The sequence below is a fragment of the Neomonachus schauinslandi genome, chromosome 11 (genome assembly GCF_002201575.2).
Source record: "Neomonachus schauinslandi chromosome 11, ASM220157v2, whole genome shotgun sequence".
NCBI classification, from domain to species: Eukaryota; Metazoa; Chordata; class Mammalia; order Carnivora; family Phocidae; genus Neomonachus; species Neomonachus schauinslandi.
The window spans coordinates 92384022-92455139 of NC_058413.1; the positions used below are offsets into that span (position 1 = coordinate 92384022).

The window sequence follows — 71118 nt, forward strand, 5'->3', positions numbered from 1 at the left end:
TTTCAGATTCTCAATGATAATAAGAGAATATGAACCACTTCATACATTTCAGCAGATGAGTTTTAAATATGAAATTGTCCAGAAGGCAAGACAGTGACCTTCTGTAGGCCTTCCCAAGCTTGAGATTGTAGATTCCATATAACCAGAACATCCCAGGATTTTGTAATTCTGTAAGTGACTGGCCTAGAACCAAGACTAAAAATCAAGACTGAAAGGACCTGGAGGATTCTTTTGCTAATTCCTCAGTCCCTCTAAGGCATCTGTGATGGATTTTTGTTCCTTCCCTTTGTCTTTTTTTTATTGACTGTCTACTAGGACAATTCTTCACAGTACCCGAGTAATTGATTTGATTCATAATAAATTCTGCAATTAAAATGAGGTTTTTGGTCTCAGAGTAAACATCCATTTCAGTTGGAAAAAGTGAAAACAGTGAATTCAAGCTATTAAAATAGTGTTATGTTTCTATTGCCTTGGTAAAGTTCCTCTCAAATGTCTGACCGTATTTTCTGATTTCTGTTGCCCTTGAAAATTAAATGTGGGTCGTTTGAAATTTAGCATATAATCACAAATGGCAACAAAGTGTTTATCAAGCTCAAATCCAAGGTCATCTATAATTCTTTGTCAATAATAATCCTTCTTACTAATATAAGAACTGCATTAAAGATGAGGCATGGCTAATCCTCAATAAGTAAATTCTGCCCCCTTGTGGATTAAAACATCCACAGATAGGAAAGAAGTGCTGTAACTGCTTGGGTTAGTTCCTTTTACTTCTTTTAAAAAGCACTTCAACAATCTTTAAAAAGCAATGTTAACAATGAAACACAATGAGATCATTTGTATCAATTCTGTAAGAGCTGACTGACAGTGACAAAACACATTGACAGATAATAGTGTACATTTGTATCTAAATACTTCGCATCCCATTCAACTAGGACAGTGCCTTGAATATTAAGATATCAATTAATAGGGGCGCCTGGGTGGCTCAGTCGTTAAGCGTCTGCCTTCGGCTCAGGTCATGATGCCAGGGTCCTGGGATCGAGCCCCGCATCCGGCTCCCTGCTCCGCGGGAAGCCTGCTTCTCCCTCTCCCACTCCCCCTGCTTGTGTTCCCTCTCTCGCTGTGTCTCTCTCTGTCAAATAAATACAATCTTTAAAAAAAAAAAGATATCAATTAATATTTCATACAATATTATAGTTAGAAAGGACTTTAAATATTGATTCATCATCCACATATAAGGATCCCTTTTACAGCTCCTGACATATCCCCCGCGTGAATGACCCCAGTAATGGAAAATTCACTAAATGATACAGCTCATTCTCTTATCAGGCAGGACTGTTAGAAAGTCTATCAACAGGGACGCCTGGGTGGCTCAGTCGGTTAATTGTCTGCCTTTGGCTCAGGTCATGATCCCAGGGTCCCAGGATTGAGTCCCGCATCTGGCTCCTTGCTCGGCGGGGAGCCTGCTTCCCCCTCTCCCTCTGCCTCTGCCGCTCCCACCTGCTTGTCACTGCTCCTCTCAGCATACACGATCTCTGATGCTTCGGATGTGCTCCTTTGGCTAGTTCCAAATAGGACGGAACTGCAACACTCCACATTTGGGACCTCAGGCCTCTGTTAACGCAGCCCAGACTCTTGTTGGTTTTTTCAGCACCCGTATCACACTGGTGGTTAATAGAAATCTTGTAGAGCCCCAGGTCCTCTAAAGCTCCCCACTCTGTGCTTGTGTATAGCTGTAACTTCTAACATTTGTTTGTATTAAACATCATCTCACTTTTGGCTCAGGATCCCAGCTAGCAAGATAACTATATATCTTAAGTGTGTGCAATCAGACCAGCTCTCCTACCCAGCTCTGTGCCATGCACATTTAATCAATGTGGTCTCTGTGTTCCCCACCAGCCAATTTCAAGGCAAAGGCAATGACCTTTGGTGTGGGGAAGAGACTCGAATAAAAACTGGAGATGGGCTCACGTCCCCACAGTGCCACCCATCAGCCGTGTGAACGTGTCATGACCAAGGGTCCAAGGTGATGTTCCAATCTGTCAAGCACTGAGGTCAGCCTAAGCAGTCAGGCTGCCATTTCCAATCTTTGGAATGACATCCCCTCATTTGTAACTGCCCAAATTCCAATCTGTTTTTCAAGGCCCAGGTGAAATAATTCCTCTTCTATGAAGCCATCCCTGGTCACCTTGGTGATCTTCCTCTTCTGAATCCCCTTACCACTTCTGTGTGGTCCTCAAGTCTCTCTTCTCTAAAACAGAGGTGATGACATTCGCTCACTATGTAGTCATTGGCTCACGTGAGATAATGCATTTGAGTGAGCTGAGCTAAACAAACCTAAGGCGTTATTAATCAGTAGGTTTCACATGGTTTGAGTGAGGAGAGATGGTGACCAACTTTGCATTCCCACTGCTGTACCAGGGGAAGATCTCAGTACAGTTTTTTTGATGTGGATGAATACACAGGATGTATGTACCAGACCGTTTTCACAGAGGGGGAGGGGAGGTGACTTGATAGTTTGTAATCAGTCTGGGTTTAGTCTGAAGACCTCTTCAGCGGTCTTCTACAGTGCGAGGCTCTTTCTTGTCCTCCTCCCCTGTCCTCCCACCTCTAGCTCCCCTGTTTCCTCGCCTCCCTCCCTCACCCTTCACCCCTCCCCCACTCCCTTTTCCTCTTTCCCCCTTCTTTAAAACCAACAGACTGGGGAGGGGAGGAAGCCTAATATCTGGGCCCCTGACTGAAGCCCACCTCTCAGGCTGCCACCTCGGTCCTTGCACACCCACACCACCAAATTTAGGGACTCCAGGAACAAATTACTCACCTCTGGGGGGGAACAAGAAGGCACCACACTGATTCTCAGATGTCTGAAATCCCACTGATAACCTGCAAGCTTTGCTGCGTTAGCTGTAGGCTGTCTCTAAATATCAAATACAGGTTTGTATTTGAGAAGACATTAGAACATTCATTGCTTAATAGCTCACAGTGAATGTGGTTATCCTTTTCCAAAGATCTCAAAAAGGGAGCTGGCCCTCGAGATTCTGGGTATGGGGTTGAAAAAGCAAAATATACAGAAGAGAAACTTCTAGAACTAGAGAAACTTCCCTAGTTCACAGTGAGGGAACTTGAAAGAAGGGACAGAAGAAGACAGTGCTGCCTTCTGTTGAAGTTGTCCCTCCACTACCTCAGATCCGTACAGGAAAAGCACTTGTCTGTCTTTCCAGAACTTGTTCAATCCCACTTATCATCAGAGTCTTCCTCAGCCACTCTTGTCAGAAATGATCTTCCAGGGGCGCCTGGCTGGCTCAGTCGGTAGAGCACGCAACTCTTGATCTCGGGGTTATAAGTTTGAGCCCCACGTGGGGTGTAGAGATTACTTAAAAATAAAAAATCTTTTTTTTAAAAAAATGACCTTCCACACAACATTGTTAACTTTCTTAGGTGTGGTGGTATGTTCTGGTTATGTAGAAGAAGACCCTTAGTTTTAGGGGGTCCTTGCTGAAACATTTAGAGGTCAAATGTCATGTTATCTGTAACTTTCAACCAGTGCAGCAAAAACTAGAGGGAGAGAGACAAAGCAAACATGGCCAAATATTAATGGTTATCAAGCAAAATGACTTCCAAACTCCTCACCCTCCTGCTTCATCACCTCAGCATGCTCTTCTGGTTTTCCTTGTTTTTAGAAGTATAGTATGTACAATTATGAGCAATAATAATTACTGTGTAGTGAGTGGGTCCTGTATCCCGGGCGTCAGTGTCACACAATCTACATACATCATATATAATCTTACAACAGTCTTTCCCGGCTGATGTTTTTCTTCTCATTTCACAGGGAAGAAAAAAAGACCCAGAGTGGTCAGGAAATTAATTGGACTAACAGGCACTACTTAAATCTCTGTTGATCTGACTCCCAAGTTCATGCTCCTTCTATTACATCATGCCATCTCTTGAATTGCAGATTGTGTTCCAGAAACCGTCAGGAAGGCACATGCCTCTGCACACTCACACACACACACACACACATGTACACACACACACATGCACATGCACGCATGTACACACACACACCACCCCTACAGAATTTTATGTATGTCATTTGTCTAGAAATCAAGAGGCCTTTGGGTGAGTCACTTCTCTCTAAGCCTCAGTTTCTTGACCTGTAAAATGAGAGAAGTTGATTTAAAAATATCCAAAGTCTGGGGCGCCTGGGTGGCTCAGTCAGTTAAGCATCCGACTCTTGGTTTTGGCTCGGGTCATGGTCTTGCAGTCGTGGGATTAAGCCCCTTGTCAGGCTCTGTGCTCAGCACGGAGTCTGCCTCAGACTCTCTCTCCCTCTCCTTTCTCACTCTTAAATAAATAAATAAAATCTTTTTTTAATTTATTTTTGAGACACAGAGAGAGAGCACATGCACAAGCAGCGGGGAGGGGCAGAGGGAGAAGCAGACTCCTGGCTGAGCAGGGAGCCCGATGCAGGACTCGATCCCAAGACCCTGGGATCATGACCTGAGCTGAAGGCAGACGCTTAACTGACTGAGCCACCCAGGTGCCCAATAAATAAAATCTTTTAAAAAAATTAAAATATCCAAAGTCCTTTTTATTTTTCTGACGGACATTCAATGATTTTGATTCTCATGAGGCTTTCTAGATATGTAAAGGAAAACACAAGAAAATTCTCTTCCCATTTAGGTAGGTGAACAGGTCCACTGAGAAAAGTTCGATCAGGGTCCTGGGATGAAGCCCCTCATCGCGCTCCCTGCTCCACGGGGAGCCTACTTCTCCCTCTCCCTCTGCCGCTCCCCCTGCTTGTGCTCTCTGTCTCTGTAAAATGAATAAATAAAATTAAAAAAAAAATAAAAATGAAAATTTACTATTATCGGGGTACCTGGCTGGCTCAGTTGGTAAAGCATGTGACTCTTGATCTCAAGAGTTGTGAGTTCAAGCCCCACATTGGGTGTAGAGATTAGTTAAAAATAAAATCAGGCCGCCTGGGTGGCTCACTTGGTTAAGCGTCTGCCTTCGGCTCAGGTCATGATCTCAGGATCCTAGGATCGAGCCCCGCATCGGCTCCCTGCTCAGCGGGGAGCCTGCTTCTCCCTCCTTGGCTCCCCTTGCCTGTATTCTCTCTCTGTGTGTCAAATAAATAAATAAAGTCTTTAAAAATAAGTAAATAAAATCTTTAAAAAATAAATAAAATAAAATGTACAATTATCTTCTCAATAGCCTCATCTTCAAAATACATGTCTTATTTCCCTCGGTTATATAAAAGTATACATGCTGAAAAACAAAAAGTTACCCCTGCCCATCTCATTGAAGGTCTTAAAGGCTCAAGAAAAGCTTTAGTAAATGTAAATGTCCTTGAGAGAATAAAATCTTGAACTCAGCTGAGAAAATGATGATCTCATCTGAGAAAACAAAACAACCCTTCTTCTAGTAGAGAAAAGCAAGGGAAGGGAACTGACATTTTAGCGGGGAGATTCCTACGTGCAATCACTGTGCTGGGTGCCTTAGTCAGTGTCTCCTTTAATTCCCATTTTGCAGATGAGAACGGTAAGGCTCAGGGAGGGTAATTCTCCCAAGGTCAGGCTCTCAAAGGGCCTGTGTTACGTGCCTGAGTTGTATTAGAAGCCTTCCCTTAGGGAGAGCTGGAGGCTTCCATGACTGAATCTTGCACACGCACACAGAGGATGTTTGCAGCACTGCTATCTTCCAGCACCTTCTCCCCCATCAAGTGCAGGGCGCATCTCAGACGCCCCGTGGAGAGTTCCACTGACCCTTGAATTGTGTGGATGCACTTACACGTGGATTTCTTATAGTACAGTACTGTACATGTGTTTTCTCTTTCCTATGATTTTCTTAATATTTTCTTTTCTCTACCTGACTTTATTATAAGAATACAGTATACAATGTACATAACATACAGAATACATGCTAATTGACTGTTTATGTTATTGGTAAAGTTTCCCATCCACAGTAGGCTCCTAGTAGTTAAGTTTTGGAGGAGTCAAAAGTTATATGTAGATTTTGGACTGCGAGGGGGGCGGTGCCAATAACCCTGCATTGTTCAAGGATCAGCTGTATTTCCTTACTTGCAGTTCTGTTAATGTTTCAATTCTCTGAGCTGTAATTTCCTCCTAAGTTAAATTTTGATGATCTCTTATGGTCTTTCTTAACAAAGATGAACCCTTTAATGCCTGGGAGTCCACGGCTAGCTCTTCCCACTCACCCACCAGACAGCGGATACATGTGCTTGGCAGCCTCCTTACCCTTTGCCAAGCCTGAGAATTCTGTACAGAGCCCAGGCCCCTGTCTGCTTAGGTTACAGAACACAGGTGTGTGGTGGGGAAAAAAAGCACAGAAGGAGAAATCTGAGAAATTTGCAGGGATCCTAGTGACCCCCTGAAGTCTGGGGAGTTGAAGTTCAGGGAAGACTAGAGGTGCATGCACTCTGATCTTGAGTTTCCCTGCCTTGGTAAAGTCATTTGTATTCACTGGGCGGCCCCCTCCCCGCACTGCCGTATTTAATTCTGGCTACAGTATAAATAGAACTTGGCACTCTGGCAAAGCACACCACCCACCACTGTGTTCCTTCCCTTTTGGGACATCAACTAAATCTGAGCCTTTGATTCCCTCTAGTGGCTCAAATCGGCAACTTTCATAGCTGCGTCTTTGCATTTATTTATTTAATGTATAGCGCCTACTGTATGCACCAAATTGGTGCTGGGTTCTCTAGCTTCGCCAGGGGCATGGGATGCTGGTTTCATTTGATCATTGTATCCAGTGGAAAGTGAGCAGGGGTAGAAACCATAGCTCTTTCTTCGAAGCTTAGCTTAGTGCAATGCAAACTGGCTAATCTCCCTGCTGTCCTATCGCTGCTTTATGGGGACTGAGGGAGGATGGGTTTTATATGGGTTATGCCTTAAAGGAGTTGTAGGACCTCAGGGCAACTCCTTTATCCCTGAGCCTCAGTTTGCTCATGGGTGAAACGAGTACATGGGTTAAATTTAAGTCCATCCAACAACTGTTTTTTGAGCACCTGCAGTGTGAGGGGCCCTGGGTTGAGAGCTTTGGGAACGTAGTGGTGAATTGGTACCTAATCTCAAGGAGCTTATAGGCTAATGGGAGAATCACATGTCCAGGAAGCCACATAAGACATAGTGCAGAAGCAGCATAGCATGGCTGCTGGAGTATGAGCTTTGCAGTGAGACAGATCTGGGGTTGAGCCCCTGATCTGTCCTTTCCTACCTGTGTGATCTTGAGCAAATTGCTAAGCTCCTCTTTCGGTTTCATCCATAGATTTGGATAATCACCGTTTCTTCATAGGGTTGAGTAATCAGTATACAGCCAAACCGTATGACATACTCCCTAAATGGTGGCCACTCTCATTGAGTTTCAAGTTTCCAACAGAAATAACAGAAACCTTATTGGGAATGTCAGTAAGACCCTATGAGGGGCTTATCCTGTTGGTTCTGAAGGCCCTTTCTTATGCCCCACAGATCTCTGTGGTCTCCTTTGTTTGCCATGGAGCTTGGGAATCCACCTGCTGCTTCTCTTAGGGTGGATGCCTCTGAGGGTCCAACCCTGCAGTGTCAACCCAATCTGCCCCCCTGTTTAGAGGGAACTACAGTCTTCCCTGCTCCCTTCTTCCTCCTTTCAGGCCCTTTTCCTTTCTACAGATTTACTGCTAATCTATCTTGGGAAATGAACAAGGAATAAGAAAGGTAGCTTATATGCTTCTGTGAGCCATGATCCTTGATCTTTAGTGCTTAAAACCCTCTGAAGTGGCAGAGTGAGTGCTCCTCAGGAGAGAGGACTTCACCAGCAACCCTGACGCTTGGGGCTGTTCCAACTTGGAGGTTGTATGATTCTGTTACCTTGTGAACGTAGCATTGGAACATTGTGAATGGCTTTTCATGCTGAGCTCCTTTATCATGTGCAAGGAGACAAAGGAGGATCTTAGAGCACATCTTAATGCCAGACATATCATACCTAGAATCCAGGTGAGGTTATTTAACACCGTGGATTTCATAGTCCACGGTGTCTGAAATGAATAGGAAGGAGAGAAGGTGAGCGAGCCTGGAGCCTAGGGTTGCTGACAAGATACCATTCCTGGAACAAGATGAAAATTAGAGGTAAAGAAAGACAAAAGTGGAACTGAAATCCTGTTGGCCAAAGGGATACTGGATGGGTGGAGGGATGGGATCCGAAAGTAGTAACTTGGAATTTCACTTTGGATAGGAAGGGTTGCTTCATATTTTGAAGCCACATGGGATGAGACTATAGAGACTGGAAGACAGAAGTTGGGGGAACAGAGGATGAGTGTCCCTAAGAGAAGCAGGAACTGCCTATAAGATCCCACTCATTCCCTGAGGCATCCTGCACTTACCTGTCAGTCTGTGGGGGTAGCCTGTCTCTAAGGTGGCTCAAGGGGTGAAGTGATATCTGGAGCCTCTTCTGGGGAGGATGCCAACCCCTGCCTTTCCTTTGGTTTCTGTCCTTTTGCAAGCCGGTGCTGGTAAAGGAGAGAAAGTTAAAAAAAAAACCCACAATTGTTGACCTGAGTAATTTCATCATCCATAAAAACGCAAAAAGGTAGGAAAGACAGACAATGCTAAGAGTATAATTCGGGGGGCTAAAGAAGATAATGATGAATTCAGTTAAAGGAGGAGCCAGTGGGAGGTTCCAGGACTTCTGGTACCTCTAGTCTAGGATTCTTCCAACTCCTTGATTTGCCCCTTGCCCACAGGAACACCCAGTAATTATTTGTTGTAATATTTGCTTACCACACATAGCTGTGCGTTTCTACATTACTCATTAGAGGCTCTCCTCTTCCAGTTTCCTACTATGTTGGAACCTTGGGGACTCACACTGAGATCAAGAGAGTGGCAGAAGAAAAGGTCACTTTACCCTGTCACCATCAATTGGGGCTTCCAGAAAAAGACACCCTGGATATCGAATGGCTGCTCACCGATAATGAAGGGAACCAAAAAGTGGTAAGTATACAATTGGCCAGAGCCTTCCCCCCAGCCTCACCCCCTGCTCTTCCCCTCATTCTCCCACAGTTGTCTTTCCTCAGTCCTCCAGTTTTCTGTAGGGTCGGAAAGGGTTAGAATTGCTCTTTCATCTGGCTTATAGTTGAAAGACTCTAGAGACAAAAATTATAAACAAGGAATGGTATTTGGGTCTTAAAGATAAGAGATTCTGTGTTCTTTGGGCAAGCAAGAAAGCCACCTATCATTTGCCCAAGGAGGGAATCTGTGCTGTTAGTGTCTTTCCCAAGAAGGGAGCTAAGATGCAGTAGCTTGATTCCCAAGCCTAGTGGCCAGAACCGCAGATCTATACTCGGAAGCCTGTTCCTCTTCCTCCTCTGAGACCATTACCACCTGCCCATGTTTAAGCTTTGCACAAAATCATGACATTCAAGCTCTGAGATCATGTAATATGACAAACGACATATGATGCAGGACATGACTGAAAATGTTTATCACATATATAATTGGCCAGCAAAAGAATTGGTACTGGTTCTGGGGTTGGAAAATGAAGGAGCTGGCCCTGGGTCTTCTGTGCTCAGGATGCTGAGGTCCATTGGTGCTTATGGGCTTTTGGGCAGAACTCGTAGCGCTTTGCTCCCGATGATCCACAGGGCTGGTCTCTGTTGAGAGTGAGAAGTAAGTAGCTACCACATTCTCCTGTCTGCCTTGGCTGCATTCAGCTTTCCTCAAGCTGGGTTTTCTAGCATAATTCTTCTCATTCCATTTACCCACTGACTTTTTTTTTTTTAATTTTTTAATTTAATTTAATTTTATTTTTAAAGATTTTATTTATTTATTTGAGACAGAGAGAATGAGAGACAGAGAGCATGAGAGGGAGGAGGGTCAGAGGGAGAAGCAGACTCCCTGCCGAGCAGGGAGCCCGATGCGGGACTCGATCCCGGGACTCCAGGATCATGACCTGAGCCGAAGGCAGTCGCTTAACCAACTGAGCCACCCAGGCGCCCCCCACTGACTTATTTTTAAAAAGCTTTTGGTTGAGGGGCGCCTGGCCGGCTTAGCTGGTGGAGCATGCAACTCTTGATCTCGGGGTTGTGAGTTCGAGCCCCATGTTGGGTGTAGAGATTGCTTAAAAAATAAAATATCTAAAAACAAAAGAAGACAGCATTTTTGGTGGAAAGTTTTGTGATTTTAAAAAGTCACATAAAATAAGCCAGGGAAACTAACTTTAGACTTTTCTTCCTTTTCAGAACTTTATCTCTTGCCCTACTAAAAAGTGAAAGGTTGTCTTTTCTTCTTCTCTGTCCATACCCCTGATTTCATAAGATGGTTTGTGCTGGAAGAAACTAAAGTTTTCACTAAAGTAAAACCCAGGATCATTGTTGGATTTCAGCTCCTACATCACTTTGTCATTTTGATACTGCTTGTCATTTTGTTCTCATAGTTCGTCATCCTGAGACTCTCTGTTCTCCGTAGAGCAAGGTCACCTTAAACTGAGCATACTTATTCCGGCAAATTCTTAGTCAGTCGTAGACATGATACTCTCTGTTCTGAATAAAGTAAATAAGAGCTGTGTTCCTCTCACAAAAATTTAAAAAGAATGACTGCACTCATCTAACTTTCAGGCAAGTGTTTTCATTTAAACTAAAGAAAAAAAAGAGCTGCTTGTTTATGTAGCAAAGTGAATATAAGGCTTCAAAGTTTATTGCTGACTAAAGCAGACCACTAACATGGCTTTAAGCAGCCACAGTTCCCTACTTGTCTTTAATTAACACTCCAAAGTAAGGATCGCAATTTATTCAGTCATTCAGAGCACATGGATTTATTTAGCAAATATTGTATGCCAGGCTAGGCACTGGGATACAATAGTGAAGAAGATATCAAAGTCCTCACCTTCCTGGAGTTTACAGTGCAAACCCATTCAGTAACTTAAAAAAAAAAAACAAAAAAACAAAAAAAAACAAAACCAAACTTTTTTTTTTTTAAGTAGAGAGCTCTAAACATTAAGCTATGTTCCAGGTTCCAGTCTGTTTAGCACATAATATCTCATTTAACTTAATCCTCATAACTAGGGTTATTAGTCTCATTTTTCACATAAGGAACTCCATACAGCGTGTGCCCAGACACAACACACAAAGTGAGAAAGGGGCTTAAGGTCACCCATTTTGCTGTTTGAAATGAGGCACTGTGATGTCAATACCTGGGCTGTTAATTACCAGCTATGTTACCTTCATAAATAATTTGAAATTATAATCCGTGTTGTGTAGGAAATAAGGAGAATGTGGGAAGAAAATTATTCCAGACAGAAACAATTGTGCCAAGGCCCTGATGCTGGAAAAAGCTTGGCACTATTGCAAGTTCTAAAAGATCAAAAATCAATTTATTTTATTTATTTTTATTTTTTAAATTAATTAATTAATTTATTATCTATTTATTTATTTATCAGAGAGAGAGAGAGAGAGCACAAGCAGGGGGAGCTGCAGGCAGAGGCAGAGGGAGAAGCAGACTCCCCGCTGAGCAGGGAGCATGACGAGGGGCTCGATCCCAGCACCCTGGGATCATGACCTGAGCTGAAGGCAGACGCTTAACCGACTGAACCACCCAGGTATCCCTCAAAAATCGATTTAGGTTAAATTGAGTCACTACTGGATTCCCACTATCCACATACTCAGTCACAAAGGAGGTAGTTGAAGAGATAAATGGGTGAAGAGACAACTTGAGAACTAAGTGACAGAGATCATGATGGAGATAAGCAGAGTGTTCTAGATGAATATAAAGGAGGCGCCATTGGCCAAAAGTAGTTGGAGAAGGGGAAAGGTCAAGGGCAGCTCCTGTAAGAAATCACAGCTGATCTGAGTGCTGATAGAAATTTCCTCATTGCCCCGAGGAAATCACAAGAGTGTAGACACAAAGGCTGGAAAGTTCTGGGAAATCATGAGCAGCGAGCATAGGTGGAGTACAAAATGTGAGTTTACAGAGGTTGCAGGACCAGAACATGAAAGGTCTTGTTTAACAGGTTAGGGAGCTCAGATACTTTCCTATATTGTCATGGAGTTCTTGAAAGATTTTAGGAGTGACAGGGACATAGATACATCTTAGGCGATCACTCCAGCCCTGTTCAATGGCACACTGATTTAAAGGAGTCTTGAGTAGAAGCAAGATCAGCTGAACAATTTCAGACTATACAATAGGGGCTTACACTATATTCATGGGTAGCTGGAATATCAAGATGGGCGTAATACACAAATTTAGTGGGTAAATTTGCCACCATGTTGGGAATGAGTGAGGGTGAGAGAGAAAATATGGGGCGGGGTGGGGGGGGCGCCTGGGTGGCTCAGTTGGTTAAGCATCTGCCTTCGACTCAGGTCATGATCCCAGGGTCCTGGGATAGAACCCCACGTCGTGCTCCCTGCTCAGTGGGGAGCCTGCTTCTCCCTCTCCTGCTCCCCCTGCTTGTGTTCTCTGTCTCTCTGTCAAATAAATAAATAAATCTTAAAAAAAAAAAAAGAAAGAAAGAAAAAGAAAATACAGGAGGGGCTGGACTGGATGTGGTGCCTAAGATAGGCTAGCCAATGACCTGGACACCAAGGTTAGCCTTGCATTTCAATCCGAGCGGAATTGGCTCCCTCACTTTTGTCTAGGAGGCTCAAATATGCGGGAACATTTTTGGGCAGGTAGGCAGTTTGGGGAATATTTGAATCTCAGCCTAGGTAGATAACATGTCCTCTAGAACTCTGGAGCTTTCCTCCAGGTTCTAGGGATGGAAACATAGTTAATTTCCAAAGTCTGAGTGAACATCTCCTCCAGGGTCAGTCACAAACACACAACTGAGACTTTCCCCTCTATTTTTTGGATGGAGAAGTTAGGGCAGAGATGTTCTCATTCCCATGTCAAACCCCTCTGGCCACCTCCTTTCTCCCTTTCCCCCTTTGATATTGAGGAAGAAAACTCCTGATCAAGGGGTTGAGCTTCCAACTCTTGATTTTGGCTCAGGTCGTGATCTCAGGGTTCCTGGGATTGAGCCTCGCATCAGGCTCATGCTGAGAGTCTGCTGGAGAGGCTCTGTCTCCCTCTCCCTCTGCCCTTCCCCCTGCTCACATTCTGAATGAATGAATGAATGAATGAATGAATAAATAAATAAAATCTTAAAAAAGAAAGAAAGAAGGAAAGAAAAAGAAAGAAAAGAAAAATCTTGGATCAGAAACAGCGAAGCCTACATCTATTTCTGTTCGAGGCAGGTGCATGATTGCTAGGCAGGGCCTGACACAGCAGAGCACCTGCCAGAAAGCTGAGCTGCTCCATCTGCCCCATAAAGTCTTAACAAATTGTCCCGCCTCCTCCTCTCTTTTCTCTTTAAAACTGCGTTGTTCACAGGTCCACCAGGAACATCACGAGACACATGGCCCCACAACAGCTGCAGTTCATGTGCTTCATTTTTTGTTTGTTTGCAAAAGGATTACATTTATGTTCACTGTTCTCCCATCACCGCCCCCACCCCGCTGAGCAAGGGCTTAGTCTCAGCTCTACATTTCCTAGAATTAAAACCACAACTAAGACAAAGAGACACACACGTACCTGATATTCAATGTGCCTCTGAAAAAAACTGAGCCAAATCGCAAGGCTGGAACTGAGCCCAACCTGTGTCCTAAATGGGTGTGAAATGCTCATATTAGGCAATGGTTATTTAATTACAGTAAGATTATTTTGGGGTTGTACAATGTCTGTTTTCCAAAGATGTTAAATACTTACCTTAGTTGTCCCCCCAACCCCCTTTTTTTTCCCATTAAATAATGGGACAAGATTTGGGGGAAAGGGGAGAAAAGCACTCGGGAGTCAGCCCTACCTGTATGTACTAAGTGCTGTGGTGGGGATATGTCCAAAGGGCTGAGGCTTGCAGGAGGAAGTCAATGATTCTATCCAGGAAAGGCTCTAATGCACAGAAGGTAGGCCTTGAGCTTGATCTTGAGGTCTGTGTAGGTGTTGTTTAAGCCAAAGTAAGAGAGGCATTTCAAAAGGAGAGAAGACCACATGATCCAAGACAAAGACACATCAGAGGGTGTTGTTCTGAATCAAGGGACATCGAGCTTGGGGACATGGCTATTCAGAGATGCGAGGACAGGGACCAAAGATGAGGCATAGTCCAGGCTGCACTGGCCTTAGGCGCCACCTTCAGAGAGCTGAACTTTAGTCCACAGTGTGCACAAGAGAAGGAAAACAGATGGAGGCTTTCAGCTAGGGGGGCTTTACTATACAAATGAATGGAATGACTAATGTTCTCTGGGTACTGGGCTGGACAAGCTTGGAAACCTTAGGGGCTTTCATGAACCCAGAACCAGCCTAATAAAAGTGATCGTGAGTGCTTACTATCTCATTCCCGCAAAAACCCGATGAAGTAGCTTACTCCCATTTTACAGTTGAGGAACTTAAGGTTTAGAAAGGTAAATTAACCAACCGTAGGTGCAGAGCTGTAAGTGGAGGGGCTCCCGTTTGAATGTAAACCAGTTGACCTCCCTGCTGGCTCACTCTCAATCACTGTGCCCTGGTGCAGTGTTTTTTCAAAATCAGGACCCAGTAGTGGATTCTAAGCGAGCAGACTGTTTTGTTTTTTTTTTTTTAAACACAGTCTGGAAAATATCAGTGTATTGCACATATACTATTTCATGAAACTTACGCTTCAGTTGTCTATGTGCACTCTACGTGCGTGCTGGGTCACAGAGGAAAATGTATTTCTTGATGTAAGTCTGTTCAAAGTTTGAAAGCTCCTACACTTAAATCAGCCAGAGTCTACTGTGGACCACACCTACTAAGTCTCTCCAAAGTCAAATGTGACTTGCAAAAGTATTTCCTGATGTTAGTCCAAATATTAACATGAACAAGAAAGAAATCCCCTACACCTGAAAGGTTCACGAACTTCCCAAATCCCACAAAACCCCCAAATTCCTAAAAATTACCCAGCTCTTGGGGTGCCCGGCTGGTTCAGTCAGTAGAGCATGTGACTCTTGATCTCTGGGGTCATGAGTTCGAGCCCCATGTGTGGCATAGAGTTTACTTGAGATAAAAATTTAAGACATTTAAAAACAAATACCCAGCTCTTAATGGATTTCTAGGTTTAGAATCTCTTCATTCTTCCTAGGAAGCACAGACTCACTTGCTTGTGGTGATTATGCACCTACCAGGTAATATGAAAAAGTCAGAAAGAAAGTCACATGAATTGAGTACCTGTGAGGCTTCCCCACCTCACTTGTCCTACCTCCAAACATCAGCCCGCTCTCCGTCTTAAGAGGAGGTAAGCTCTAAAGCTTCCAGTTTTTTTTCCTGTTGCTAATATATTTCCTCCTCTCCCTATTGTCCCATATTGTCCCACTGAGTTGCCATTTCTATGGCCTTCCACCACCCCAAGAAACTTATCCTCTCTATGCAACGCAACAGGATGTGGGGCCAAGAACACCCTGCAAACATTTAAAACAGACAAGTACCGTATCAGAAGGCCTGTGACCTGGCTCTTCCAGGTCTGAGTCTCCTAAAGCACAGAGTTTTCATTGGATGCTAGGAACCCTATCAAATTATTTGCAAAATAATATGTACTTTTTTTTTCCTGGGTCAGAGTTCATAGGTTTTATCTGATTGGGAGAAAAACAAAAAGCAGTGAGGTAGGACAAAGAAATTCCTCAAACATGGTGCTGGCTAATGTGATGTGATGTGGGGTCCGGGAGCAAGCGGTCAAGAAAGAATTCTTGGGGCTCCATGCTGGGCTTGGAGCCTACTTAAAAAAAGAGAGAATTCTTGCGATGTTTTCGGTGCAAAAAGGTTTTTATTAAAGCACGGGGACTGGACCCAGGGGCAGAAAGAGCTGCCTTGGGGCGCCTGGGTGGCTCAGTCGACTAAGGCGACTGCCTTCGGCTTGGGTTGTGATCTCAGGGTCCTGGAATCGAGCCCCGCATCCAACTCCCTGCTCTGTGGGAAACCTGCTTCTCCTTCTCCCTCTGCCTGCTGCTTCCCCTGCTTGTGCTCTCTCTCCCTCCCTCCCTCCCTCTCTCTCTCAAATTAATAAATAAATTCTTTAAAAAAAAAATTCTAGATTTTGAGGAGCAATTGACTATACTTTTACATTGGGAGGGGGCAGAAATGAAGGAAGTTTCCAAAAGGATTTTCATATGTTAAAAAAGACAGGTCCTGGAGGTCTGGCTGTTGTCAAGCTAAGGTTGCCTTTTGCCAAGGCATTACCATTAAGACCCTTGGGAGTCCTGGAGGAAGGTCATACTCTGCATGCCTCAAGTATTTGTCAATGGGCTGCAAGTTGTAAGGAGATTTAATTTTATCTACATTTCTTTTGCCTTTGTTCTCCTGACCCCTGGCCGCACCCTGGAAACAGGAGGTTGTTTGCATTTTAAGGGATAAGAATAGGCAAGAAACCTCTCCCGGGAACTAGGAACTGCTTTCCGGGATGCCCAGGCTCTATGGGAAATGTAGTTATGAATCAGTGAACACAGGAGGGTCCAAAAGAATGACCCCACTGGAGCAGGATAAACTGCAGCTGCCCCAGTTTCAGATTAGGATCTATGTTCCCACCTCATCGAAGGCCCTCTCTAAAGAATGTATTAAACGAGAGAATGCCCTTATGTCTAAGTCTAAGCAGTTTGTTGGGGAGACTCACTTCCTTAATCTCCTTAATCTTTCCGTGAACTTTTCACTGCCGTGTTTTTTTTTTTCTCTTTAATGCAAGGGGTTAATACTTGTAAAGCATTTAGAACAGTGCCTCGAACAAAATAAATACCATGTATGTGTTTGTTAAATAAAAACAAAACTCCCCGGCCGAAAGTGTTGCATTGTGTTGATGGATTTTCCTTTCTAGGCCTAAAGCATATTTTCCTAAGGCCAGAGCCAAGGGCTGTGCTTCGCCCAGAGTAGTCACGAAATGGTCAGTGAGCAAAGGAATGATGTCCTTTCACAGATTTCTGCTCTTAAAATTCTTACTATAAGCCTGTGAGGTCGGTAGCTAAGAATTGTCCTAATTTTCTTTTTTTCTTTTTTAAAAGATTTTATTTATTTGACAGAGAGAGAGCAGAAGTAGGCAGAGTGGCAGGGAGAGGGAGAGGGAGAAGCAGACTCCCCGCTGAGCAGGGAGCCCGATGCCGGGCTCGATCCCAGGATTCTGGGATCATGACCTGAGCCGAAGGCAGACGCTTAACCGAGTGAGCCACTCAGGCGCCCCCTAATTTTCTTTTAATACATGAGGAAAATTAGACCTTAAACTTGGCTCCAGAGAACCTTTTAGACTTTGAAGGCCCTTGCCCAAGACGGATTTCAGAGCTAGGATCTAAACCCCAAATTCCTAAAGCTAAATCCCTTGCTTTCCCTTTGTCTCTTCCCCTATAATTTACAGCTTCTATTGAAAAGAATGCAGACATTCAAGACAGAACTTTTGTCTGGGAGTAAACACTGGACCTTTGACTGAAATCGTGCATTTCCTGTACTTTCCAGAATATTCCTCTGCATGAAGATGATGTTCTGAGGGACCTCCCTTCGTGTCTTGGGGGTGAGGGGCAAGTGTTCAGGTTGGGGTAGGAAGAGATCCTCAATTGGTAGGATAATGAGTAATCAGACCTCTTCAAGACTGCTCCCCCTACCCCCACCCTCCTACTGTCTCCCCCTGAGGCGGGTGGTTTCAGGGTACAACTCACTGAGTCTTTATGAAAGAGAGGGTAGGAGGAAGACGAGTTGTCATCCAGGGGTAAGGCTGGAAATGTGAGCAAAGGCGGGGCTTGAATAGTCAGCTAAACAGATGACAGTCATCAATTTCACTCTGAGGTTGGTGCTATTGTAATGAGTTCTAATCTTTGTGTTTAGACATCCACTATTTGGAGACCCTCATTTCCCCCTCCTTTTCTTAATCCTATATTCGTGCCATCAGGGATCTTATCCAGTCTCGTGTCTTTAAATAATCATCCACAAGCTTAGAATTCCCAAAAGTGTATTTCCAGGCCTCCCTCCTGAATATCCAACGCATTTATATGCAACTGCTTTACCCCATGCCTCCTTTGGGTGTCTGAAGAGGTAATCTCAAACGTAGGAAGTCCAAAACTAAGCTCCTGATCCACCTCACCCTGCACACTCTGACTTCAAACCTCCTCTGCTCCATCTTCTCTCTTGGTTGATAGCTGTTCTCTCTTTTCATAGGCTCACGCCCAAACCGGAGAGTGGCCCTGAACTCCTCTCTTTCCCTCATGCCACAAATACACATTTTTAAAAAGATTATTTATTTGACAGAGAGAGAGAGAGAGAACAAGAACAAGCGGGCGGAAGGGGGTGCAGAGGGCGAGGGAAAAGCAGATTCCCCGCTGAACAGGGAGCCCAACCCAGGGCTGGATCCCAGGACCCTGGGATCAAGCCCCACATCAGGCTCCCTGCTCCGCGGGAAGCCTGCTTCTCCCTCTCCCGCTCCCCCAGCTTGTGTTCCCTCTCTCGCTGCGTCTCTCTCTGTCAAAAAATTAATAAAAATCTTTAAAAAAAAATTATAAATAAAGGCAGATGCTTAACCAACTGAGCCACCCTGGCACCCCAACTCTAGTAGACTCTTGACTGGTTTTTCTGTTTCCATTCTTGGCCTCCTACAGCCTATTCTCAAAACAAATTATATCATGATACTCTTCTACTCAAAATCCTATAATAGCCCCCCACTTCCCGCAGAGTGAAAGCCATCATCTTTACAATGGCCCAGAGGCCCTGCAGTATCTGGCCCCACTGCCTGACCTCATTTACTATTCTCCAGCGACCTGGCCTCTTTGATGTTCCTCAGACATGCCAAGGCATGCTTCCACTTTAGGGTCTCTGCCTTTGCTCTTTTCTTCGCTTGGAACTCCCTTTCCCCAAGGCTAGTTCGGCGTCTCCTTCAAGTCATGCTCTCATGTCTCCTTCCAGTGAGGTCTACTTCGACCACCTTATTTAAATTGCAGTCTGTCCCCCTGGCCGACAACCCCCCCTTCCCTGTTCTATTATTTTCATAGTATTGTCTAATGTACCATACAATGTTCTTCCATGTCTGTTTGCTGCCACCAGAATGTATGCTCCCCAAGGGTTGGGATTTTCACGTGCTCTATTCACTGATATCTCCCAAGCATTACAACTGATGCTGCTGGCAAATTGTGGAGGCTCAAAATTTGTTGAATAAATGACTGTGCTCATGGGTCTCTTTAGCTTAACATTCAAATCCGGCTTTTGCTCCCATTTCTACCTCTGGATGGATGTGGATGGATCACTCCTCTTCTTCCTACCCTCTCTTCTCTTTCCTAAATATTCTCTAACTGGTCATGCTTACCAATTTGCTGTAAAATGTCTTTGAAGAGTTCATCTTAGCCTTCAGGAGCAGCTGGTGATGCTGTCCCAGTGAAGCCAGCTCCCATTTCCCTGGCACCCCTCATCCCAGTCAGAAGGAAACACTCCCCCATGCTCTTCTCAGTAGTCCTGCAGGAATTCTAATCTAGAGACCCAGAGAGTTGAACTGTGAAACCACCTGCTGAGGGAGGGGGCAGTAGGGGAGTGGGGGCAGAGGGGAGCAGCCTTCAAGGAATCTAATTCCCCTTACTGTCATGCCAATCATACCAATAGAGGATCTCTCTCTACCCCAGCCTGAACACTTGCCCCCAACCCCCACATACAGTATACCATAGGGAGGTCCCTCCCAAACATCGTCTTCATGCTTAGACTCCAAATTTTCAGATGAATTATGGTCTAATTTTCCTCACATATTAATTTCCACAGAAATAGAAATTAACTTATGGAATGCCCATAGCGATGTCCCTGTTTCCATATCCATAGCATGGCGGTGGTTCCTGTTTATAGAGATGCAAATGAATTTTGTCCAAAGGAGACTACAAACCTTTGTCCGATTCTCATTTGAACCTGTTGCAAAATCTTTCTGATTCCATCATTTATTAATGACTTAAATAAAATCTTTGACACATGCTTATTTTCTATGTATATGAAAGTCATAATTTTAGCTTTTTTTTTTTTTAAGTTGTCCTTTAAAACTGTAGGAGAGGGGGAAAAATATCTTTTCCCCTTTCTTCTCCTAGGTTTTCCAGCTGGGGCACTATAAATTAGACCAATAAAAGACAGATATTTGTTGGTTTGTTTGTTTTCTCTCTTTAAAAAAATTTTTTTTAAATTTTTACTGAGATATACTTGACATATAACATTTTATTAGTTTCAGGTGTACAACAAAGGGACAGGTTAATAGGAGAAAAACAAAACAAAGTTTATTAACTTCTGTGTACCATGTATGTAACGTGTGGGACTAAGTACCCACAGATGAGTAACTCCAAGGGGTGGCTAGAATTGGGGCTATATACCTAACTTAGTAGGGAAAAGGGAAGATGAGGGAGGACACTTAGGGAAAAGCAAATGACTTTTGAGGAAGATAAATGGGCCCTTAGAAGAACAGATGGGAGATATGCTAGCTTGTGATTTTGTCTGGGTGTGCTGCCCATTTCTGGTCTCCTAGAAGAGATTAGAGTTGTTCTCAGGAGGGGATTTATGACACTTAAATTCTTTTGGGAGGCTCTGCTTTTAGGTCAAGGGACTTCAAGAACTCAAATGCCTTTAGCATTTGAAATTCTTATGCACATGCAAAATGGCATAGTCTGGGGTGGCATGTCCTGGCCCTCAACACTTCCATAGAACAATTTTCTTTGTATTGGTATCATCTCTAGCACAGTGCTAAGCACAGAGTATGTTTTCAGTAAATGGGTATTCAATAAAGGATTGCAGAGTTGCATTATAGCCTAGCCAGAGACAATTAAGGACAACAGACATATATAAAACCAGAATGCCCCAAGGATCTCCTGGACAACACCCAGCATTACAGGAAAGGGATCTAGCAACCTATGAGCCCGAGTCTTTCACCATTTCTCCTCACATAAAAATGCTGCAAAGAGATGCTGTGGGTGAGAAGGAAAAAAAAAAAAGCCATTAGTCTGAGTGAAGGGAAGGTTTCATGAGAAGTTAGCATTGATTTTGGGTTCGAAAGAATGAAAGGGAATTCTTTTTGTCTTAAGATTTATTTATTTAAGAGGGAGAGGGAGAAAAAGAATGAGTGGGGACAGGGGCAGAGGGAGAGAATCTCAAGCAGACTCCCCATGAGCATGGAGCCCAACGTGGAGTTCTCTCTCATGACCCTGAGATCATGACCTGAACCGAAATCAAGAGTTGGATGCTTAGGGCGCCTGGGTGGCTCAGATGGTTAAGCGTCTGCCTTCTGCTCAGGTCATGATCTCAGGGTCCTGGGATCGAGTCCCGCATCGGGCTCCCTGCTCCTTGGAGCCTGCTTCTCCCTCTGCCTCTCTCTCTCTCTCTCTGTCTCTCATGAATAAATAAATAAAATCTTTAAAAAAAAAAAAAGAGTTGGATGCTTAACCGACTGAGCCACCCAGGTGCCCCGAAAGAATGAATAGGAATTCTTCATGTGGAGAGATGGAGAAAAGAGAGTTTCTCCATGGAAAAATGCAGTGGGCAGAGGCATTGAGTACAAGAAAGCATGAGTGATACTAAAGAAAGGGAGACAACGTTATCTGATGGTACCCAGATATGGGAGGTGGATAAAAGGAAATGAGACTGGGAAGGTAATGCAGAGGTCACTGTGAGAACTATAGACTGAATCTGGTCATCATTTGGAGGTGTAGGGAGCCACTGAAGGGTTTTAAGCTGGAAAAGAGCTGATGTGAGTTTTACATTAGTGTTAACTTGGCATCCACTTACATCGTTATGTAAAGTGGATTGGAGAGGGCAGAAATACACAGCAGTGGGGCAGCTGAAAATATGAAACCAGAGCTCAAAACTATGTCAGGATAGAGATAAGGATATGAGAATTATCACAGTAGCAGGGCTGGTTGAAATGAGCAGGCAAAGTCGAATACCGAAAATGTCTTAAGTTTATTATCAGCGACAGTATCTACCTGTACTTTTCTCTTACTCTCTTCTCCCCCATACTACCCCCACCGAAGACTGTGAGGTCCCCAGGGTAGGAGCTGTGTCTTATTCCTGCTCGTTTTCGGGCACCGTACCCTGGCATCAAGCTCAATAAATAATTTGCTGATGAAAAAGAGCATGCAGGGAAAGGAAAAAACATTTCTCAGAAAGGTGGTGAGGGCAAAAAGGATGATACTGAAGAATTTTGATATAATGGAAAGAGAACTGATGGACATTTTATTGGATGGCTTCAAATCTTTTCAGGAAAGCATTTGATGTATTGCAGGGCATCACGTGATTAATCCTTTTTCTATGTCTATACTTCTCTCCTTGTTAATCCCATTAGATTATAAATTACTTGAAGACAGGAAGAGGGTTTTACTCATCTGTATAGCCTCCCCCTGACCTGATGGGAAGCAGTCATCCCATAAATGTTTGCTGACATTTGAAATCAAATGAGTTTAAGAATATGCTGAATGGCAGAAAGGGCAAAGCTGAAGTTATATAGTTTGAAGTCTTGGTGGACAAGAACAGCGTGGTTTTGTTACTAACAGGAGTGAGGTGATGGACAGACAGAACCAGGGAAGGATTCAAGAACTTCACGCTATGATGCAGGCAGATGAAATTTCACTAAAACTTGAGATGATGATGATGGTGATGATGATGATGATGATGATTTTTAAGTAGGCTCCACACCCAACGAGGGGCTTGAACGCACAACCCCAAGATCAAGAGTCACATGCTCTACCCATTGAGCCAGCCAGGCGCCCCAGGATTTTTGGTGTTGTTGTTGTTGTTAGAGTAATCCAAACTTTGATGTCCCTACCTGGAAAAACAAAGACACAAAGACATGATGCTCATGTGTATTTTATGGTAGGAAGGGATGTAATTTTTTCCCAACTGACTTCCTCTTACTAATCGGCAGTGAAGCCCCCCAAAAGGAAAGCCAAACAATGAAGTCCTCTGTATCAGACTTGAATTTTAAGCATTGACTTCTCTTTAACTCCTCCAGTCCCCTCGCCTGGACTCTAAACTTTTGTAAGAACAAAACAGATTGATTTTATAGTGTCACTTTTTTGCCTTAGTTTCCAAACTTTCTGGAAGAGCACTTAATGAGCAGTGAAATGAATGCAGATGGCCACAGGAAGTGGGAGAGAAGTAACTGGTATACCAGGATCATGAACTAAACGGTCTTAGATGGTTATTTTCAAATCCCAGTTCTGCTACTTGTCTGCAATGGGGATAATGGCTACAGGATTCCCCTCTTATCCGTGCAGAATATGTTCCCAAATACCCCCTGGATGCCTGAAACCATGAATAGTGCCACATCCTATATATACCATGTTGTCTCTCCCTCTCTCAAAATCTTACTGTACCATACCCCCCCCCCTTCTTCTTGTGATGATGTGAGATGATACAGTGCCTCTGTGACACGTGTTAGGCTACAATTGGCCTTCTGACAATATGGCAGAAGGAGGATCATCTGCTTCTGGACCTCGGGTACTGAAACCATGGGAAGTGAAACCAGAGAGAAGGGGAGGAACTACTTAACTTGCAAAAACACTATGTGGGAAATTAACTAGATGTAAAAGTGCTGAGCAAAAGGAGTGTAGTATATTTTGAATACCTCACATGCAGGTGGCGGGAAATTAGAAAGTCAGAAAGGGTATGTGGGGGAGGGGCGCCTGTGTGGCTCAGTCTGTTGAGCGTCTGACTTTTGATTTCGGCTCAGGTTATGATCTCAAGGTGGTGGGATTGAGCCCCATGTTGGGCTCTGCACTGGGCTGGGTGTAGAGCCTGCTTGCTCTCTCTCTCTCAAAAAAAAAGGGGGAGGGGTATGCAGGGAAAAGGTAAGTCTCCTCTCCATCATTTTCAACTAAATCTCCTCACAGCCAACTCTTGATACCCTTATATGCATTTATTGTACATTCCCTTCCTTCCTTGACTTAGCTGTGTGAACTTGATTGAACATGTAATTCAAATGTAAAATCCCTTACCTATGAAATGAAATGGTTCTCAGCGTTTAATGAAACAGTTACTACTTTGTAATTAAAATGCTACACAAATAAGAGGTATTATCTTGGGAAGGAGAAGCAAGGCCTAGACAAACATATGGTACTTTTAACTTCATTTAGAACAGAGGTCTCTTGACCCTTAGAAATCAGCCATGGGCTTGACTACTTTGTTCCATTAGGAGTATCCCCTTTCCTCATCCGGACATCAGCAAAAGATGAAGGCCGAGATCCCCATTGCCTGACTCTGGCTTGGTCTGTCCCACAGGTGATCACTTACTCCAGCCGTCATGTCTACAGTAACTTGACTGAGGAGCAGAAGGGCCGAGTGGCCTTTGCTTCCAATTTCCTGGCAGGAGATGCTTCCCTGCAGATTGAGCCTCTGAAGCCCAGTGATGAGGGCCGCTACAGCTGCAAAGTGAAGAATTCAGGGCGCTATGTGTGGAGCCATGTCATCTTAAAAGTCTTAGGTAAGCTAGAGTGTCAAGGTAAACGCCTCCATCTTATTAATAAGGTCTCTGTGAGGAATAGCCAAATGCCCCATGGTGGTACATAACCTTTTGTTTGATACCCTGTATTATACATTCAGAGATCACCTAGTCCGGTTCCCTGGGAAGAAGTATGTTCTCTATTTTAGACATAATAAAAGAAGAAAGAACAATCACAATTTTCCATGGGAACCCACTTACAAAATTTAAATATCCTCTAATGTTTAAATGGTATTCTTATATTTACCTTACATCTCTGAGATACGATTCAACTCCATTTCTGGTTTCTGGCAGCAAAAGCTACTAAGTTCTGTTTAACTGCTTCCAAGTTAATGGACTTCTATACCTGTTTCAGTATTAGTAAAATCACACTCAGCTTTCCTAAAACTTCCAATTAAGTAACAGTGTCTTCTTTGAGAAATGATGGGAGTTTCTGGGGCAGCCTCTGAAAACTACAACAGCACCACTGGAAGCAGCTGGAATTGGGTGTATGTGTGTGCGGGGGATGGAGGTGGGTGTATTTCCGGGGGTGCTGTAAAGCATGGTTGCATAGCAAAAGGCTACTGAATCCCCACTCAAAAGTGGACCGTAACAGATGGCTAGAGAAACAGCTCAACAGGACGTAGTTCTTCCACAGAATCTGGTGTTTGGCGATCTTTGAAGCTTTTTCTTTTTGCCAGTGAGACCATCAAAGCCCAAATGCGAGTTGGAAGGAGAGCTGACAGAAGGAAGTGACGTGACCCTGCAGTGTGAGTCAGCCTCTGGCACAAAGCCCATCATGTATTACTGGCAGCGAATCCGGGAGAAGGAGGGAGAGGATGAACATCTCCCTCCCAAGTCCAGGATTGGTAAGTCATCTTTCCACCAGTCTGCTGAGACAACAGAATGGTACTCTAGCCATGAATTCTAAATCTGGTTTTGTCAGCAACTCACCATGTGACCTTGAACACACTGCCGAACTTCTTTGAGCTTCTATTTTTCATCCGTCAACCCGGACAGAAAAAAAAAAAAATCCGTCTTTTCTTTCCTCAAATGGCACATAAAAGCAGCAAAAGAAATGAGGGAGAGATGTACCACAGATCCATGATACCTAATTACCGTATTGACTATCCCTTACACAGTTCCCAGCCTTTTGTAACCCTTGAGGATGTGCAACTTCAAAGAATGTTCACCTTTCTTTCCACATTCCAAAAAAATCTATCATCTCTTCCTTAGCAAACTGTATTAGAGCATCTTAGGTCAATGATGCAATGAGGTGAACAGTAAACAGAGACCCTGTCACACTAAGAGGATTACAGTCGTTCCTTCTGCTTGTGTGTAGACTACAATAACCCTGGACGTGTTCTGCTACACAATCTCACCATGGCGTCCTCTGGGCTCTACCAATGCACAGCGGGCAATGAGGCTGGGAAGGAGAGCTGTGTGGTGCGAGTGACTGTACAGTGTAAGTATCCAAGGGGCTTGTTCTTGCGTCTGCATTGTGGTTCCGTGTAAAACACTTCTAATCACAAGAGGAAGGTCAAAGTAAAAACCTTTATTTCCAGAAGGACATGGCTGTTGCTAAAATAAATTCAGCAGTTGCGATGACCCTTCCAATCTTGGAGCTCACTCTCTGTTTAGGAACCTGTGTGAATTTGTCAGCTTCCTAAAGAAATTTATTCTGTCCAGGAGAGGACCAAATGGAGATTTCCTTTATAAATGTAAATTTCCCTTACAAAAGGGTATCTTCTACTTTGTTTTTAGAACTTCTCCTGTGTCTGCTGTTTCTCAGAGATGATCAGCTGAAGGGGGCACCTGGCTGGCTTAGTCAGTAGAGGATAGACTCTTGATCTCAGGGTCGTGAGTTCAAGCCCCACACTGGGTGTGGAGCCTACTTCAAAAAAATCAGCTTAAAATAGTCCTAATGCCAAAGAGGCATATTTTGGGGTGGCATGATCTGCTACCTTTCAATATCAAAGGGGTTAGTCATACACCAAGGGTAAATGGGAAACTCAAGAAGACAGAAAGATCTGGAAATACCTTGTCCGGGGCTTATGTTTTGCTTGTTTGAGTAAACGCTGTTCCCAAGGTGGGGCTCAAACTCACAACCCCAAGATCAAGAATCCTTGAGATTATGAGTCACATGCTCCATCTACTAAGCCAACCAGGTGTCCCAGGGCTTATGTTTTTTTAAGTTCGTGTATTTCCTAGCTTATGTTTGGTTTTACCTCTGCTTTTGTTTCTGAGAAAATAGATGTACAAAGCATCGGCATGGTTGCAGGAGCAGTGACGGGCATGGTGGCTGGAGCTCTGCTGATTTTCCTCTTGGTATGGCTGCTGATCCGGAGGAAAGACAAAGAGAGATATGAGGAAGAAGAAAGACCTAATGAAATTCGGTAAACCTCCCTTCAAAATCCTTTCTACTAGACTTCCTTTCCAGAGCTAACTGTATAGTGACCAGCCAACATAAAGGTCCCATTTCCTCTTATTTTATTTTATTTTTTTATTTTTTAAATTTTTTTAAAGATTTTATTTATTTATTCATGAGAGACAGAGAGAGAGAGAGAGGTAGAGGGAGAAGCAGGCTCCCAAGGAGCAGGGAGCCCGATGTGGGACTCGATCCCAGGACCCCGGAATCATGACCTGAGCCGAAGGCAGACGCTTAACCATCTGAGCCACCCAGGCGCCCTTATTTTATTTTTTAAAGATTTTTTATTTATTGGAGAGAGACACAGCAGGAGCTGGGGGGGGAGGGGAGGGGGAGGGGGGAGTGGTGGGGCAGAGGCAGAGGGATGGGCAGACTCACTCCTCAGCTGGGAGCCCAACTTGAGGCTTAATCCCAGGACCCTAATATATCATGACCTGAGCTGAAGCAGATGCTTAACTGACTGAGCCACCCAGGTGCCCCTCCCATTTCCTCTTAACTATGAATCTGTTAAAAGGATTATTCTGGTTAGGTAAGGAGTTCCAGCCTAGGGACAGAAGGTCTGTTTTATCTTGCCTTTACTGTGAAACTATCTATCCTCAACTGAGAATGAAAAGATCAACTTTAGGTTACTTGTGATTCACTTGCACTTATGAAGGGCCTACAATCAAGAATGGGTATAACCTATGGGCCATGAAAGGGTTTACGTAGGGATACCTGGGTGGGCTCAGTCAGTTACTCTTGATCTCAGCATTGTGAGTTCAAGCCCCACGTTGGGGTCCACGCTGGGTGTGGCGCTTACTTAAAAAAAAATAAAAGGATTGGGCAACCCCCTGGGGTCCCCTCCCTCCTTGGGAGCTTTGTACTATCACTTTGCAATCCTCAATAAACCTTGCTTTGCTGCCCACCAAAAAATAAACAAACAAATAAATAAGGGTTTATGTAGACAAACCCCAAATCAATCTCAATGGTGAGTGCCTACTCTCCCAGCGTAACAGAGTTGACTTCAGGGCTAACAAAACATCCATTTGCCTAAGCCAACCATGAAGTCTCAGGGACTGGGGAAGCGCCCATTCCCCTAAATGGCTGCCTTCCAGTGGTATCATGTGAAGTTTACAGCTTGAGGAATTTATTGGGAAACCTCAGACGGAAGCAACCATGGTGGACGCCATCACGGTCTTGTCAGTATTAAAGTTTACCTTTGCTGTTTTTTCTCTTCAGGGAGGATGCGGAAGCCCCCAAAGCCCGCCTCGTGAAACCCAGTTCCTCCTCCTCAGGCTCACGGAGCTCACGCTCCGGTTCTTCCTCCACGCGCTCCACAGCAAATAGTGCCTCACGCAGCCAGCGGACACTGTCGACCGAAGCGGCGCCCCAGCCAGGGCTGGCCACCCATGCCTACAGCCTAGTGGGGCCGGAGGGGAGGGCTTCGGAACCAAAGAAAGTCCACCACGCTACCCTGACCAAAGCAGAACCACACCCAGCATGATCCCCAGCCAGAGCAGAGCCTTCCGAACCGTCTGAATTAGAGTGGACTTGACTCCCATGCTTTCCTAGGAGTCAGGATCTTAGGACTCTTCTAGTCACTGAAGCTCAGTCACCAGCCACACGACCCCCTCGAACCAGATGACAGGCCGTTTCAGTAGCAGTGAGCATTGCATGGAACCGATTCAAATGAGCACTTTCTTTATATGACACCAAACAGGAAAAAGGATGTAAACTGATCATCTCCCAAAAAGCATGTCATGGTGCCTTGAGACCAGAGTGGGGAAAAGCGGGGGTCCAAATCTGTGTGTTTGTTGACCAGGACCTGTGGTGGAAAAGGCTGGGGAAAGGGGAACTGAACACACTTAAAACTTCTCACCTGAGATGTTTTGTATCAATACTTCGGCTCAACGTTGTCAAGAAGAAATGAGATGTTGTTCATAAATTTTCTATGCATTTCTGCAAACCTACTGGATTGTTGTGATTATTCAGAGTCAAGTGGAACCCACAGCCTTATATTTCACCTAGCTGCACCATGTACTGGGCATATTGCTTCTGAGAAATTTCAAAAAAGGAAATACATTTCTTCTGACCTGACTTCATTTACCATAAGGTTTGGATATTAATTTTACAAGGAGTTGAACTAGTGGGAGGTGAAGAATGATTTGAGTTTCTCCCCCTCTATCCACTACTAATCTCCCACTTCTATCAAACCGTAAGAGAACTAAGAAAGGAATTCAAAATGTGTGACAGGGGACTGTGAAAAACTTTCCATCTTAATGATATTCAGAGGGTCACTGACAGATATCAGAAATATATACTGGAACAATTATGGACTGTCCCTCAAATCAGACGTCTCTGAGGACTTCCCTGCTGGATATCTGGAGCAAAAAAACATTCACTGTGTGTCATTTGACAATTTTCCTAGAAGTCTTTTAGAGAAAGAGAGATCTTTCAGAGATGCTAAAAGATCATCTAACATATCATTGCATTCTCTTCTGAGAACATATGAAATCAGAATTTCAAGACTGACTAAATGAGAAAGGGAGCTTAGATAGATCAATTTTCTCTTAATATATTGAGGAGTGGTATAAGGAAGTTTACTCTTACACCAAACTTGGAGCTTCCTCCATTTCTTTCATTTTAGGAGAAAGGTGTGAACCTGGGGCTTTTGATAATTCTAGGCCTTAAATTATCAAAAAGATCAGGGATTGCCAATGTTTCCTAATGGCATTGCAAGTACGTCATAATCATTCCCTCCTGAGAGGCTGACACAGAGAGAAATTCAGTAATTTCCCAGCCTCTGAGGAAGTCCAGGTCTGGAAGGAAAGGGAATTATATTTAGGGAAGGGATGGTGAGGATAACTCATGGGTGGCAGGACAGGGCTGGATTAGTGACTGCTAACATTCGAACTGTCACCATCTTGGAAACAATGAACAGAAATGATTCACCAGGATAACCATCAAAGAGTTGATTCATGGAAGAAAGGTGTGTGAGAAATAAAAAGAAAAGCACAGCCTCCAATACAAGAACTTGCCTTTTTAATAGTGTTGACTATTCTGTGAGTCAAATTCATCCTATGGCAAGAATGGCAGATCTGAAATAGCCCTGCAAGGACCTTAGGACAAATGTCAACAGATCACCATTGGTAGTGCAAAATATTTATGATTAAAAGAGAAAGTCATGCTGAATCTGGAGATGAAAGCATTGTTTCTAAAATGGGAATCAGATGCTTGAAGAGAAAAGGCAGATCTGGGATTTGGCCCCATTTCTCTGGTTTTTCATTTCTACATTTAATTCTCACAAAACAGTCCTCATATAGTGCAAATGCATTTCCCTCTAAGGTTCTTTAAGAAGAAGAAGAAAAGAGAAAGAAATTGGGGTTTATCCTTGGGTGAAAACTGTAATCTGAGGTTTGTCTTCCTCTTATAAAAAGCTGGGAAATAAGAGACATTGAGGAAGTAATGTAAAGAATGTCTGCTATTAATTTAAGAAGGCTGGCATATTTGGAATGCTTCTTATACTGCCTCATTGTAAGATAGAAACCCCTTCCATACTCTTTTTTATTCTTTTAGTAGTGTGGTAACCTATCACCTCTGCTATGAAATTCTGAGAATTCCCATTCCTAGAGTACCTGAGCCAAACAAGTACACTCTGGAGGCTGCAGCTCTACCATCACAAGCAATTTGCTCTTATTATTTACACCTTTGAACCTAATGTTTCCTGTATATGCCTTTGAAAGCAGGAATCAGTCCCCTTTGCATGATGTGGAGATTTAGGTTATTTAAACATGTTAGTTACTAAAAGACTAAAATACCAGTTGAATATCCAGATTTGGGGTATCTATTCCCACTGGAAATCTACAAGAAAATTCACAAAACAGGTAACTACCTAAAGTCTGAGAAATTCTAAGGAATTGAAAATTCTGAGCGATAAGGGTGAAGTTTTAGCAATGAGAGTACACTTCTCTTAGAGTCAGGTTTTTGGGTTCAGATGAAGTTCTGAGACACTACTGGCTTCAAACCATATTCCATTAACTTTAAGTCAAATAAATTTGATCCTTTAATATGAAACAAACAAAAAGGCAAGATAGCTAAAAAGTAGAAGGAAGAAATGTTTGTGGGAAGAAGATACTGATGGAATGATGTGAATGTTTGGAGAATAACCATTTCAATAAAATATATAAACCAAACTTAAATTTGGAAAATAATGAAGTTGATGCCCTTGTTGTTACACTGTATAAAAATAACTTCAGAATTGCTGTTGCAAAAAGACATAATTTTGCTTCATTTCTGGTATTAAGCTGTTTATATTTTAACTTCTAAGTTGCCTTGTAATTGAGACTGTGTTTGATCACAAAAAACAAATATTTATTACAGATGTATCTGTATTAGCAATTAAAAAATAAATAAGTAAAGGTAATACCGTAGAAGCTAAAGGTCATATAACCTTCCCTGGAAATTTGTTCATTGTTAGCTTGCTGCCAAAAAAAGAACAGAAGAACTCAGTTTGAATATGATCTATTATTTATTAATTTCAGTGACAAATATATCAAGTACTAGTTTCTCACAAAGCAAGATACTTAGTAGTACTGGAGATACCAAGTTACGACAGAGATCCTGCTCTTAAGGACTTCATCAAAATAAATACTTATGAAGCAAATATTTTATACCAAGGTGAAGTGCCAACAGAACTATACATTAAGGGGTTCAAACAAATCTCAAAAGAAGTAAACACTGAGAGATTTAAATAAATCTGAAAAAAAAAAAACTTCACAAAATTAAATGAGATAATACATGCAAAGCACTTATAACAGTGCTTGGTATGTGACAGGGACTCAAATATGTTCATCATGAACCCCATCCCCCAGTCAGAAACCCTAGGCTTCAGACTTCTTCACTGCAGTCCCTATGCCCCCAAACTTTAATTTTCCATCCTGAATGTGTCTGAAACCTTGTGTATTTCAAGAAGTGGAGATAGGACATTCATCTTACTGAGCTTTAAAAACAAAGTCTGAATCATTCTATTTAATAAGAGCATAGTCCAAGTTCTACAATGTATTTTGAGTGACAGGAGACACGTTATTGACTCTTTCTTTAATCACTGCTGTTAGGTGGGATACTTCAAGCCACTGAATCTGGGCCCTTGTTTTATTTTCCAATGCTTCAATAATTAAAATGTTGCAGGTAGTCCAGAGGTTAAAAGCTGCAAAATGTAGGGTATAGTTCAGAGACTGTACTTGATAGGTTGAGTGGGAAAAGGAAGATTGTAGATACCAAAGAAAATTGAAAGGAGCCTCCCACAGCACACATCTTCCTCTTTCTGGAGTTGTGTAGTTACATGTGTTTCTAGAAAGGAAATTATACCATAGTGTAACAAAAAAACAGACCAAGGATTCTGGAATCAAAAGCGCTAGCTTCCATTCTACCTCAGCCAGCTGTAAATCCTACAAATAACATCTCTGAACCTCATTTTTCTCCTAATACCATGATGTATAATATATATCTCAGAAAACTGTTTTGATGATTACGTTATATAACAAATGAAAGCCCTTTGTACGCTGTAAAAGCATCATATAAAATTAATTTCTTGGGAGATGGGGAGAAATTTAAATATATACCTCCACGTGCTCAAGCCTAAAATTGCGCCCCCCCCCCCCCCCCCCCGCAAAGGCAAATGTGCAAAAAAATTCTTCCTTCACATGTTTGAATCTGTCTCTAGGCCTTACTGGCTTTAACAAGGACAAAGTGTCCTCTTCTGACAGCCTTTTTGGAGGCACCGTCTGGAAGGCCTTTCTAATTCCAGCCACACCACTATGTTAGGTAGTTTTAAAAAGAATCTTTTCATTTATCTGCCCATTTATTTATTAAGCAAGAATATCAGCTGCCCTGCCTGTTTGCAAGAACACCCTGAAAACATTTTAAGGAACTGACAAAGGCTTAGAATGACAAGGCCCAAATACCTGCCACCAAGCACAATTTAATTCTAAGTACTATTGTTTTGTGGACTGATTAGTAATGTTTTCAAGATGCCTCTGAACAATCTCTCGTTTAGCTTTTTTATAAGTCAAGAAAGGAAAAATAATACATCATGTTACTAAAAATAAAAGAGGCTCTAGAAAGTCTAAATCAAGGACACGGGACTACCGGAACGCAGGTTCCTAATGCCTGATTCTCCTACACGGAAAAAACTCACTAGCTTTTCTTTTCTTTAACAGATAACTGAGAAGTGAGGGATTTGGGTGAGGGGACAGGGAGAGCCAAAAAGCCGAACCTGTTTTGGCGGGAGGTGGGGAGTGGCGGAGTCTGGACTCAGGGAAGCGGGTTTGGACCTTTATTTCGCTGAGGCTTCAGGCACAGGATCCCGCCCAGGTGGTTCTGAGAGGCCGGACCCCCTCCAACCTCTGCCTCGAGGGCTGCCGGCCTTCACCTGCACGGTGACTGAAAATTCTAGGGGTCGGCCTGGCTAACCTGTCTCACCCCGCTTGAGCTCGGTCCCTCTAGCCCCAGATCTGTGTACCCCCGGGCAAGTCACCCTAGCAGCGCCCAGCGGTCGGTACCCACCCCCCCGGGTCCTAGTGTTCAGTCCTAGCCCAAAGCCACAGTAGGTAGGAAACGTGGGAACATGGAATCCGGGAGGGCCTAGAGGATCCTATACAACGCCGAAATGGGGGTTGGGGGAAACAGAATGAGAACTCGGTGGGGAGGGGCGCAACAACCTTCGCGGCCATTTTGTCCTCGCTCTACTTCCGTCTTCCCTCCCGGGCTGCGGGCTCCGGACTCCTCCCTTCGGGCCCTGCTCTCGTCCTCCCCTGGTTCCGCGTGGATCCAGATAGCAGCCAGTGCTGCTGTCATTGGCTAGTTCCAAATTTGCCCGCCCCTCTTCCTCCGCCTCCTTCCGTCCCCTCCCGCCCACGCTTACTGGGAGCGCCTGCGCAGAAGCGGACGCTCCTTTGACACCACCCCCCCCACCCCCCCCCGCGGGCCTGGGGTGACTGAGGACTCCCGCGCGCGGGCTCTCTCGGCTCCACCCTCCCTTTCCCCGGGGCCGTTCGGAGAAAGGGGGCGAGAATGAAAGTTCCAGAACGCGGCGGTGAGTGCGTCATCGCGAGGTGGGGTGGAATGGGGGCGGGAGTGGGCGAGGCCCGAGGGGTAGAGCCGGCTTAGTCATTGGGGCTCGTAGAGGTGGCCGCGCGCCCATTGGCCGAAGAAACCATGATGGGCAGCCGGCAGGGGTGGACCCCTTCTGGAAGGTTCTGAGGCAGGGTATAAGAGACAGGGTGGCGGGCGGAAACCGATCTCATTGAACGCTGGGCTAAATCGCCAGACGGCTGATTTCTTCTCAAGCCGGGCCGGGCCCCCACAGAAGGTAAGGTCTCTGTCTTGTACTCTCGTGGTGGTTCCTCAGGAACGTGCACCCCGCGCCCGGGCTGAACGGGTTTGCGGCGCTTTGGAGGCTTTTGGGCATTCACGTAGGCGGGGGGCCGTGAGTCCCCTCCCCAGGGGATCCCTTCACCCTGGGAGGCGGCGGACCTGGGTTGCGGCCGGGCGGGAAAGCCGGGGCGTGGGCTGTAGGCCGTGATGGCCGCCGCGGAGCAGGGCGGCGCCCACGGGGAAGGCTGGGCGAGGGCCGCATCCGCGCTCAGGGGGGCGGAAGTCCGGCGCCCTGGAGCGACCTTCCCTAGATCCTCAGAGCAGGAAGCCACCATTGGCACGCGCCCAACGCGGGGGAGGGGGACTCTTGAGCACGGAATACGGGCCGCACTGTGTTTCCTGTCGGAGTGCAGGTCGCAGGGAGGAGGGAGAGTGGAGGTCGGGCTCTGGGCTCGAAACCACGTGCTCGGCACTGTCGCAGACCCTCCGGACAGGTGCTTCCTTCGGTCTGGGCTGGGCTCAGCTGCGGTTGGCACTGAACGTCGACTGCAGAATTTCTTGATCTGGCCCTTACGCGTGGTTTTTACACAAGGGCAGTTTTTCGGGGGGGAGGCGGTAAGTGAAATCTTGGCAAAAGTACCTCGTTACCTGATGCCCTAGGTTTCACAGTAAACGTTTCTAAGCGTTTAATTGCCTTTTCAAACCATGGGCTTTTTAAAATTTTCCAGCAACGATGTCTAAGGGACCTGCAGTTGGCATTGATCTTGGCACCACCTACTCTTGCGTGGGTGTCTTCCAGCATGGGAAAGTGGAAATAATTGCCAATGATCAGGGAAACCGAACCACCCCAAGTTACGTCGCCTTCACGGACACCGAACGATTGATCGGTGATGCTGCGAAGAATCAAGTTGCGATGAACCCCACCAACACAGTTTTTGGTAAGCCGTTAATACAGGCAGTATGCTGTGAGGTTACGTGGTTTAGACCGTGTAATTTGAGAGTCGGAAGTTTATGGACTATAAGGCAGCCATGAAAGCCCGGAAAAAAGGGAAAGCTGATTTTTAATTTATTAGTGGGCATTTTACAGCTCCATGCTAAAGAAAGCTGAGGTAATTCTAAAATTAGGGAATTTGAATAACTGCCAGAAAATGTAAGTCCATTTACTATTGAGGTTGCTTCTGAGATCAGACTGAGTTTGCTAGGCCTCTTGGCATTTGAGTAATGGAGGACCAGGGTTGTTCTGGGTAGATGGAATGTTAACCTTTGCATTTGATTACCCGTTACAGATGCCAAACGCCTAATTGGACGTAGATTTGATGATGCTGTTGTCCAATCTGATATGAAGCATTGGCCTTTTATGGTGGTGAATGATGCTGGCAGGCCCAAGGTCCAAGTAGAATACAAGGGAGAGACAAAAAGTTTCTATCCAGAGGAGGTGTCCTCTATGGTTTTGACGAAGATGAAGGAAATTGCAGAGGCCTACCTTGGGAAGGTGAGTAGTGTGCAGCCCTACAGGGAGGTAGTTGGAGGTTGCAATATTATGCACCAGATTTCCTAATAAATGGAATTCATGGGGTCTTGACTGATCAGGTTGTCTTTTTAAAGAATGGTTGTCTTAAGTGCACGCAGAGGCAACGTGATCATGGGACTGATAGTTTTAGGAATGGACTACAAAAACCGTATTTGTGTTTCTAGACTGTTACCAATGCAGTTGTCACGGTACCTGCATACTTCAATGACTCTCAGCGTCAGGCTACCAAAGATGCTGGAACTATTGCTGGTCTCAATGTACTTCGAATCATCAACGAGCCAACTGCTGCTGCTATTGCTTATGGCTTAGACAAGAAGGTATGTACCATTTGTAAAGCATAGGATTCATTTTACCATAGATTGGAGCCAGTGGAGAATGGATAAGGAGTAATTACCTTGTACTTTAATTGCAGGTTGGTGCTGAAAGGAATGTGCTGATCTTTGACTTAGGAGGTGGCACTTTTGATGTGTCAATCCTTACTATTGAAGATGGGATCTTTGAGGTTAAATCCACAGCTGGAGACACCCACTTAGGTGGAGAAGACTTCGACAACAGGATGGTCAACCATTTTATTGCAGAATTCAAGCGCAAACATAAGAAGGACATCAGTGAAAACAAGAGGGCAGTTCGTCGTCTCCGTACTGCTTGTGAACGTGCTAAGCGTACGCTTTCTTCCAGCACGCAGGCCAGTATTGAGATTGATTCTCTATATGAAGGAATCGACTTCTATACCTCTATTACTCGTGCCCGGTTTGAAGAATTAAATGCTGATCTGTTCCGTGGCACCCTGGACCCTGTAGAGAAAGCCCTTCGGGATGCCAAACTAGACAAGTCTCAGATCCACGATATTGTCCTGGTGGGTGGTTCTACCCGTATCCCCAAGATTCAGAAACTTCTACAAGATTTCTTCAATGGGAAAGAACTGAATAAGAGCATCAACCCTGATGAGGCTGTTGCTTACGGTGCAGGTAATAATCCCTCTATCCTAGTTAAACACTTCTAACAGATGGCCTTTCAGGCCCCAAGGTGACTCGCTGTGATGATTGATTCCTTAAACATTCGTAGTTTCCACCAAAAGCTTAGCTGATGATGGCCCAACTTCCTTGGATGTCTGAGCGATTGACATTTGTTAGTGAGGTAATGAGGTGGTTGGGATTTTTTTCTTAATCAGTTGTCTTCACTTTAGCTGTCCAGGCAGCCATCCTTTCTGGAGACAAATCTGAAAATGTTCAAGATTTGCTGCTGTTGGACGTCACTCCACTTTCTCTTGGCATTGAAACTGCTGGAGGAGTCATGACTGTTCTCATCAAGCGTAATACTACCATTCCTACCAAACAGACACAAACCTTCACTACCTACTCTGACAACCAGCCTGGTGTGCTTATTCAGGTATGTTTTATATTGTATTGGTATTGTTTTGGCTGTACTTGGTCCTGTGAAACTTTGGGAAGACTTGTCCCGCTATGATGATTTGACTTCAACCATTCGTAGTTTCCACCAGAAGCCTTGTGTTGGCCAATTCCTTCCTTGGATGTCTGAGCGATCCGTCTTTCCTAATGGACTTTTCCACAAATCTAGAAACTGGGGCAGTAATCTCTGCCCATTCTTAGTAATTTTTATTTCCTACCAAGGTGTATGAAGGTGAGCGTGCCATGACCAAGGATAACAACCTACTTGGCAAGTTCGAACTCACAGGCATACCTCCTGCCCCTCGTGGCGTTCCTCAGATTGAAGTCACTTTTGATATTGATGCTAATGGTATCCTCAATGTCTCTGCTGTGGATAAGAGCACAGGAAAAGAGAACAAGATTACCATCACTAATGACAAGGGTAAGTAAACAGCACAACTTTGAGTTAATTTGATATTTTGTCTTAAGAGGGTTTGGGTCATAAGGATCATATTTTTCAAATACCTCAACTGCCCAAGGGTATTTTAGCCAAGAAATCATTTCCTGGAATGCAGCTTTAATGGGTTACAAACGTTGCAGGGTAACTTTGAAGGTTCAGTTTTAGTAAAAACTGGTTAACTTCACAGGCCGCTTGAGCAAGGAAGACATTGAGCGCATGGTCCAGGAAGCTGAGAAGTACAAAGCTGAAGATGAGAAACAGCGAGACAAGGTGTCTTCCAAGAACTCACTTGAGTCTTATGCATTCAACATGAAAGCAACTGTTGAAGATGAAAAACTGCAGGGCAAGATCAATGATGAGGACAAACAGAAGATTCTTGACAAGTGCAATGAAATCATCAATTGGCTTGATAAGAACCAGGTTTGTAATCTATAGTAGGAGAGTGGGTGCGGGTGGTTATAGGGCTTTAGCAAAAGGTTAGATGGGTCTTAAAAATATAGGTCACGACGATGAATGGTCCAAACATTCGCGGTTTCCACCAGAATCCCAGATGTTGGCAACTAGCTTCCTTCCTTGGATGTCTGAGTGACCCAAGATTTCATGGGTAGTGAAGACTTGAATGTGATACGCTTCTGTGTCTAGTCTTAACAGATTGTGCCAGACATTGTTTCCTTTGAGGAACTTGTAGTAAAAAATTTTTTTTCTTTTCAGACTGCAGAGAAGGAAGAATTTGAACACCAGCAGAAAGAGCTGGAGAAAGTCTGCAATCCTATCATTACCAAACTGTACCAGAGTGCAGGGGGCATGCCAGGAGGAATGCCTGGAGGCTTCCCTGGTGGTGGAGCTCCTCCCTCTGGTGGTGCCTCCTCTGGACCCACCATCGAAGAGGTTGATTAAGCCAACCTGAGAATAGGTCTAGCATTGTTCCACACAAAATATTCGAAGGACCCAAATTTGTAGCAAATTCCATGGCAGTTTTAATGTTGAGCTGCTATAGTAAATAAACTGGGCATTCTTTATACTTGAATATGGAATACGTGCACAGGGAAAGGAAATAAACATTGCACTTTATAAGCACTGTATTGTTAAGTGGAAAATGCAATGTCTTAAATAAAACTGTATTTAATTGGCACCATACAATTGTCTGACTCCATGTATACAAGGGCAGCAGGCAGCATTTGGTATTTGGGGGCTGTGGATATTCTTGTGGCCTGGTGGTGAATCACCGAAAACAGTATTTGGATTGTCCAATAGGAGTTTCACCAAATGCCTCTGGTCAGATCTGTATAGAGTGGTTTGGGTTTATGATTAGATGGGTTCATGATCACTACATATTACAGTAAAATGAAATTTGAGCTGCAGACAGGCTTTCCAGTGCTGGGGGAGCTGTTGCAGGGGAGGAAGCAATTGGAAAAGGGAGAATCTCATGTTTGTGCTTTGTGTAGCTTGCTAACAATCTGGTTATCCGTTTGAGGGTTACTTAAGTTTGGGGATGGCCAATTGGAACAGTGGAATAGCCAGTCAGTGGAAGAAGTTTAAGCATGTGGAACTGACCAAGGACAGATGCAGCATATTCCTTACAGAGCCTTACATGTTCTCCAGGGGGAGATTGATCCTTTTTCTCAGCTTGGTCAGGGCTGGATGGTAACGTGGGGAATTAGCTGCAAACTTGAGGTGGATGGGGTTTACCATAGAGTCAACTGAAAAGGAAAGGCCTGGAATATGCCAATTCTGATTTCATGTGATTTAGGCTAATCCTCAAAAGGACTTCAAAGCTTTCAGTACAATTTTGCTTGACAAATTTGCACTGGATTGCCTTTAGGTAAGTGGTTTTAGAGCAAAGCCTCACATTGTTGGCTTTGTGATGGGTGTGTTGGTAAACGTGTTGAGAACTTAGCTTTGACAGTAAATGGTGATGGGCTACATGCCAGAAGTACTTGGCCTTGGAATTTGAGTCCCATAGAAGTCATGTGCATGTGTCATTTGGTCGTGATGGGCCTCAGTCCTCAAGCCTGAAGCAAAATGCGTTAAAGGTGATCGTTAAAGGTGATAAATAGGGGCTAAAGGTGATAAATAGGGGCGCCTGGGTGGCTCAGTTGGTTAAGCGACTGCCTCAGGTCATGATCCTGGAGTCCCTGGATCGAGTCCGTATCTGGCTCCCTGCTCAGCAGGGAGTCTGCTTCTCCCTCTGACCCTCCCCCCTCTCATGTGCTCTCATTCTCTCTCAAATAGATAAAATCTTTAAAAAAAAAAAAAATAAATATGGCGACAAGGCTTGGTGGTGCTATGCTTCTGCCACCTGGTGGTCAATTAGAAATGAGTCCTGGCATGGGGCAAGATTTTAATTATATACTCTGAGGGGAAGAGCCCAAACCTTGATGTCTACTCAACGTTTACCTGTCTTATGGAACTGTTGGTTCCTGGGTGACCTGGGTATTACGCATTTTCTTTGGATTTCATAAGATTATTTTGCAGTAACTGCAATATTTAAGAGCATTAGGCAAGGTCTGTAAGAATAGCCAAGACCTGATTCATATAGAGGTCATTAATTTTCTTCTAAATTGTTAACTACATAGACTTCGTAATTTTAGGAGTGTATCCACGTAATGCTTGGACTCTCCAGAGATTTATGGTACCGTACATGATTTATATTTGTTTTCCCTTTTTCAAGTGTCACAAATGAAATTTAAAAAGAGCAATGCATGATCTTTGGGAAAGGCCCAGGCTTCATGTATATAACTGGCATGTCCTTCCCACTTTTTATTTTATCTGACCTGGGTTTTAGTTCTTGTTAATACATACATCCTTTATGAACTGGAGCTAACAATTTGATCTGAGACTACTTGGCTCAAAAGAAGTACAGTAATTTTTTTGTTGTTGTTCTTCTGAAATCATGGGGTCTTGGTAAGAAAATTGTGGGGATCAAATGTGATTAGTGAAAAACAGCACAAGACAAAGCCCAACCAAAGTTGATAGGTTCTAGCTATTGCAAGTTGAACTTCCAAGTTAAATTCCGTTAGTGAAACAAATTGGGATTTGAAAAATGGTGGGTTCTCTTATGCAAATGGAAGAGGTTGGGCCTGTATACTAAAAAATAATGGGGCTTTGGGAAGAAGGAAATTAACTACTTGATAGATTTTTTTTAAAAAAAGCTAATCTGAAGGTTGTGTTTACAGTTGACACAGGTTCAGAGTTGAGTTGATCTCAGATTGCACAGGAGAGGGGTTCCAGATCCTCAAATTTTGCAGGCTTTACTCCAAAACCTGTGTTTCTGCACTGTTGCAGTGTGAATTAACACTAGCTCAACACAGCATCTGGGATTCACACTTGCTGGAAGGGATATTTTCAAAGATTTCATTTGAGAGCACAAGCATGGGGAACCCTGGGGGAGGGGGGAGGAGCAGGCTCCCCACTGAGCAGGGGCTCGATCCTAGGACCCTGGGATCATGACCTGAGCCAAAGGCAGATGCTTAACCAACTGAGCCACCCAGGCGCCCCTGGAAGGAATATTTTCTTAAAGTTTTGTAATCTTGCTCCTCAACACATGCAGTTTTATGTACTTAGTAACTTGGTCTGGATATTCTTCTGGTTTTTTCTTTTTTGTTTTCGGTGAAAATTTTTTTTTTTTTTTTTTTTTGCCTTTTACATGTGGCAGTCCAAGCAATACGGGCATTTAAGGAGCTCAGTGACTCAAATCAACTTTTGCTTTTGTGTTTAAATAGGTTCCTGCTGTGAGATAAGCTTGGTTTGTTGGGGGGGGGGGTAGATTAAAAAAAACTGGTAAAAATGTGTTTTGGCCTTCTATACGTAGAATAACAGGAGGTTGGCCCACACAAGATCAATTGGTAACTACGAAGTGATTTTACAAAGTATAAATGGCGTGCTTGTGGGAAGACCCTGGCAAGAAGTATCAGAAGTTGTTAGAGCACGCTTAGAAGATGCAGAGAGGGGCGCCTGGGTGGCTCAGTCGTTAAGCGTCTGCCTTCGGCTCAGGTCATGATCCCAGGGTCCTGGGATCGAGCCCCGCATCAGGCTCCCTGCTCAGCGGGAAGCCTGCTTCTCCCTCTCCCACTCCCCCTGCTTGTGTTCCCTCTCTCGCTGTATCTCTCTCTGTCAAATAAATAAAATCTTTAAAAAAAAAAAAAAAAAAAAGAAGATGCAGAGATAGCAGTATTTATCACTTAGACCGTTCAGTTTAGAGTTAACAGATGGCTTCCACTTCTCTTGATTCTTTTAACAACCTTCCACGGGAAGGATGGCTGGATAGTCAGCTACGCACGTGTAACTCTACCTGGGGTGGCAAAGGCAATTTTTAATTCTGGGGAATTATTGAGGAGGTTGTAGTTATAAAAGCAGGAATGTGGTGCTTGATGGCTGGCTCATAATTTTGCACAGGGCTCCACTGGATTGGGGAGAGGGAGCAAAAAAAGCCAACGGTCTGTCTCTTATGTGCAGCTTTTTAAGAATTAATGCTGGTTTCAGCTAAATGTATTTAGCAATAGCTTGAGTTTAATCAACAGTAATTGTTGCACTTGTTAAACTATTAAGGGGGTAATTTTAATCTGCAAAGCCACAGCAGTACGTTTACTCACAATATTACTATTTATGTACTTAAAATGTAATACAAAAAAATGGAGCAATCATAAAATACCTGCAAATAATCCTTTGCTCAAACAGTATTTATGCAGTACTTACAATTTTCCAGGTCCTATACTTTCATAGGAAAAACAGCCTTTTGGTTTCTGGTAAGGTGGAGTGATTGGTGGAACATAAATAGGAAAAAGTTGAGAATTTTCATTTTTGGGGTCTGCATCTGGCGGTAAGGACCTCTTTTTCCACTAGATGGCAGTAGCTATTTAGAAAACAACTCCAAACGCAGCTGAGGAAAGCCACCGAAAGGTGTTCACTAAAGTCTGTGCTTTTTGGTTTCACAAATTGCCTAACCTGGAAACAAGTGTTGAGGAAGGAAGTCAACCCCAAGTATTCACGTTCATGTTCCAGGTAGAGCATTCCCAGCCACCAGTTGAGCAAGTGCCCTGGTTGGGGTTATGGCTTTGAGTAGAGATCTCAGGGTACTTGGGGCTTGGAGGTGGTGGGGAGATAAAGAGCTTTGAAACATGGAAGGGGGGGAAAGGTAAATCTTAGTGGTTAGAATTTCTTTCCTGATACACTCTTCCTAATTTAAGCCCCTGTGTTATTTCCTTCACCTCTGATGGTGAAGGAATGGTACTTCTGAGATTCAACCATATTTGTATGAAATGCTTGAATTTCTCCCCGCTCAAACTCAAACCCAAGAATGCAAGAATATTCACACACTCCTGTATTTCCAGTGTTTGGCACATTATAAGCATATAATATTTATCAAGTAAAAGAATGAAAAGGAGTGAAGCAGGCATCCAAGCTCCTTGCAGAATTGAGGAGCCAAGATTAAAGTTGCATGAGAGGAGGGAATGATCAAGCCGGGAATAGCTCTAGCCAAATTAAAGTTGACAGTGACAACTATTCAAAACCTTTGGCCTAACGGACCCCCGATGTCTTTAGACTGCCTCCGAAATCTGGCCAGTATGTGGAGTGAGTGGGGTGAGGGGAGGCAGCGCAGCTAGTCTTTGCAATACAGAGGACAGCCATACAGCCTGGCCTGGAGGGTATGGGGCCTGTCCTAAGAAGCTGGGCCACGGTTCAGGGCATTCAGAGGACGCAGCCAGCCCCAGAGCTCTAAGAAAAAAGGCTGTGAATCTTCTTGACTTGGACTAGGCAAGGGTTTCTTAGATACGACACCAAAACCATAAGCAACAAAAGAAAGAGACATACCAGATTTCCTAAAAATTAAGAACTTAGGTAAAGGATACCATCAAGGAAGTGAAGAAAGACAACACACAGAATTGGAGAAAGCATTTGCAAACCACGTATCTAGTAAAGGACTGGTATCCAGAATATCTTAAAAATATATTTAAAAAACATTTTTTACAGTGGACAAAAGATCTGAAAAGCCATTTCTCCTCCAAAGAAGATCTACAAATAGCCAATAAGCACATGGAAAGATGCCCAGCATCCTTAGCCATCAGTGAAATGCAGCTCAAAATCACAATGAGATAGAACTTCATACCCCACTAGGATGTTGGTCATTAAAAAAAACAAGTTGGCAAGGATGTGGAGGAACTGGAACCCTCCTACACCCCTGGTGTAAATATAAAATAGTACAGCCACTGTGGAATAGTTAGCAGTTCTCAAAGAGCTAAGCAGAATATGCAGTTACTCTAAATAGGTAATGGGGCTTTGTTTCGGGATGATGAATCATTCTAAATTGTAATGGTTACCCAATTCTGTGAATATATGAAAAATACTGAATTGTATACTTTAAAGGGTTGAATTGTGTTGTATGTCTTAATAATGCAGTTTTGTGATTTTTTTTTTAAGTCAGAAAAGGAAAGAGGCTATAGAGCTGGCGTCCCCAGTGGATGGGGAGGAAGGGAGAGACACGTTACGTAGTGCAACATGATTACCACAGGAGGGTTAGCTATCACCTCCATCACCTTACATTAATTACCATTTCCTTTTCCTGGTGAAAACACTTGAGATTTACTCTCTTAGCAACTTTTAAGAATCAACATACTGCTGTTAACACTCACCATGCTGTCCCTGAGATGCCCAGAACTTCTTTATCCTGTGAGCTGGAAGTTTGAAGCCTTTGACCAACCTGTCCCCACCCATGCTGTTGTTTTCAGAGGTCTGCACTTCCGACGCAGTGGACTCTTGATCCAAGTAGATACAGGTTCCACACCCCGGGGGTGAGAAAATTAGATTGGACTGGAAAGAAAGCAGGTGGCAAGTAATCATCTGAAAACTGGAAATATTCACCGGAAACTTTTTATTTGCTTGTTGATTGTCAAGTTTCTGTCTGAGACCCACTCTGCCGTTGACTAGGTGTGTGACCTTAAGCAAACTATTCTATCTTAAAACTGAGTATCTCATGGAGACGATGGACTCTGAAAAACAAACAGGGTTCTAGAGGGGAGGGGGGTGGGCGGATGGGTTAGCCTGGTGGTGGGTATTGAGGAGGGCACATTCTGCATGGAGCACTGGGTGTTATGCACAAACAATGAATCATGGAACACTTCATCTAAAACTAATGATGTAATGTATGGGGATTAACATAAGAATTAAAAAAAAAAACCTGAGTATCTCATGAAATGGGGATTATAATAGTCAACTAATGGGATGCCTGGGTGGCTCAGTCAGTTAAGTGTCTGCCTTCGGCTCAGGTCATGATCCCAGAGTTTTGGGATCGAGTCCCATATGGGGCTCCTTGCTCAGCAGGGAGCCTGCTTCTCTCTCTGCCTGCCGTTTCCCCTCCTTGTGCGTGCTCTCTCCCTCCCTCTCTCTCTCTCTCTCTCTGACAAATAAATCTTAAAAAAAAAAAAAACGGTCACCTATCAGGTTTGTTATGTGGATTAAATGAGCCAGGATATGTGAAGTATTTAGCTCTCTGCCTGGCTCCTAGAATAAGTGCTCAATAAGAGCTATTATTATTAACTATTAGTTATATAAGCCATAATTATTAACATTTCCTAAGGCTGCCATAACAAGGGACCAAAAACTGTGTGGCTTAACCAGAAATATATTGTCTCACAGTTCTGGAGGCCAGCAGTCTGAAGTCAAGTTGTTGGCAGGGCCATGCTCTCTGAATGCATCAGGGAAGGAACTGTTCTGGGCCTCTCTCTTAGCTTCTGATGGCCTCACATGTTCCTGGGCTTAGAGATCACCACTCCGATCACGTGGCTGTCTTCTCCCTGCATGTGTCCACTTTGACCTCCCTCTGTGCCCGTCTGTGTCCAAATTTCTGCTTTCCACTAAGATGCCAGTCCTACTAGAGTAGGGCCCTCCCTAATGACCTCATTTTAACGTGATCACCTCTGTAAAGACCCTATTTCCAAACAAGGTCACATTCTGAGGTAGTGGGGATTAAGATTTGTTACCCTTAAAAATAAAGCTGTGTCTTCTTTTACCAGCAAAATGGGTTTATTTGAGAATAACAGACTGGCCATGTAGGACAAGCAAGCTCAGGCAAAACCATAGGCAAGGCCCACAAACAAAGGGAAGGCACTTTATTTTACAGAGGAGAAGGAGGAAGTTGGGAGGAGTTGTTTTGAACGAAAATCCACTGGAGAAAAGCAAGAAAGAGGTCAGGGTGATGAGGGTTTCTCCCTGGCTGAGTTGCATGGATCTGCCGTCTCTTTTTTTTTTTTTTTTTTTTTTTTGAAGATTTTTTTTTTTTTTTTGAGAGAGAGAGAATGAGAGACAGAGAGCACGAGAGGGAAGAGGGTCAGAGGGAGAAGCAGAACCCCTGCTGAGCAGGGAGCCCGATGTGGGACTCGATCCCGGGACTCCAGGATCACGACCTGAGCCGAAGGCAGTCGCTTAACCAACTGAGCCACCCAGGCGCCCGGATCTGCCGTCTCTTGTAGATGTGGTGTGTCTCTTTCCCTGTTGGGGCCTGTAATTGATGGTTCTTTCCTGTTGACTTTTCTTCTGATGGGGTCTGGAACTGACAATTCTTCTTATAATTGACATTGAGTGGTCCAGGCTGCCCCTTCCAGCCTCCCTTCCTGGCATCCTGAGTCCACTTCCTTGAGATTTCCCTTTATTAATTTTCATAGACTTCACTAGATTTTTTTTTTTTTTTTGCAGGGTGTCCCCCACAGGGAACACAGTTCGACCTGTAACAGTTACATTCCCTATGATCACAGAAGAGGAATCCTCTCCCCAGCTTTTGCCTACAAATAGAAAACCCTCCACAAAAATCCAAAAACTTGCCTTTCGTGGGACCAACAAAAAGGCGTTTTCATGAGTCTCCTTCTCTGAAGCATATCCCACCGTAGGCCGCCAGCTGTGGGCAGTGTTCCCTTTACTGGCCCATCATCCCTCCAGATTCCCAAACAATGCCTAATTCTTTTTTTTTTTTTAAGATTTTTATTTATTTATTTGACAGAGAGAGAGCGAGCGAGAGCAGGAACACAAGCAGGGGGGGTGGGAGAGGGAGAAGCAGGCTTCCTGCCGAGCAGGGAGCCCGATGTGGGGCTCGATTTGGGGCTCGATCCCAGGACCCTGGGATCATGACCTGAGCCGAAGGCAGACGCTTAACGACTGAGCCACCCAGGCGCCCAACGATGCCTAATTCTATTATTGCTTGTGATTTCCCCATGGGCAGCAGTTTATTTCTGTCATCAAGTCTCTGATGAAATCTTTAGCCATGAAATGTTTAGTCCAATCCCAACAAATCGTGTGTACTGTTAACATGGCACAGACGGCCGGCGGCCTGCATTACGTGGTAATTTGGAAGCGAGAGAAGTGATAATACAGGGCCGGGCTTCTTTTGTGAGCTCGCATTAATGCTAGAGCTGGTGATGTCAATTGACAGCCCATTGATTTGGGCTAATAGTGCCTGGAGGGGGCAGAATTGGGGCGAGGTAGGAAATAAAGGATATCGACAGTCAGTTGCCAGGATCCTGGCAGCTTTTAATCTATTATTGCCCCTCCTTTAATGCAACTTCTGTGTCAACTGCATTTACTTCCCCCAGCCCTGCATGCTGTGCTGAACTGTGAAGCCAGTGGGGCGCCACCCCCAGAGTGGTCCAAAGTTCCCCAGTATTGATTCTTTGATGCTCTGGGGTGAGAATTATAATTATTTCATTAAGCCCTTTAATGGGTATCAACTATGAACCTTCCCCAGCCCAGGCTGGGGTGGCCAGGGCGAGGTCCACATCATTAATCTGTGTTCATCTCGTTGCCACCAATTGTCGTCCCCTCGACCCTTTTTTTCCCTCTTATTATCATGTCTATGGTTTTAGTGGGAAGCAGGTCGATCTACTCTCAGAGAGGAGCTGGGAAGGGGAGTTGGCTGATTTGGGGAGGCCGGAGGGGAGGCCACAGTTGAGCACATTGCAGTGTTGGCTGTTCACACCAAGGGACTAGCTAATCATGCTGTCAGATCTGCTCTGCCCACTTCTAGTTTGCCTGCACAGGGAGGTGATGAACAATGCCTCCAGACAAAGCAAGAGATCTTGCAGCTGCTTCCTTGTGTGGCTTTGAGTCCTATTGTAGCTCAGGAATATGCCACACCCTCACTTAAAGTCCGTCGTCAACCTTACTAGGGTGCTGTGGGTATAAAGGTGGACAAAATCCTGCCTTGTGTCCTCGGGGAGCTTCAACTCCAGTAAAGGATCTAGCAGAGGGATCAATAAGCAAACAGACAGCAAGACACTAATGAGTGTTGAGTAAGAGCAGAGTACAGGGAGTTATGGCACCCCAGGGAAGGGGCCTTGACCCAGGCTTGGGGGTCAAGGAGGGCTTCCTGGAGGAACAAATGCTACACCGAACCTGAAGAATGAGTACGATAGTCCTAGGAAGGAGGAAGGGCATACCAGTCAGTGGGAACAGCATATTTAAAAGAGGCCTGAAGTGAAAGAGAGAAGGCATGTGAAATTTTGGGGACCTTCCCTAGTTGAGTAAAGCCAACACTTTGTATGAGATGGGGAGAAGTCCCTCCCCCCCACCCGGCTTCTTGTCTTTACCCACCTGCCATTGCTGATTAAACTCATCAGGAGCTCAGGAAAGCTCGGGGTCCTTGGTAGTATTTCCCATCATTGTATCAGAGGCTTTCTTGTTTCTACCATACTTTTCTTAAGGCCAAAAGTGAGTTTTCTTTCAGGTTCTCCACTTGTTTGGTTCATGTGTGGTTTTAAAACATGTCTGCAATTTTTTTTTTTTTCTGGCAACTTTTTTTGACACTCCTTAATGAGGGTAGGGAGTCTAATTCCTCTTCCCTTGACTATGGGCTGCCTTCGGAGATTGACTTCCAAAAGATAGAATGCAGAGAAAGTAACTCTGGATAATCTCCAAGTCTAGATTTCATGCTGCTTTCACATGATTCTCTGGACACTCACTGTAGGAATCTTCCGCTGCCCATAGGAAGCCCTGCCCCCGTGAGGCACATAAGTGGAAATGCCACATAGAAAGAGGAGCCCCAGCTGTTGAGTGGTCCTAGTCTGTGCCCCAGACATGGGAGTGACAAAGGTTGAAGATGAACTAGCCCCAGCCCTCAACTGACTACATCTTCATTCAGAAAGACTTGAGTGAGAATTGGTCAGCTGAGCCCAGTCAGTCCTCAGGTTCATAACCAAAGTAAATGAGTGTCATTGTTTTAATCCACTGTTTTCAGGGTGATTTGTTACACAGCGATAGATAACTGGAACGGTTAGATTTGATTAAGTGTGTGTTTGATTAAGTTTGATTACTATAGCTTTATAGTTAGTCTTAAAATCAGGTTATGAGTCCCCCAACTTTGTTTTTTTCAAGTTTGTTTTGACTCTTCTAGATCTTTTCCTTTTCCTTTTCCGTGTACATTTTAAAAATCAACTCAATTTCTACCATAAATATAGCCTGCTTGAATTATAATTGGGATTTTAATGACTCTAAGGATTAAATTGGGTAAACCTGACATCTTAATATTGAGCACCAATCTAAGAATATGGTATATCTCTCCACTTGTTTAAGTCTTTTTAAGGTAGGCTCCATGCTCAGTGCAGAGCCCCGTGGGGGGCTTGAACTCACAACCATGAGATCGAGACCTGAGCTGAGATTAAGAGTCAAAAGCTTAACTGAGCCACCCAGGTGCCCCTAATTTAAGTCTTTTTAAATTTCTCTCAGCAGTGTTTTGTAGTTTAGAAGGAAGAAATCTTCCATCTTCTGTTAAATTTTCCTAATTACGTTTTTATGCTATTGTAAATAGAGCTGTTCTAAAATTTCATTTCCCAATTAATTGCTCCTACTCTCTCTCTCTCTTTCTTTCTTTCAGATTTTAGTTATTTATCTGAGAGAGAGAAAGAGAGAGAACACACACCAGCAGGGGGGAGGGGCAGAAGGAGGGGGAGAAGCAGGCTCCCCTCTGAGCAGGGAGCCCAATGCAGAACTTGATCCCAGGACCCTGGGATCATGTCCTGAGCCAAAGGCAGATGCGTAACCAACTGAGCCACCCAGGCACCCTATTTACTTTTCAAAAGCCAGCTGAAATATTCCCTTTCTGGAATTCTCCTAGGCAAGGTTGGTGACTTCCCCAGTCAGCATTCCCTATATGCTTTGCACCTTTAGTATAGCCTTTTTCACACATTTTGGAGATGTTTGCATGCCTGGCTGTCTTCCCCCTGGACAGGGAGATCTTCTGAGGTGGGGACTGTGGCTTCTTCATTTTCATATATTCCCTCCTGTAGGCTCTGCCTCTCTGCGAATCATGGGGCAGAGTCAGAGCTCTGGGGTTTGTGTACCCTATGTCCCCAGCTGTGAAAACCTCAAGCAGGTTTCCCTCTGAAAATACTTTTCTTTAAAATATAATTCCCTTCTAAGAACTTGTACCAAGGTTAATACTTCTTGGATACTCGGTTTTCTCATCTGTTAAAAGGGAATAATACAGGTAGTTGCTACCTGCTCTCTCCATGGTTGTGCGAATTTGTTGACTGAAGGGACACAATTTTGTATTGGAACAGAGGTGTGGCCTAGAGATGAACAAAGGGACAATCTTGCATGATCCCCGACTTGAATGGAAACCTGATTAATTAAATCCTACCAGGCTTTAGAAAGTGTATTCTGTAATGCAGTGGGGTTCCCAACCCACTCAGACCTCTTTTTTTATAAAAAATATTTTGGGGGGTGCCTGGTTGGCTTAGTCATTAAGCGTCTGCCTTCGGCTCAGGTCATGATCCCAGGGTCCTGGGATCGAGTCCCACATCGGGCTCCCTGCTCAGCGGGGAGCCTGCTTCTCCCTCTCCCACTCCCCCGGCTTGTGTTCCCTCTCTTGCTGTGTCTCTCTCTCTGTCAGATAGATAGATAGATAGATAGATAAATAAAATGTTTAAAAAAAGAAATATTTTGGAATATCCTCTTTCCTATTGCAGAGTGAAATTCATAGATAACCAAAATATTCAATTATAATTATAAATCTGAGGGAGAATTAAAGAAAAACAACTTGCAATAAAATAACTGTGTTTCAATAGATAAACGCTCAAGTGCAGATAAGACAGAAGACACAAAGAACTAAGTGACATGCTCACTCCTGTAGAAACTTTTCAAAAGCCAGTTACAAATTTAGACTGATTCTGGCCAGTACTTTGGTGGCTCAGATATTAATCATATTGCTGTCAAGACATGCTTTTCTGAAATGGTAAGCAAATCTTTGTATTGTCCCAGACGAAACAAAGGGCATTCAGCTCTCATTTTATATGATATTTGCACTCGGGAAATTCAGTGTATTTTAAAACTGCAAGAAATATTTCATGTTATTGTACAACATAGTTCATTACGGAAAATTTCTTCACCTATGGGAATATTTGGAAGATACTCAGAAATCACTTGGGATGTGGAAATTTCCTTGATGTACAGAACTGACCTGAATATTGCAGGACACCAGGCATCCCTCTCTCCTACCCCCTAAAGGCCAGTGGTGCCCCAAGTCAGGGCAACAATCAAAAATGTTCCCACAAATTTCCTAAGTGCCCTTTAGGGGGCAGTATCACCCTGAGCCCTGATTCTGGAGTTAGCCTTAGGTTCAAAAACCCTAGCACTGCCTCTTTTTGTTGATGTGGCCACTTGACTTCCAGTTTCTCCACCTATAAAAAGGGGTGTGTGTGTGTGATAGAGCCATGGCAAGGTGTGTAAAGGGGTAAATGACAGGGTAGTAAATGACACTTGGTATATAGTGTCAAGCCTAGCACTCAGAAGTAGATAATTCATGGAGCATTTATTCTCTGTCACGAATAGTAACAGTCCTGGGCGCCTGGGTGGCTCAGTGGTTAAGCGTCTGCCTTCGGCTCAGGTCATGATCCCAGGGTCCTGGGATCGAGCCCCGCATCGGGCTCCCTGCTCTGCGGGAAGCCTGCTTCTCCCTCTCCCACTCCCCCTGCTTGTGTTCCCTCTCTTGCTGTGTCTCTCTCTGTCAAATAAATAAATAAAATCTTTAAAAAAAAAAAACAAACGAATAGCAACAGTCCTTTGCGTTTAGTGCCATTAGTAACTGTAATTTTCATTTGGGTAAGTGAGGCCCCAGTTACTTGTCCAAGCTCACGTAGAAAGTGACATGGCAGAAATTTGAACACAGGCAGTCTGACTCCCGAATCTGTCTGGTTACTCTCCACCCTATACTGACCCTGCCGTGAGCGGTACAAGGAAGACTACTCCTGTAGCTTGCCCAGGGTTAAACACCCTCCTGACAACCCACTACTTTTATAAAGGATCTTCCTGGACTGACACTCTAGAATGCTGACCAGTCTGAAGAGGAAAGACCAGCTAGGCCAAGAGCGAGGGAAAGTGCAGAGGACACCCAGACCATCACACTAGGCCCTTTCTCTCAACTCACTCCCTTGAGCGTGGGCTTGCGAGTTCTCACTGGGGGAATGCCTGAACTGTAGTCATACCGGGACAGCTGAGGCCTGGGAGAGGTGAGGATAAGCCACTTGCTTTGAGGATAGGCTGATGTGGGCTCAAGACAGAGACTAACATTTTAACAATCTGACAATTCACATCAATGCCCAAGAAAGCCCCTGGTGCAGTCCTGGTGTCCTCATGCTGACTCCAGAGGAACGCAGAAATGAGTCTCCTGGACTCCCTGTCCTAAGGAGCCCACAGTGGAGAAATCAACAAAAAGCCTCTGTTAGGCTGAAAAGGAGAGCATGGGGAGGTTGGGGTGGCGATTTTCGAATAGTTGGAGAATATGAATATATTGGTATTACCCTGGAGGTCAGAACTGGTATCCACGGTTGACTTGAGGTCAGGAAGCATTTTGGGAGCTAATATGCCAATTATTGCCTCTAGTTCCAAAACCATTCTTTTAGACTTTTTAAAAAAAATTTATTTATTTATTTGAGAGAGAGTGCACACGAGCTGGGGCAGGGGCAGAGGAAGAAGGAGAGAGAGAGCCACAGAACCGGATGCAGGGCTCGATCTCACGACCCTGAGATCATGACCTGAGCTGAAACCAAGAGTTGGACACTCAACCCACTGAGCCCCCCCGGCGCCCAAATTCTTTTAGACTTTGAGGATGGGCCAGGGACTCTGAAAAGCACATTTCTCCTTGCCAACTGGATCTCTGTTAAGTTCCCCTGTTAGGGGTTTCAAAGGGACACTGGAAAGCAGGAGGAAGGACAAGGGAATTGACCTTCTTGTTTGCTGTTGCTGATGGCATCACGGGCAATGCCCTCCACCACGACAGTGACAGTTGGTTCTACTTTCCAGCACACCCAGGACAGATAGCACTGTGCCCCTTCAGAGGCTGTCAGCCCTGGGTAGAACTACCCCACCCCAAGGTCTGCATGCATCCCAGTCCGATAGGTTCTCCTCCGAGCTCCTGAGGGAGTAGCAACAGCCTGGCTGCACCCCTCCTCAGAGGGCTGGCTCCCAGCCTTAGGGGGCCCCTCCTCCCCCCGGCCCCTCCTTTTCCCATTATGCCCCAGCCTGAAGTCACTATCTCTGTAGTACCTCAGTGTCCCCTTTTAGCTATGTCAGGCTTCTAACCACTTTCTTACAGGAAAGTCTCCTCATTGAGACCCTTAGGGTGGTTTCTGGTTTCTTAACTGGATCCTGACATAATTATTGCCCAGAAAGCTTTTGTTACAACCTGTGAGACTGGTTAAAAAGTAAATGCATGACTCGGGAGGTTACAAAGTCTTCATCTCTAAAAGTATGGAATCACAGAATTAGTAGACCCAAAAGTATTAGAAATTATTTATTGCACCTCATTATTTTATGAAAGCCCAGAAAATTAACTGGCTTACTGGAAAGTATGCTATTTCATTTAATAATTATATATAGCATTTACTGTATGCGAGACACTTTATATATTGTAGTTCATTTAAACCATAACAACATTCTCGGGTAGGTACTGTTACTATTCCCTTTTCTGAAATGCAGAGAGGCTAAGTAACTTGCCCAAGGTCACACAGATAGTAAATTGCAGAGCTGAGATTTGGACCAAAGATTTCTGGCTTGAATTCCTACCTTTACCTCTTCTCTCTTTGTTGCTGGAAACGAGCAGCTGTGCTCGTACTAGAGTCTGGGACGGCTCCCTTCCATTCTAGCATTTCCTGATGGTAGGGCAGATGGCCCCTGCAGATCAGATTCTCATTTGGTGAGCCTTGCAACACTGAGATGCCAATTTCTTCCTTTCTTCCTTCCTTTCTTCTTTTCTTTCCTTTCTTCCTTCCTTCCTTTTTTCTTTTCTTTCTTTCTTTCTCTTTCTCTCTCTTTCTTCCTTTCTTTCAAGATTTTATTTATTTGAGAGCAAGAGCAAGAGAGAGAAGAAGCACAAGCAGGGGGAGAGAGACAGGGAGAAGCAGACTCCCCCCTAAGCAGGGAGCCCAATGCAGGACTTGATCCCAGGACACCGGGATCATGACCTGAGCTGAAGGCAGCCACTCAACCAACTGAGCCACCCAGGCGCCCAGATGCCAATTTCTATTACATTTTTTTAAACTTCCTGTTACCCACCTCAAGAAATTCTACGTTCTTTTTACTCAGCACCTACAGCTGCAAGTTCTTTAAAGCCTTGCAGTGTCGGGCACTTTTAGAGTGGATACTCAAGACACATTTGCAGAAAGATTCAGTATATAATTACTGCTTAAATTAATAGTTGCAGTAACACTTAACATTTATATTTAACATTTAAAAAGTTTTTATGAGTTAAAATGTTTTTAATTATGGTAAAATACATGTAACATAAATTTTCCCATCTTAACCATTTTTAAGTGTGCAGTATAAAGTATATTTATACTGTTGTGCAACCAATCCCCAGAACTTCTCCATCTTACAAAATTGATATTATGTATCCATGAAAAAACCACTCCCCCATTGCCCCCCCCCCCCCCCCGCCGCCCTTGGCAACTACCATTCTACTTTCAGTTTCTGAGAATTTGACTACTCTAGGTACCTCATATAGTATAAAAAAACTTTTTGTAATGAGCCAATTTTACATTCTTTTTTTTTTTTAATTTATTTACTTGAGAGAGAGAGAGCACGAGCAGGGGTGGGGTGGGGGAGAGGCAGGGAGAGCAGCAGACTCTCAGCTGAGCAGAAAAGCCTGATGCGGGGCTCCATCCCAGGACCCTGGGATCATGACCCGAGCCAAAGGCAGACACTTAACCATCTGAGCCACCCAAGCACCCCCCAATTTTACATTCTTAATATTATTTGATTACAACAATATATTTTTTTAAAGTAATCTCTATACCCATCGTGGGGCTCGAACTCACAACCTCCAGATCAAGAGTTGCATGCTTTACCCACTGAGCCAGCCAGGTGCCCCTGATTACAACAGTAGTCTTATAAGGAGGCAGGACAGAGGCTCTTGGATGCCTGGACCATTTCCATTTTTTTAGGCTCTCAAATTATAAAGAAATGCCAATTTGAGATTACAAAAATTGTGGTACATTAAAAATTTTACATTGAATGAATGAATGCTTTAAAAATGCAATGTCATGTACTTGTCTCAGAAAAAAATTATTTTAAAAATTCCTTAGAGTGGGGAAACCTGGGTAGCTCAGTCGGTTAAGTGTCTGCCTTCGGCTCAGGTCATGATCCCAGAGTCCTGGAATCGAGTCCCTCATCAGGCTCCTTGTTCAGTGGAGAGTCTGCTTCTCCCTCTGCCTGCTTCTCCCTCTGCCTGCTGCTCCCCCTGCTTGTGCTCTCTCTCTCTGACAAATAAATAAAATCTTTAAAAAAATTCCTTAGAGCATACTGCAGGTATGGTCCAAAAATGTCACATAAGTTTCAAACTGGATGGTGAACACCTCCTTCCAATCCTGTATTTCTCTGTGGCTGAATATATATTCATTTTGAGATAATGTCAAAATCTAAATGTGAGGCCCTTCATTAATGTGAGTTTCAGGTAAAATGACCATTTCTCCCTCTCCACCAACTCTTCCACTTACGAAAGGGTAGACATCATCCCCATTTTTACAAACCAGAAGTGTCTCCGCAAGTATGGTTCCGAGCTGAAGATATAACAGCAAATTGGGTGGTGGTGGTGGGCGGGTGGGGGCTGTCGAGACTTGAACTCAGACGTTTGACTGTAAGCCTAACACTCCAAGCACCAAGCCCGGCTGACCAGGGCTGTCCACCTCTCAGTTCACTGCTACCACGAAGAGGGATGTGAGCATGGCCGCTGTAGAGTAAGTATCCGGGTTCTCCTGAGCACGCTCATTGAGATGGGCTGCATTGCAGGTAGTGAGATCCCAGGCTCTGGGAGCAGTCAAAAAGAAATTTGACTGACACCATTTGGGTTTGCTGCAGAGGAGATTCAGGAATGGGGAGTGGGAGTGGGGAGGAGGAAGTGGCGTTCGATTATTTCCAACTTCCCTTCAGACTCGCAGCACAGGGCTGAGCCCAAACCATCAGCACATCTGTGTGCTCTGGGGAGAGGCAGTCTGGGCCTCGCATTCAGTTCCCCACCTTTTCATTAGCAGTAGCCTGCCGCTGGTTGTTGGGCAGCCATGGCTTAATTTGAACAATTGGGCTCCGGGTTCCCGAGGAAAACAGTCCGGGTGCCTCAGCCATCCATCAGTATTCTCTTCAGTCCCCCGACAGCTGCTCACTGCGGGCTGCTTCAACCTGCACTGACCTCTTCTACTCACATAGAGCAGAGGAGGATTTGGAAAAAATTAGTTATATTAGTGACTCCCCGAAACACTCCGTTTACTTGTGATATGACAAATATTTCAGCCATTAGGATCTCTCTGTCTCTTATCATCTTAAATGCACTCACTTACATTCCAAATCACTACTTAATTTAAAAGCCTATTTGTTGAGATTGTGACAGACCCAGGGAAAAGGAGAGACAGACACTCGCTCAGCTCTGGCTGGAATAGAATCAGACTTGGAACTTTGATTGAATCTTTCTCCACAAGGCTTATGCTCAGTCAGGTACAATCTAAACACGTAGGAAGCAGGAAACTTAAAGGGAAACCCACTCGGTTGAGATTTACAACCTCTGCTTTCAAGTGGCAGGTGGCATGGTGACCTTGGGCAAATGACTTTATTGCTGGGTGTCCTCATGTTCCCTGAGCCCTGGATATAGTGACTCGTTCAGTGAATGTTTATTGAACCCCTAATATATGCAAGGCAGCGTGACAGATTCTGAGGGCACAAAGATGAATGAGCCATGCCTCTGTGCTCAAAGTTATTCTCAGTTTATTATTCACAATACTCTTTTTTTTTTTCTGTCACCTAAATATATTTATTAAACAAATAATCACTAGCATGCGGGCACACACATGTTTATGCCATCTGTTTGCAAGCTCTGTGAATTCCAGTTCTTTATGCTTTCAGTGTTCTAAGTACCGCTGTCCATTAAATGTTTAACCAAGACAAAATGATAATATTCCAGAGGCAGGATTCTGTGTCCCCTACAGTTGGTTTCAGAAAACCAGAATCCTCGGACTCGATTACTGGATGCAGGATACTTGAGGATTAAATCTTGGAGCCATTCTTACTTGCCTTCCTAGGCCTTGCATCCTGTTCACACAAGGGCAGGACAGAGTGTCTCTAAGTTATGTTAACCAATCCATGCCCACAATAAACTCTTATTGGGGCGCCTGGGTGGCTCAGTCGGTTAAGCGTCTGCCTTCGGCTCAGGTCACGATCCCAGGGTCCTGGGATGGAGCCCTGTGTTGGGCTCCCTGCTCAGTGGGAAGCCTGTTTCTCCCTCTCCCTCAGCTGCCGCTCCCCCACCCCCTTGTGCACTGTCTCTGTCAAATAGATAAAAAATAAATGTTTTTGCTTGTTCAAATGTTTGCAGGATATCTATCTATCATCTATCTATCTATCTATCTATCTATCTATCTATCTATCTATCATCTATCTGTGGTATATTGACATACAACAACCTTTAATCTCACAGCAACCCAGTGAGGTAGTGGGTTGGTATCATTACTCCTCCTGATAAAGATGAGAAAACGGCCAGTTAGAGAGGTGAAGTAATTTACCCAAGGTTATACAGATAATATGTGGCTGAAATCAAGCTGCCTGATTAGGCCCTGTGGATTCTCTATGGATCTATTTCCAGGAGTGAAACTGGGAGCTTCTGTGTTTTGCTTTTAATAAAGGATCAGTGGGGGGATTCACATCTCTAACATAGGACTGTTTTGGGAGGTTCTGTCATGCTTGAGCCTGGGGGGAGCGCAGGGGAACCTGTGCTTATAAAGAGGATGGTACCCTGTGTGTCACCTAGCGGGCGCCCAGCCCACTGGGGCATTTTGAATCTCAATGGTGGAGGACCACGGTGAGAGACCTGCAACCTATTTAATTCTGTTAGAGAATCAGTGAGGTGCTTGACGAAGCCATTAACTGGGGTTCGTGTCTCCATTCTACTTATAAGACTCCAGGAGGGCAAATGCTGATGGAAATTTATTGATTTCTTTTTCTGCCTTTACCGAATGGGTCAAAAACACGGTATAACACTGCTGGTTCCAATTAAAATCACCTGTTAGCTTACAAAGGTTGGCCCTTTCACCCTACCCCCCTTTCCCCCATTTAAAAAGGGTTTAAAAGATTTTCATTTAATTGATTTGCTGTAAAATGCCCTTTACAATTACCCAGATAAACTAGGCGTCACCTGTGGAGTAAGAGCCAATTTGAGCTGTTTATCAAGACTTTGCCTCTGGCCACTTCTCACCCTGGGATCTTGAGTCTCTGTATTGATAGCTTGCATCTGTCAACATTGGATATTTTTAGTGGGCTGCAGAAAGCTTTTAGGGAGATGGGGATGGTGGGGCTGCATCTTTGAGCAGGTGAAGAAAGCATGATGGGTTTTTTTGTTGTTGTTTAGAAATGAGAATGCTTTATTGTGCTGAAAACAAGTTCAGGAAAGCAGCCTTGGCCCCATATGCCTAAAAATAATCAGAGTTGGCCCCATTTAAAAACCAGGCAGTGGGCTTTAAGGAAATGGGGACGTGGGCAGTGGATAAAACTGGGTAGCAAAGCTTGCCCAGTTTCTCTTGGTTTGGACTTGATGTCAAGTGTGTTTAATATTAGTGGGGAGAAGTTGGGGCATCTCTGCAGAAGTTGTCTGCGAAGTGACATTTATGTTCTTTGCGCTGGTGGTGGTGGTGCGGAGTTACAGAGGGTGGGAATCAAAGAAAGAAGGACATAAGGGTATTTAATCTAGGTCTTGTGTATTTCTGAAACCATACAGTTGAATCCACTTAATCATGGAAACAGTGTCAGTCCTGGCTAAGGAACTATGAAAAAACTGGCACCAGAAAACAAAACACAGGCAAATGTGGAAGGGGAGAGGTAAATTCTGGAAGGTATAGACCAATAATCTTGAAGTTGATCACGGCAAAGTCCTAGAATAAATTATGGGAAAAAATGTTTTGTGAGCCTTTGAAAGAAGATGGTCGCTAAGAATGAAGTAGAATTTCCATTCTGACTGGTGTCAAACAGGAAGTGCTTTAGACACAGGAAGTCTAGTAGGGTGTCGCACAGGAAGTAATAAGGTGGTCGAAGAGACTAAATGACAGATTATTTATGAAAGCTTTTGGTGGGGCACCTGGGTGGCTCAGTCGTTAAGCGTCTGCGTTCGGCTCAGGTCATGATCCCAAGATTCTGGGATCGAGCCCCACATCGGGCTCCCTGCTCGGCGGGAAGCCTGCTTCTCCCTCGCCCACTCCCCCTGCTTGTGTTTCCTCTCTCGCTGTGTCTCTCTGTCAAATAAATAAATAAAATCTTTAAAAAAAAAAAAAAGAAAGCTTTTGGCACAAGGTGGATGCATGGTAAGTATAGGCTTTCATTATCTCCTTCGTAGTCAAACTACTTCTTCTTCTGCTTCACTCCTGACTCTGATGAGAACCCCCACCTACCCACTGACACTGCTTTTCCCCTATTACCAGTGACCACCCAGTCACTAAATTCAACAGATACTCCCAGTTCTTATTCTGCTTGAACTCTTTGAGAATTTTGACATTGCTAATTTCACCCTTTTCTCCAAAACCTTTTCTTCCCTTGAATTCTCTGACACCACACTCTCTTGGATTTGTGCTATTCTATCCACCCATTTCCCAAACTCTTTGGCCTAACAGCATTTCTCTGTTGTTCCTTAACTACCTGTGGTTGCCTATGGTTCTTTCCTAGATTCCACTCCCCACTCTTCTTGGTAGCAATTTCAATAAGTCTCCTATCAAAATTTCATCAAGGACAACTGGATACCCACAGACAAAATAATGAATTAAGATCCCTACCACACACCATATACAAAAATTAAGTCAAAATTGATCAAAGCCCTAAATGTAATTCTAAAACTATAAAACTCTTAGAACAAAACACGGGTGTAAATCTTTGTGACCTCGGATTTAGTCAATAGCTTCTTAGATGTAACACCAAAAAAAAAAAAAAAAAAGCAGCAAGAGGGAAGGTAATCAGGACATCATCAAAATGAAAGCCTTTGCATGGCAAAATAGATCATCAAGAAAGTGCAAGTTAACCAAAAGAATGGGAGACAAATTTTGCAAACCATGCATATGGTAAGAGATTTGTATCAAAGAATAGATAAAGAACTGTTACAATTCAACAATAAAAAGAACAATGACCCAATTTTTAATAAGGGGAAATAATCTGAGTTGACATTTCTTCAAAGAAGACATACAAATGGCCAAGAAGCCCATGAAAAGATGCTCAACACCACTAGCCATCAGAAAAATGCAATTGCAAACCACAAGATACCATTTCATCCTGACTAGGATGTTGAAAAATTGAAACTCTCATAGACCACTGGTGTATGTGAAGTGGTGCAGCCACTTTGGAAAACAGTCTGTCAGTTCTTCAAAAAGTTAAACCTGGGGGGGAGCCTGGGTGGCTCATTGGTTAAGCGTCTGCCTTTGGCTCAGGTCATGATCCCGGGGTCTTGGGATTGAGCCCCACGTTAGGCTCTCTGCTCAGCCGGGAGCCTGTTTCTCCCTCTCCTTCTCCCTGCCGCTCCACCTGCTTGTGCTCTCTCTGTCTGTCAAATAAATAAATAAAATCTTAAAAAAAAAAAGTTAAACATAGTTACCATATAGTTACCATAGTTACCACTTAGGAATTCCACTCCTACTTACATACTTAAGAGAAATGAAGGTACATGTCTACGCAAAAACTTGTACATGAATGTTCCTAGCAGCATTATTCATAATAGCCCTAAAGTGTCAACAACCCAAATGTCCATCAGCTGCTAAATGGGTAAATGAAATATGCTCTATTCATATGATGGAATATTCAGCCATAAAAAGGAATGAAATACTGGTGTGTGCTAAAACATAGATGAACCTTGGCCACATTGTGCTAAGTAAAAGAAGTCAGTTACAACAGACTGCATGTTGTATAATTCCACTTAGATGAAACACAGAATAGGAAAATCCATAGAGACAGAAAGTAGAATGGTGGTTGTATAGAGTTGTAGGGAAGGGATCTGGGGAGAAATGTGGAGTGACTGCTAATGGGTACGGGGTTTGTTTTGGGGTGACAAAAATGTCCTAAAATTGATTGTGGTGATAGTCACACGTATCTGTGAATATTCTAACAGCCATTGAATTGTATACTTTAAAAGGGTGAGTTGTAAATGGCAAGATCTCATTCCTTTTGATGGACTCTGAGAAACAAACTGAGGGTTCTAGAGGGGAGGAGGGTGGGAGGATGGGTTAGCCTGGTGGTGGGTATTGAGGAGGGCACGTTCTGCATGGAGCACTGGGTGTTATGCACAAACAATGAATCATGGAGCACTCCATCTAAAACTAATGATGTAATGTATGGGGATTAACATAAGAATAAAAAAATTATAAAAAAAAACAGGGTGAGTTGTACGTATGTGATTTATATCTCAATAAGCATGTTAAAAAAATTTCTCCTCTCATTGTGCTTCTACTTTAGTGACAAGTCACTTGACCCAGCCTTCCAAATCTCTTCCAAATTGGTCCACCTCTCTCTGTCTGGCCTGCCACCCTCTATTTGGGTCACCACGAAGGCCTCCTAACTGACCATCCTGGCTCCACTCTGCAGGCTTGGAGATCTTTCTAAAGGGCATATTGGTCACCTCACCTCTTGCCTCAATCTCATCATGGCTCCTATCCCCGTGAAGGTAAAGATCAAACTCCTTAAGCCAGTTTAAAAGGCCCTGTGTGATCTGGCCCCTGCTTATCTATCTCCGTAATCTGGTCTCTCACCACTCACAGTTCACCATTCTACACCTCCACATCTTCTTTCAGTTTGCGAATCTTTTCCCCTTATCTCATTTCTGGGCCTTTGCAAAGGCCGATTGTTCTGCTTTTTGGGTCTCAGCTTATGCGTCACTTGCTCTGGAACATTTTTTCTTAAAGACTCCCCTTCTCCACACATTGGGGTTAGATGCTCCCCCTACTCGTGTGTTCTTATTTATTTTATAATGCTTACTGTGGGCCAGGCACCCTTCTAAGTGCTTTATAAAATTAACTCATTTAATTTTCACGGTAACCATAGCATGTGGATGCAATTACTATCATCTTCATTGTACAGATGAGCAAATGGAAGCACAGAGAGGCTTCATAACTTTCCCAAAGTCCTACAGCTAGTGGTACTGCCTGGAATCGAATCCAGACACTATAGCTCTAGAGTTTGTCCTATTATGTTACTCTGCCTGCAGTCGCTTAAACATCACTGCATTTATTATATTACATTGTCATTGACTGTTTAGTTATATCTCCATGGAACCTTCGGTTCATTGAAAGTAAGGATTATGTCAGGCCTATTTATTGTTGTGTTCCCAGTATGAGGCTTAGCCTGCAGTCCTTTAATGAAAAAAAATCAGTGAATGAAGAAAGTAATTGATTAAGATACAGATATGTGAGATGTGCATGAAAAGAGTTTATAAGATTTACAAAAAATTACAAAAATAGTACAAAGAATTCCTATATACTCTTTTTTTTTTTTTTAAAGATTTTATTTATTTATTTGTCAGAGAGAGAGAGAGAGTGTGTGCACAAGCAGGGAGGAGGGGAAGGCAGAGGGAGAAGCAGGCTCCCCGCCAGCAAGGAGCCCAATCACAGGGCCCTGGGATCATGACCTGAGCCGAAGGCAGACGCTCAACCGACTGAGCCACCACCCAGGCGCCCCTCCTATATACTCTTTACCTAACTTCCCGTAATGTTAACGTGTTGTATAACCACAATACGGTGATAAAACCAGGAAATTGCCATTGCTACTATTACCAGTAACGGTCCCACTAATGTCCTGTTTATGGTCCATGGTACCACCCGGGATTACACATTGCATTTATCTGTCATGTCTCCTTAGTCTTTAAAACTGAGACAGTGTCTTGGTTTTTCTTCATCTTTCATGACCTTGGCACTTTTGAAGTGCACTGGTCAGTTGGATTGCAGACTATCCCTCAGTTTTGGGTTTGTCTGAGTTTCCTCGTCATTAAATTCGGTTATGCATGTTGATAAGAATACTGTAGAAGTGATGCTGTGTCCTTCTTCACACATCATATCAGAAGACACTTAGTATCTATATGTTTCTTTACTGTGATATTAACTTTGATCACTTGGTTAAGGAGATATCTGCCAGGTTTTTCCCCTGTGAAGTTATTACCTTTCTCCCCAGTAATTAATAAGCATCTCGTGGAGAAATACCTGGAGATGATGTAAATATCCCATTTCCAGTCATATTTTCATCCACAAATTTTAGCATCGATACTTTCTTGAAACAATTACTACAGTGGTGTTTGCAATCGATGATTTTCTATTTTCATCATTTTTATGTTTATGAATTGGAGTGCTATAAGAAAGAACTTTCCCTTTCTCTCCATTTATTATCTATTTATTCAATCAACCATCTATTTATAGCAACATGAACTATTGAATATTTCTTTTATTCTGTGGATCATAATTTGTTATTATCATTTATTTTCTTGACCAAATTGTCCCAGATTCTGGAGCCCCATCAAGTGAGCTTGCATCTCCTCACTATGTTCTCATCATGTTTTTGAGCACTTCCTTACCTGCTGGTATGTTCCAAGTTCGCACTGTACTTTCTCTGCCCCTGCCGTGTAATCAGTCATCTCTTTAAGGTTCCTTTTTATTGGAGAATAATGTGTTTTTTTAAAAAGATTTATTTCTTTATTTGAGAGAGAGAGTGAGAAAGAGAGAGACTGGGGGGAGGGACAAAGGGAGAGGGAGAGAGAATCCTAAGCAGACTCATGCTGAGTGCAGAGTTGGACGTGGTGCTCGATCCCAAGAACCCGAGATCATGACCTGAGCTGAAGCCAAGAGTCAGACACTTAACCGACTGCACCACCCAGGTGACCCGGAGAATATGTTTAGAAACAAAGGTCTGGACACTAGATGTTCATTGCTACTGGAGTGTCATTGTTTCTTCACTCAGTGGGCAGAACTAGGAAATATATGTATGTGTGAAATACACACACATCTCTACTTATTTCCATATCTGGTTGTCTGTCTATCTATTAAAAAAACATGACTTTATACTGATCCCTCCGATTCCATTCTAACACAGGGGTCATTCTATCCTTTCCCTTTCTTATTTGTAATTCCTTTCTCTGACCATAAAAACTCGGGTGTTTATTATTATTTTTTAAAAGATTTTATTTATTTATTTGACAGAGAGAGACACAGTGAGAGAGGGAACACAAGCAGGGGGAGTGGGAGAGGGAGAAGCAGGCTTCCCGCCGAGCAGGGAGCCCGATACGGGGCTCGATCCCAGGAGCCTGGGATCATGACCTGAGCCGGAGGCAGACGCTTAACGACTGAGCCACCCAGGCACCCCTGGTGTTTATTATTAACAGTATATTTACTTATTTGCTCAACCCTAGATTACACATAAAGCCGTTTCAGAATTGCTAACCTATAACCTGTTTGAAAAACAGATTTATTAATTGTGTACTCTTTAGTCTCAGTGTATACAGATTAAATTACTGTCCAAACGTACTTAGGTGAATTCTTTTTTCCCTCACACCATTTATTGTGGTTGTTATTAATTTGTAATAAAGTCAATACATGTTTTTAAAAGTGAATAATATTTGTAAACATATTTTGAAGAACACCATGTATAGGGAACTGTTTCTTTCTTCCTTGCATAACCCAGAAGGCCTGGAGAGATACTCTTAAGCTGGGGCCTCCAGAGCTTATAGGGAGACTTGAACCCTACCTCTTCCCACCCTACTCCTTTTGCCAGTACCTATCTCCATGCCTGTATCACCTGTTTCTTCAGGGCTCTGGGAAGAAGCTCTTACAAGTGCTTTCAAAGTCCTGCATTTCAATCCACCTACCTCCACTGGACTCTCCACTGCTTTGGCCCCCAAGTAAAACTTTTTGATACCTGCAATACCATGTTCATCGGTGGGGAGTTTTCTATACCAAGTATCCGTCGGGGAGTTTTCTATACGAAGTATCCGTCAGTCCTACCTGAATCGAACACCTTAATTCAACCCCTCTGCCTTTTCCTTGGGCTGAAAGTGGCCACCAGGTGGCCTCAGAGTCTACTGCCATCCCAGTTTTAAATAAGTCTGCTTCTCGTGTGGTTAGGTTTGTTCAGGAAATCATTGCATTCCTGAGTAGGGAAGATACATCCTAGATACATTTTTTTTTTTTTTAAGGTAGGCTCCACGCCCAACGTGGAGCCCAACCTGGGGCTTGAACTCAAAACCCTGAGATCAAGACTTGAATGGAGATCAAGAGTCAGATGCTTCACTGACTGAGCCACACAGGCGCCCCTCTGGTTGCATTTTTAATTTAGTTAAGCAATTTCTTGCCGTTTGGTTCCTCGGCTCAGCTTTCAGCAAAATGACAAAGGAAGCACAATTTAGGCTGTGTCTTCATCTTTGCCTGGAAACCTTGGGCTCCTTGCCTTTTCCTTTCCTTAAAATCTGCTCCAAGGAAAAGCAAACATGGGTTTGTTGATGGCCATGATGCGGTTACCTGTCAGGGGATGCTTCACAGTAAGTGTGACTGAGCTCCTTGGTCTGTCAGCCTCTCTGCAAAGGAAGCTCAGGCAGGGCATCAAGAAGCTGGAAGTCGTGTAGAAACACCACCATCAGTGTCTCCTTGAGCGGGTCACTTAGCCTTTCCTGGACTTTGGTGTCCTCACCTATAAATGAAGAGATTATTGAACTCCATGGACTCAAACACAAATCCCTCAGAAGCTCGGGGGATAACGTCAATCTATGAAGAGGCTGAAGAGTGGTTTAAGACACAGGAAGTTGGGTTGACTAAAGTAGAATTGGAAAGTGCACACTCTGCTGAAAGGCATTCAAATGTAAACTTTTAAAAACATTGAGTAGACCAAACAAGATACGTCTGGGCATTGAATGTGTCCAGAACGCTGCCAGTTTGTAGCTCATGGACTAGAGAATCTTTATCACTATGGTTTCTCCTAGGCCTGAGGTTCTGTAAACACTCAGTAATTTGCTTATGCTCTTCTATCTGCTTGGAATTATTAGCCATTACTATCATTCCCCATCATCTCTGCATGTCTAAACCCTAATTCCTTCTTATAAAACCCACTCAAATGCCACCTACTACAGGAAGTTTCCCTAGATTTTTCTCTCTAAATCAGAAAACATTTTCTCTCCGCCTTGAGTTCTTCTAGCATTCTAACCTTCTTCATGGCTCTTTTTGCCTTTTTTTTTTTTTAACTGTATTATAGTTATTTACATGCTGGTCATCAATCTTTATATGTATATATATATATATATAGAGAGAGAGAGAGAGAGCGCTCCTTGTGGGCAGAATCCATGTCTTACTGAGTTTTGTATCTCCACCACCTGGAAAATCAGCTAACAAATATTTACTGAAGGGCTACTCTGTGCTAAACATGGTTTTAGATGCTACTCTTAGCATATAGTAGTAGGGACTCGATAGATGCTTGCTAAATGAATGGTATTAAATGGCCAGCCAGAATAATGAAAAGAAAAAGGCAGATAATACCAAGTGTTAGGGAAGATGTAGAGCAATCCTCATACTCTGTTGGCCCCAATAGCCTTTGCTCTCTACTGTTTCCCATCATTATCTCATGTTGCATGGCAAGAGGGATTTTGCAGATGTAACTAAGGTTACTGACCAGTTGACCTTAAGATAGGGAGGTTATCTGAGTGGGTCCAATTTAATCATATGAGTCCTATTTATTTATTTATTTATATTTTTTAGAGAGAGAGAGAACACAAGTGGGGGAGAGGGGCAAAGGAAGAGGGGGAGACAGAGAATCTTTTTTTTTCTTTTTTTTAAATTTAATTTTATTATGTTATGTTAATCACCATACATTACATCATTAGTTTTTGATGTAATGTTCCATGATTCATTGTTTGCGTATAACACCCAGTGCTCCATTCAATACGTGCTCTCTTCAATACTCACCAGGCTAACCCATCCCCCCACCCTGCTCCCTTCTAGAACCCCCAGTTTGTTTCTCAGAGTCCATAGTCTCTCATGGTTTGAGACAGAGAATCTTAAGCAGGCTCCATGCCGAGCTCAGAGCCCAACAAGGGCTCAATCTCACAACCCTGAGATCATGACCTGAGCTGAAATCAAGAGTCAGACACTTAACCGACCGAGCCACCCAGGGGCTCCAATCATACGAGTCTAGAGAGTTTTTTCCAGCTGGGGGCAGAAGAAGGCATCAGACAGATTCAAAGAATGAGAAGGACTGATTCATTATTATAACTTAGCTGAGCTTACAAGTGGCCTATAAAGCTGGGAGCCACCCTCAGCTGACAGCCAGCAAGCAAATGGGGAGCTCAGCCCTAGAGGAAAGAAAGAAGCAATTCTGCCAACACCTGAATGAGTTTGGAAGCAGATTCTTTCCCAGAGCTTCCAGAGAAGAGCCCAGACCTGCTGGCACCTTGATTTTGGCTTTGTAAGACCTTAAGCAGAGAACCCAATTGAGACTGCCTAAACTTTTGGTTACAGAACTGGGAGATAATAAATGGGGGCTGTTTTAAGCTACTAAGTTTGTGGTGGTTTATTGAGCAGCAATAAAAAACGACTTTAGACACTCAAGCATAACTGTGGAGAGGAATGAAGACCTCCAGGTAGAAGCCAGTACCAGTTGCCAACCATGTGGGTGAACCACATCAGGAGTGCATCTGCCAGACCTGGCCGAGCCTTCAGATGAGGCAGCCCTGGTCAACATCCCGACTGCAGCCTCACAAGGGATCCTGAGCCCAAACCACCCAACCAAGCTGCTCCTGCATTCTTGCCTCACAGAAACCATGAGAGAAAAGAAATGATTTTCAGTGTTGTAAGCCACTAAGTTTCAGGGTAGTTGATTATGTCACAATATATCACTAATAGATCACTGTATTATCACTCAGTAAATGTCCAGGGTCTGAAAGGCTACCCTAGCGCATTAGAACCAAGCAGGGACATCCCAGGCCCTGCTAATCTCTAGCATCCCAGACTGCAGACCATACAGGCAGCCCCACACTCCCCAAGGCAGCTCCTCTGGGTCTCTCGTCCAACTCCTCTGCCCTCCTCCAGCCCCACCTTGGATTCTCAGGGTCTGCAATTCCCCGAGCTGCTCTGGTGAACATGCTTAAGAGCAAACTAAGCTTCCTTAGGCGGAAGATGAGAGAAAAATGTGTTTTTTTAAGTGGGAAGAAACAGATCTACTTCACAAGAGTATTGTTAATTAAATGATAATGGTATGAAAACAAGATACGATATAGTCATTAAAAAGATATTAAAAAAAAAGCTCTTTCTATAGAGATGTGGAACACTGCCCAGAACAACAATAACAGACAACATCTATTTTTAAATAGAAAGAGCAAGGTTCAGAACAATGAGTACATTTAACTATTACTCAGTTACAAAAAAGGTATTTATAAATATCTGCTGTATAGGCATAGCATATCTCTGGTAGAAGATCCCCTTTTGGGAGGAGAACTGGCTGACTGGGGGCAAGGGTGGAAGGGAGATCTCATTCTTTTCACTGACCTCTTTTGTACCGTTTGAATCCATGTACATGTATTATCTATTAAAAATAAATTCCTTTCTTGGAAAGAGATAGTAGGCACTCAGTGACAATTTCCTGCTTCCCCTCTCCCTTCCCTTAACACACTCACACACAATGAGAACCCTCTGCCCCCACACACCTTCCTTCTACATGCACACTTTGAACAGTAAACACACAGCCAAATGTTCTCCCTTACCACCCTGGAGCCCAAGCACACACACAAAGGCAGCCATGAATCTTTGTGCACCATGCACATGCTCAGCAAGCGTGCGGTCCTGCGTATGGTATGTGTGCGTATGAATACACGCATGTGCGTGTGTGTATATATGTAACTGTATGCATGCATATGTTATACATGTTTTGACCTGACTCCTTTATTCTCTACCCTTACCAGTGCCTGCTTCCTATGTGCGTACACCTGGATAGATGCCCCAATTACAAGGCAAAATAGGTTAAAAGTATCCTATTCAAAAGCCTTAAAGGGGCCTAATTGTAGGTGACTGTAAAACTCTAATTAGGGGAGGCCTCATTATCCACGATGCGAGGAGGAGGAGGAGGATGGGACCCTAATGACAAAGGCAGCCTCCTCAAACAGGAGCGAGGGGCTTAATGCCCTTTGACAAAACTGGAATAGGGGAGACAGGGAGGAGGAGAGGCCACTCATCCAAGGAAGGGAGTCCCGCAGGCCAGGCCTTTCCCTTGTGCTCTCCCAGCATCTGCCTGGAGGCTGTTTGCATGAAAGCCATCACTTACCTTCCACGGAGGAGGCTGGCGGGTAAGTAGCAGGAACTTGTGACAGACCTCCCCAGTCTCCTTGCTCCGCAGGAATCCCACGTCCTTGGTCCCCTCCCACGGACGGAAATCCATTCTCTGGGGGCAGCAAGCATGGCTGCGGGTGGGGCACACGTTCCCATTCTGGCTTGGCCACTCACTAGCCCTGTGACCTTTGCGAGTCACTTACACTGACCAAACCCCTCTCTTCAATTACAGAAGGGACGGGTAACACCCGTTTTCCAGAGTTGTGAACAAGCACAGAACTGTAATTGAGAAAGTGCGTTGCAAAGTGCACGTCGCTCCCTAATTCTTACCGGTTGTGGACCGGGTCACAAACTCCTGGAGGGCAGGAGTGATGTCTTAGTCACCTGTGCACTCAGTCTCCTGCTACATGGATCTAATAAGAGCGGAGATGAAGACCATCATCGTGGTGGTTGAAGTGGAATGCCAGAACGTGGAGATTCTCTCAGCCTTGGTGTGAACAAATGGACAAAACCTTCAGCAGTGGGGTGAAGCTGTGGTACCTCTACCATGAATTCTAATATTTATCGGGCATTTCCGGTGTGGCAGCACCATCCTAAACAGTTTACGTGTATTCACTTACTGGATCCTCACGATGTCCTTGAGAGGGAGTGCATAATCAGCATCACCCCCATTTTGAAGAGGAGGAAATCAAGTCTCAGCTTTAGAGACTTCCCCAAAGCTACGCTGCTCGTAAATGAGGAAGCAGGTTTTGAACCAAAGTAGTCTGCCTCTCAGCCCACAATCTTTTTTTTTTTTTTTTAAGATTTTCTTTATTTATTTGAGAGAGAGAGTGAGAGAGAGAGAGAGCACAAGACGGGGGAGCGGGAGAGGGAGAAGCAGACTCCCTGCTGAGCAGGGAGCCCGATGCGGGACTCGATCCCGGGACTCCAGGATCATGACCTGAGCCGAAGGCAGTCGCTTAACCAACTGAGCCACCCAGGCACCCCCTCAGCCCACAATCTTAACCATGTGGAGTTTAGGCACCAGCAAGCTGGTGGTGAACAACATTTGGGGCTTGTGGCCTTTTTGATGCTCTTGAATTATAGTTAGCATTTCCCAAGTGCTTGTAATAGCCTGGTATGAATTTTTACATGTTATCTCCTTTAATCCTTCAAATAACCTTATAAAATAAGGCCTCCTGTTTCTTTTTCCCATTTTACAGGTGAAGAAACTGGGGCCCAGAGAAGTAAAATACATTCCCCAAGGTCACAGTAAGAGATGACTGTAGGTTTTTGGGTTTTTTTTAAAGATTTTATTTATATATTTGAGAGAGAGAGAGAAAGAGAGGGGGAGCACAAGCAGGGGGAGGGGCAGAGGGAGAGGGAGAGCAGAGAGCCAGACGTGGGGCTCGATCCCAGGACCCTGGGATCATGGCCTGAGCCAAAGGCAGATGCTTAATCGACTGAGCCACGCAGGTGCACACCCCCCCCCTGGCTTTTTAAAAGATTTTATTTATTTGAGAGAGAGAAAGAGAGTGAGATGACTGTAGGGTTAACATTGGAACCTCCTTAGTCTGACTCAGAGCCCACATCCTGAACAACATAATATTTTGCAGTTAGTTTGCATAGAGAGCTGCTCCCATTGTTGAAGCTGTAGGACTGGTCTATGTGGTCCAGCTAGTCTGGTTCTGCAAGAAGAGAGAGGTCTGGGCTGCGGGGTGGTGGGAATGAGAACCGCCATGGAGGTAGAGAAGACACTGGGCTAGTCAATGACAATGTGACAATGACAG

At 44.0% G+C, this 71118-nt stretch overlaps 2 protein-coding genes and 1 non-coding gene across 5 annotated transcripts; all 3 read left to right on the forward strand.

The window, feature by feature from the left end:
- The first annotated feature begins 6967 nt into the window (after nucleotides 1-6967).
- LOC110586157 (CXADR like membrane protein) lies at nucleotides 6968-31274 on the forward strand. The gene is made up of 7 exons (XM_044919344.1): nucleotides 6968-6971; nucleotides 8827-8984; nucleotides 24225-24426; nucleotides 25125-25292; nucleotides 25766-25888; nucleotides 26678-26819; nucleotides 28070-31274. The coding sequence occupies exons 1-7, from the start codon at nucleotides 6968-6970 to the stop codon at nucleotides 28332-28334; spliced, it is 1062 nt and encodes a 353-aa protein (XP_044775279.1). The 3' UTR covers nucleotides 28335-31274.
- A 2648-nt stretch (nucleotides 31275-33922) lies between these two features.
- On the forward strand, nucleotides 33923-38718 carry HSPA8 (heat shock protein family A (Hsp70) member 8). Of its 3 annotated transcripts, none has more exons than XM_021696575.1 (9): nucleotides 33923-34199; nucleotides 34933-35142; nucleotides 35491-35696; nucleotides 35900-36052; nucleotides 36148-36703; nucleotides 36922-37124; nucleotides 37367-37565; nucleotides 37771-38003; nucleotides 38295-38718. In XM_021696575.1, exons 2-9 carry the CDS (start codon nucleotides 34938-34940, stop codon nucleotides 38478-38480), a joined length of 1941 nt encoding a protein of 646 aa, XP_021552250.1. In that variant the 5' UTR covers nucleotides 33923-34199; nucleotides 34933-34937; the 3' UTR covers nucleotides 38481-38718. The 3 variants fall into 3 exon arrangements, with proteins under 3 accessions (XP_021552250.1, XP_044775528.1, XP_044775527.1); XM_044919593.1 differs by lacking the exon at nucleotides 33923-34199 and adding an exon at nucleotides 34412-34433 and having other exon boundaries at nucleotides 34957-35142; XM_044919592.1 differs by lacking the exon at nucleotides 33923-34199 and having other exon boundaries at nucleotides 34725-35142.
- Nucleotides 36767-36854, forward strand: LOC123326376. Its single transcript, XR_006541056.1, has one exon. It is a non-coding gene; the product is annotated as a small nucleolar RNA SNORD14 (small nucleolar RNA).
- Nucleotides 38719-71118: the final 32400 nt, after the last annotated feature.

Bases quoted from the DNA above. Each gene is read 5' to 3' on its own strand.
- LOC110586157 (XM_044919344.1), top strand. The intron at 8,985-24,224 runs GTAAGTATACAA...TCTGTCCCACAG, and splicing joins ATGAAGGGAACCAAAAAGTG to GTGATCACTTACTCCAGCCG. The intron at 26,820-28,069 runs GTAAACCTCCCT...TTTTCTCTTCAG, and splicing joins GAAAGACCTAATGAAATTCG to GGAGGATGCGGAAGCCCCCA.
- HSPA8 (XM_044919593.1), top strand. From the start codon at position 34,412: ATGGCCGCCGCGGAGCAGGGCG. The intron at 34,434-34,956 runs GCGCCCACGGGG...AGGGACCTGCAG, and splicing joins GGCCGCCGCGGAGCAGGGCG to TTGGCATTGATCTTGGCACC. The intron at 37,125-37,366 runs GTATGTTTTATA...TTTCCTACCAAG, and splicing joins AGCCTGGTGTGCTTATTCAG to GTGTATGAAGGTGAGCGTGC.